This window comes from Salvia splendens, chromosome 11, assembly GCF_004379255.2.
Source record: "Salvia splendens isolate huo1 chromosome 11, SspV2, whole genome shotgun sequence".
NCBI lineage: Eukaryota > Viridiplantae > Streptophyta > Magnoliopsida > Lamiales > Lamiaceae > Salvia > Salvia splendens.
In genome coordinates, this window is record NC_056042.1 from 3501686 (window position 1) to 3562633 (window position 60948).

At 37.5% G+C, this 60948-nt stretch overlaps 5 protein-coding genes, 1 long non-coding RNA gene and 1 pseudogene across 12 annotated transcripts; 5 read left to right on the top strand and 2 right to left on the bottom strand.

The window, feature by feature from the left end:
- Positions 1 to 7075: 7075 nt before the first annotated feature.
- LOC121753880 lies at positions 7076 to 8491 on the bottom strand. 4 transcript variants are annotated; one of them, XR_006040518.1, is made up of 3 exons: positions 8134 to 8483; positions 7583 to 7708; positions 7076 to 7384 (listed from the first exon to the last, which is right to left on the bottom strand). It is a non-coding gene; the product is annotated as an uncharacterized LOC121753880 (long non-coding RNA). The 4 variants fall into 4 exon arrangements; XR_006040519.1 differs by having other exon boundaries at positions 7616 to 7708; positions 8134 to 8482; XR_006040516.1 differs by lacking the exon at positions 7583 to 7708 and having other exon boundaries at positions 8134 to 8491.
- Positions 8492 to 12167: 3676 nt separating this feature from the next.
- On the top strand, positions 12168 to 16649 carry LOC121756102 (annotated as a pseudogene).
- Positions 16650 to 17036: 387 nt separating this feature from the next.
- LOC121754073 (alkane hydroxylase MAH1-like) lies at positions 17037 to 18973 on the bottom strand. The gene is made up of 2 exons (XM_042149410.1): positions 18304 to 18973; positions 17037 to 18152 (listed from the first exon to the last, which is right to left on the bottom strand). Exons 1-2 carry the CDS (start codon positions 18802 to 18804, stop codon positions 17205 to 17207), a joined length of 1449 nt encoding a protein of 482 aa, XP_042005344.1. The 5' UTR covers positions 18805 to 18973; the 3' UTR covers positions 17037 to 17204.
- A 4207-nt stretch (positions 18974 to 23180) lies between these two features.
- Positions 23181 to 25952, top strand: LOC121756460 (peptidyl-prolyl cis-trans isomerase FKBP4-like). Its single transcript, XM_042152011.1, has 3 exons — positions 23181 to 23602; positions 24479 to 24667; positions 25071 to 25952. The coding sequence occupies exons 1-3, from the start codon at positions 23417 to 23419 to the stop codon at positions 25506 to 25508; spliced, it is 813 nt and encodes a 270-aa protein (XP_042007945.1). The 5' UTR covers positions 23181 to 23416; the 3' UTR covers positions 25509 to 25952.
- Positions 25953 to 26310: 358 nt separating this feature from the next.
- LOC121753698 (uncharacterized protein At4g15545-like) lies at positions 26311 to 29362 on the top strand. Its single transcript, XM_042148938.1, has 8 exons — positions 26311 to 26829; positions 26965 to 27033; positions 27908 to 27961; positions 28104 to 28164; positions 28322 to 28393; positions 28480 to 28734; positions 28829 to 28874; positions 28962 to 29362. The coding sequence occupies exons 1-8, from the start codon at positions 26530 to 26532 to the stop codon at positions 29131 to 29133; spliced, it is 1029 nt and encodes a 342-aa protein (XP_042004872.1). The 5' UTR covers positions 26311 to 26529; the 3' UTR covers positions 29134 to 29362.
- A 9166-nt stretch (positions 29363 to 38528) lies between these two features.
- LOC121755051 (putative zinc finger protein CONSTANS-LIKE 11) lies at positions 38529 to 39892 on the top strand. Its single transcript, XM_042150338.1, has 4 exons — positions 38529 to 38866; positions 39040 to 39171; positions 39315 to 39449; positions 39710 to 39892. The coding sequence occupies exons 1-4, from the start codon at positions 38630 to 38632 to the stop codon at positions 39785 to 39787; spliced, it is 582 nt and encodes a 193-aa protein (XP_042006272.1). The 5' UTR covers positions 38529 to 38629; the 3' UTR covers positions 39788 to 39892.
- A 3447-nt stretch (positions 39893 to 43339) lies between these two features.
- LOC121755847 (molybdenum cofactor sulfurase-like) lies at positions 43340 to 50747 on the top strand. 4 transcript variants are annotated; one of them, XM_042151259.1, is made up of 22 exons: positions 43340 to 43554; positions 43863 to 43961; positions 44057 to 44115; positions 44196 to 44356; positions 44521 to 44675; positions 45043 to 45169; positions 45440 to 45542; positions 45613 to 45658; positions 45754 to 45792; positions 45867 to 46023; positions 46244 to 46346; positions 46630 to 46746; positions 47086 to 47163; positions 47244 to 47345; positions 47724 to 47808; positions 47884 to 47985; positions 48218 to 48282; positions 48696 to 48847; positions 49157 to 49392; positions 49491 to 49627; positions 49849 to 49959; positions 50026 to 50747. In XM_042151259.1, the coding sequence occupies exons 1-22, from the start codon at positions 43437 to 43439 to the stop codon at positions 50143 to 50145; spliced, it is 2472 nt and encodes an 823-aa protein (XP_042007193.1). In that variant the 5' UTR covers positions 43340 to 43436; the 3' UTR covers positions 50146 to 50747. The 4 variants fall into 4 exon arrangements, 3 of the variants coding, with proteins under 3 accessions (XP_042007193.1, XP_042007195.1, XP_042007194.1); XM_042151261.1 differs by having other exon boundaries at positions 50047 to 50747; XM_042151260.1 differs by having other exon boundaries at positions 45873 to 46023.
- The last annotated feature ends 10201 nt before the right edge of the window (positions 50748 to 60948 follow it).

Below are 60948 nucleotides of genomic sequence, written 5' to 3' on the forward strand. Positions count from 1 at the left end.
TGGTATTCTATTTATCTTCCTTAATCATACTTAGCATAAAAGCCTCCATTTCTTCTCCGACTCAAAGAGGGAAAATTGTCATTCATATTAATTAGTTGTATTAATTTTATCTAATCTCTGGCCTGATTATAGGTAAAAACATGACATATTCTCTTGCTTTCAATCTTAGCTACCACAATAAATTTTAATTCTCTTTTTATTGACAATAATGTGATTCATAGGTTCAGTGCGGATTTTCTAAGTAACTGCATATATTAATTATTTATATCTCTAGCGCGAGTATTACTTTTCATATTTTTTGTAGGGACAAACAGTCTATAAATTCATGACTTTCAAATTAGTTTGATATTTCTCGTGAATTTTAAATATTGCATGAAAAGTCATGAACTTTACCGAAATGTGTAAATTTTTTATCCGATCTGACTCGTTAGATTTTCGCTACAAACTTATCCTACGTAGCGTGCTGGAGGCATGACTTGACAAAACTCCACCAATTCTAATTGTTTCTCTTCTATCTTCGCAATCTCGGACCCTGAACTTATCACAAATATGTTGGGTTAGGGCTCCCAACTTGTGGAAAAAAGACCCATATATTATTGGTCCATCTATCTACTTAAATAGGTCAATGGAAAACTTATAAATACCTACCAAGAGTGTAGGGAGCCGCCACAATTGAGAGAAGAGAGAGAGAAAAACGTGTAGAAGGGAAAGAAGAGAGAAAAGAGTGTTCTCCAAGTTTTTGCACTGCGCAGTCTCAGATTTTGTCTCGATCGGGGATCCAAACATTGTCCGATCGACTTGAAATTTTAACTGGAGGTAGATGACTCGTGGTTCTTAATTCTGACCGAAGGAATTTGAATTTGAACGCTTAAATCTTTAGTTACAAATTTCTGAAGTTTCTTGAGATGTTTATTTCATCTATTTTGAAGTTGTATTGATTATCTAGTGCCTTCGTTGTGTTGTTAGGGGTTAGATATCATTGTAAACTTCTTGGTTGTATTCTCTCCTTGGTGATAGTGGATTTGGTAGACCGGTGGGTCTCGTCGTGGTTTTTATCTCTTCACATTGAAGAGAGTTTTCCACGTAAAATCTTTGTGTTGATTTTTCATTATCGTTTCTCATTATTATATTATTGATTCGTCCAAATTAGGTGCTATTATATTGAGCTCCATCATATTCTTGCAATTGGGGAGGCTTGTTTATCCGCTGCGCCTCAGAATTAGGTCATTCCTCCCAACAGAGTGGTACCAGAGCCACGGTTATGGTTGTTTGTTTGATTTGCTTGAATTATGGAGACAATTAATACTAGCAAAATGGTTTCCTTGAATGGAATGCATTATCACATTTGGAAGGGCAAGATGAAAGATCTTTTATTTGTGAGAAGTTTGCATCAACTTGTATTCGCCTCTGAGAAGCCGCAGACAAAGAATGATGAAGATTGGGCTTTTGAGCATGAACAAGTGTGTGGTTATATCCGAATATGGGTGGACGACAATGTTCGCAATCTTGTTGAAAATGAAAAAAATGCGAAGACACTCTGGAATACTATTGAGAAGCTGTACGCCTCCATGACAGGTAATGGCAAACTTTATCTGCTGAAATAGTTGACTAATTTGAGATACTCTGAAGGCTCGTCTATATCAAATATGTGAATGAGTTTCAAGGCGTGTTAAATCAGTTGTCGAGTGTCGGTGTTACTTTTGAGGACGAGATACTTGGTTTATGGTTACTCAATACTTTGCCTGACTCTTGGGAGACGTTTCGAGTCTCGCACACTAACTTTGCTCCTGAAGAAAAAATGTCATTTGATTATGCCAAGAATAGAATTCTCAATGAAGAGATTCGAAGGAAGACTCAAGGCACATCGTCGCAGAATGAAGTCTTGTTTAGAGAGCAGATGGGGAGAAATCCAAATAGAGGTCAAGGTAATAGAGGAAAGAGTAGAAGCAAGTCCAAATCGTCCAAATACAAGGATGTTGAGAGTCATTATTGCCACATGCCAGGTCACATCAAGAAAAATTGTTGGTCTTTGAAGAACAAGAAGAATGGAAATAATAAGAATGTAGAGAAGTCTGAAGAACATGGTACTGACCGTGTTGCTGCTGCTACAAGTGATGATCTTGTCATTGTTTCTGATGACCATGATATCAATTTAGTCTCTTCTAATATATGTTGGGTTGGTTACTCCGGTGCCGCAGTCCATGTTACTCCCAGAAGAGAGTTTTTCAGCACTTATACTGTAGGTGATTTTAGTCCTTTGAGGATGGGCAACAATGGTCTTACTAACGTTATTGGCATTGGAAATATTCTTTTGAAAGTAAAGAATGGTTCGACAGTGCTACTTCGAGATGTCAGACATGCTCCAGATGTTCGGCTGAACTTGATTTCCATTGGGAGACTTCATAGTGATGGCTATGGAAATAACTTTGTTGATGGAAAATGGAAGATTAGCAAATGGTCCCTGATATTGGCTAACGGTTCGAAGTTGAAAGAAAATCTGTATATGTTGGAAGCTTCAATTTCAGATGACTCAGTGAATGTTGTTGGTAAACAATGTTCACCAGATTTGTGGCATAAGAGGTTGAGTCATATTAGTGCCAATGGACTTGAAACTTTGGTGAAGAAGAATGTTCTTCCAGGTGCTCAAAGTTCTAGTTTTGAAAAGTGCTCTCAATGCCTTGAAGGGAAGCAGAATCGATTATCTTCCAAAACTAATCCTCCTCACCGGCAACCAAATTTATTGGATTTGGTTCATTCAGATGTTTATGGTCCTTTGAAGGTAAAGACTAATAGTGGTGCATCTTATTTTGTGACATTTATTGATGATCATTCCACGAAGCTATGGGTATATGCCTTGAAGACTAAAGATCAAGTGTTTGGCAAGTTCAAGGAGTTTCGGGCCTTAACAGAAAGTCAGACTGGAAAGAAATTGAAGTGCATCAGGACAGACAATGGTGGTGAGTACCGTGGACCGTTTGAGAAGTATTGTAGGCAACAAGGGATCAGACACCAGAAGACGCCACCAAAGACGCCTCAGTTGAATGGGTTGGTTGAAAGGATGAACAAAACAATGATGGAAAGGGCCAGATACATGCTACTGGATTTGAAACTTCTACAGTCATTTTGGGGAGAAGCTTTATGTGTTGCTTCTTATGTTATTAATCTGACTCCTACGATTGCTTTGCATGGTGATGTTCCAGAAAATGTTTGGACAGGTAAGAACACCTCTTATGATCATTTGAAGGTGTTTGGTTGCAAAGATTATGTTCATGTTCCTAGAGATGAGAGGTCAAAGTTAGATGCTAAAGCGAGGCAGTGCATCTTCATTGGATATGGTCAAGATGAGTTTGGTTACAAATTGTATGATCCTGTTGAGAAAAAGGTAATACGAAGCCGTGATGTAGTGTTTTATGAAGACCGGACCATTGATGACATTGATAAGGCAGAGAGTTCAGAATCTCACTCTCATGATGACCTAGTTGATCTTGATCCAAGTTCTACACCACACTTGCTTACTACAGTTGGTGGTAATGCAGTTGAAGCTGAGATGTAGCTTGATGATTTTGCTGATTACCAACAAGATGAAAATTTGGAAAATCCTTCAGTTATTGATAATGACACAAGATTCGTATATGTAAATTATTTGTATTGAAATAATATTTCATTTTAAATTCATGTATGATTATTTGTTATGCAAAATGTTGTTGTACTAACTGATTATTATGAAATGTAACCATCAATTAGTTGCTAGTTGAGGCGTAGGCCACTTTATTTTTGTTCAATTATTAGTACGATATTAAAAGCATTTACTCCAACTTCCTGGTCCCGCTCATAAATGGATACATTATAAATAAGAAATAATGGTATGAAAATTAAAATTCCTACTTTGACATAATATAATACAACTCATATTTTCAAAAATGATAGTTTTATAAGCATTTTATTTCGATACAATAAATAAGGTTTTCTATAACAGGCAAATACTAATATTTATGAAGGACATCGACTATTTTTAAAATGATATCATATACTTGTAATAAGTTTTCTCCAATCATGGGAAAAAAGTATGAATGAGATCAGATTGATACGAGGGTACTCGTATCGGTTCCGGCAGCGCGAAGTCGCCGGAGAAGGGGCTAGGTTCGTTCGCGGGATCCTCCCGTCGAGCAGCCTAGGGTTCTCGGTCAATTAGGGTTTGACGAGATGAACTTGCGGAAAATAAAGTACAACAAAAGATAAAGTAACGATAAAGGATAAACTGAATTGATATTTCTTGAATGAATAATATGAAGGTCTCCTACACATATTTATAATATATGGGGATACAATAATATCCTACCAAAATCTAGTAAATCAAATATAATAATATCCTAAGCAAAAGATATGGAAAATCAATAACTAACTATGGAAAAGATAAGATAAATCAATGCTAAATGACTAATAAGATATGGAGATAATTTAGGAATATGCTCGTATCAACTCCCCCACGGTTAAAATTCACCTTGTCCTCAAGGTGGAAACCACGACAAAACGAAGAGTGTCGCGACCAGAAGCTTTGGCGAGGTATCTCCTCCCGGATCAAACGCACACCGAACAGTAGAGCATCTCCCTCCATCACCTCCATAAAAAATCATCAAAGGATGACCATTGTGGTTTCCAAAATTCATCGTTAAAATGAGAAGCTTGTCCACGCGTCCCAGAATGCTCAAACACGGCGTGTCCTTGCACGGAGGAATCCACCGTGTATCACCGTCAAGCGATGTTGGTCGATGATTCGTTCTTGCAACATCACCATCAATTGGATTCGCGTCATCATTAAAACCTATATCATCCAAATTGTGAAATGTCTGTGGAACTCTACTCTTGCCGAGAGAACAACTAATGCAGTCGCGTTTCACACCCTTTGAAATCTTCAATTTTATAGAACCGGGGAAAACAAGAAGTACAAAATAAGTGACCGATGTTGGAATAGTATTGGAGTCGCTCGACTGAGAGATCACGGCTAGTGGGAGTGGGTCATCGTCGTCGCCCTCATCTCCATTGATATTGGGGCTGCACGGAGGAGCTAGCGGGGAGTTTTGCATTGGTGGCTGCTGCAGGCTGCCTGCGATGTCGGAGTTGATGTGAGGTTGCACGGTGTAGGGTGCAGCTGAGTAGTGCGACGCTGAACGGAGGGGCTGGTGGACGCTGAACGCTGGGTCTGGTGGAGGACGCATTGCAGCGTGTGAATCGCTCAAACGACGTTTGTTTGCATCCATCCGAGAAACCAATTGCTCGACAGTTGCAGTCAAGTGCTCAAGCTGTGAAACCAAGGCAGCCCACTGTAGGTTCGGTTCCAAATTCGGCTTCACCGGATCACGTGCCACGCCGAGAGGCTCCATATGGCCGACACTGTTGTGAGGCGGTTGGTAGGGAGGCGATGGTGGCTGGAGGGGCTGGTAAGGCGACTGTGCAACGGTGTATAGCAGAGGCCCGTCTGGTGGGTCAGGTTCGGGTCGCGGGTAGGACACCGAAGAGGGCCTTGGCACACTAATGAGAGGCGCTGGAATCGGGCGCGCCGGGTCTGGATAGGAGTATCCAAATTGCACGTTCTGGCTCTGGATGTACCAACACGATGTGGGGCACGGCATGGGCAGTGGCGAGAGGAACGGTCTATTGAACTGGCGATGGACGTAGTCAGTGTAAGTGTATGACATGATGGCGGAAATACGAAGGATGAGATCACAATGAAAGCACCAGATGATACGAGGGTACTCGTATCGGTTCCGGCAGCGCGAAGTCGCCGGAGAAGGGCTAGGTTCGTTCGCGGGATCCTCCATTCGAGCAGCCTAGGGTTCTCGGTCAATTAGGGTTTGACGAGATGAACTTGCGGAAAATAAAGTACAATAAAAGATAAAGTAACGATAAATGATAAACTGAATTGATATTTCTTGAATGAATAATATGAAGGTACATATTTATAATATGTGGGGATACAATAATATCCTACCAAAATCTAGTAAATCAAATATAATAATATCCTAAGCAAAAGATATGGAAAATCAATAACTAACTATGGAAAAGATAAGATAAATCAATGCTAAATGACTAATAAGATATGGAGATAATTTAGGAATATGCTCGTATCAGATATTTTCTGTTTATTTCTTTAATTTTTCCCTTACTTTCACTTTAATATTCAACTGCATTTTTATATTTGCTGAAACTATGAATGATAGAGATTCTGCCAAATTGCAAGTCATTAATTTATCGAAAATATTAAAGGGTGTATTTATCTGAAAATTTTAATATTAACCTTGTCATGAACTTACTTACTATACACCGGCGACTCTGATTTGAACCGTATAGCGTGATATCTTTCACAGTTGGAAGGGATTTTAAACAACAAATTCATAAATTGGTTGTGAATTAAATAGAGATAAAAATAAAAATAAAAATAAAAATAAAAATAATAATAATAATGACAATAATAATAATAATAAAAATAATAAATAAATAATAGTTTAGCTGACTTTGTTTGATTGGATGGTAAAAGCGGTAGCCAGCTTCTATAATTTATAATTTTTAAATCCATTATTTCCCAGTAAAAGCAACGTCGACAACTCCACATTAATAAATCATTTTCACGAATTTCTATAGCACAATTAAGTCGAAACTCAAATTGTTGGCTTAACTTAAAAATAGTTATGATCTAATCTTGGCCAAACAAAGGATCAAATATTTCAGTGAAAGTGTTTTTATTGTGTAAAGATTAAGGTTTTTATGGGCCTGGGTTTTGCTGGATTGGGTTTGAGAAAAAGCCCAAATTGGAGTCTGCTTCAGTTAATGAGCTCAGATGAAGCCCGTTTCATTTTACTAATGAGCTGGGCTCGAGTCGGCATGTATCGGGCCTAGGCCATGCTTGGTTGGATTGGGCCGGTCAAATTAACAACTCTAGCATCCACTCTATCCTCACAAATCCATTATTCTTCAAGCCAAGCATGGATTGAAAATGTGATTATCTAAAAATGATTCATGAATGTGAAAACAATATTGAGAATTTGACAAGAAATTGAAAGAAGATGATAACAAGATGTGGAATCAAAAGGAATTTTATTCACTGGAATCGGGAGTGCAAAATCAAAGAGAAGAAGTTACAAAACTAAACTCAACCAACTAGCTTTTAAACCTAAACTAATTCTAACGGATACATTTCATCCAACGGTCCAGATTAAAAGCCTAAACTCAAATCTCATCCGACGGCTGCTGAAGGCTGATTGAGAGATCAGCTGCATTCAGCTATTTCTTCTTTAATCTTGCAGCTTATCCATCAACTTCTCACAGAATGAATCATACTATCATATATCGCTTGATCTTTATAATTGATACCTAATAGAAGATGACTCTGATTGACATTAAAATCAAGAATTAATAATCACCAAAAACTGCGTGTTGAATTCGATTGAAATTCATAAATTAAAGAGTACATGAATTATTAATTTATTTGAAATTCATCCAACAACGTTATCCCAAATTTTCTGCAGAAATTGTGAGCTAATGCAACAACTGCAGCCTAACTGAAACAGATATCATGAGAATTTACCTAAGTTGCTATAGTTGCTACATTAGGATTTACCAATAGTTGCTGCAACAAAGATCCACATGTATTTTGTATGCTAAGAGGCTTCTCAACTTTTATCGATTCCATTCCACAATGTTCAAAGAAAAGCTGAAAAAAGTGATGGATCTTGAATTTAACATGAGTCTCGGGCTAAAATATGCAAATGGAATCTAACATGAGAATCTAGAAAAGAAATTCATGAATAACCAATATACATCATCTCCTTCCGATTGAATAAGAATAAGGTTAAAAGAACCTAGAAATTTCCAGGAAAGCCACATATCCACCAACGTTTGTCACGATCATAATATTAGTATCATGTTTCTAAGACAATAAACAAATATGACCCACAATCAGTCTAATTCTAAGCCTATATATTCACATCAACTAATATTAATAAGGAAAACTAAAAAGATATAAAGGAACACATAATCAATCTCTAATTAATTGAAGGGATTGCACAGAAACTATCGAAAATTCTTATTTTGTCTCTACAATCAAAACAACAACTTGTGTATGAAGTGAGAACTCACCTTCTCAGGAGTAGTTCCGATTTTTGAAACTCAAGACCAACAGGTTCCGGTGCGGTAGCGACTGAGCTTCTTTACTCCGCCGGTGGTTGAATCTAATTTCCTTGTAACCTTCACAAATTAAACACAATTAAAGAGTTTAAACCTTCAAATAGAAAAATCGAGACAATAGGGAAAAGATCGACCGTGAATACAAGTTTCCGAAGAGAAAAACATTAAGCTTTGTTGCTTGCTGTGTTATTTCTTGGCAGCAGATTGCAGAGTACGTAGAATAGAAGCGGTGGTTTTCTCCGTAGATGGATAAAATTAAGTGCAAAATGAGTGAGAATCTAAAAATTGAAAATTTTGGGGTAAAATTGGGGCGGTGGGGGGAAATAAGAGCAACCACAATGGTCGGGGCTAGCTCGGGGCGGTCCATAGTGGCGGAGGTGTCCGCCCACGGGGCGGACGACGAATTTGGGGCTGTGGGCGGTGGGCGGCGGATAGGCGACGGGGGGCGAGGACGCGACTGCTCTCCTGTGCGACGCGCCTATAGCCGCGCCTCCCATAGCGACCGGCGATCAGCGCGGCTACCATTTTCTCGATATTTTTTTTACCTCTATAAGTACCACTCACCACCCCTTATTTTTTCACAATTTTCACACAATCCATCCATTCACTATCTACACTTTCACTCTCTAAAAATGCACGGTCGAGACGACGAATCGCCCGGCTCACAGGAATCGGGCTATGGAAGCAATCCTTCACAGCCGTCGACAGGCTATCCTTCACAGCCATCGGGATTTAGCGCCTATGCTTCTCAGCCGTCGGGCTTTGGCGAGGCTCCGTCCCAGCCTTGGATTTGGAATCAATCTCCCCCACCGTGGGCATCGAGTCCAAACCTTCCTCCATCTCAGTCGTGGAGGTCTTCTCCAACGCCCCAACCTATACAGCGGAATCTGAGTCGCTCCGCATTTAGAGATTACAGACCCAACCTCGACGCGCTTAACCAGCCGCATCCGGAGTCCCCTTTCCAATCCAGCCAATCTCATTTCACTGACGCAGATCAATACGCACTGGATACTATGATGGGTCTGATCACTTCCGACACACCAGATACGCCGGCAGCACGGGTGGAAATGCCCATTCCGACACGAGGCTCTGGCGGCAGTCGGGGCGCGGGTGGCGGTAGGGGCGGAGGCGACATTCGTGGCGCGGGCAGCGTCGGTGGCGGATCGGGCAGCGGCGTCGGCGGTGGCGGCTCAGGCAGCGGCGGTGGCGGTGGCGGTAGAGAAGACTCTAGCTCCAACCGGGGCAAGCCCTACACCAAACATGAGAGCATTGTCGTGGCGAGGGCGTGGGATGCCATCACATCGGACCCCGTGGTGGGCACCGATCAGCCCGAGGGGAGCTTTTGGAGGCGCGTCATGATGGCATACGAGGAGTTCAAACCCGACGGCGCCGAGAAGCGCGACCCAGAACAGCTCCGAAAAAAATGGGATAGGATTCTGCGGGCTACCAAGCGGTTAGCTTCCCTATACCAGAACAACATTCTCCACACTGAGAGTGGCCGAAGCGAAACAGACGTGAAGGCCCTGTCGATGGGCCAATACAACACGGAGGGTTGGCCGAAGTTCACACTGTGGGAGGAGTATTTGGTCCTCGCGGATTGTCCGAAATTCAAGTCCATCGTGGCGCAAGAGGTCAACACAGGTCCTGGGCAGAAGCGTACAAGGCACAACCTTGCCGGGGACTACAACAGCGGAAGCGGCTCGCACGAGTTCGAGCAGCCCGACGAGCAAGTCGAAGAGCCAACCGCTACTCAAACTAGGCGACGACGGCCCCCGGGACAACATGCCTCTATCCGCAGCGCCAGAGGGGCTAGAAGTGCCTCCCGCTTATCGGCGGCCGCGTCCGGATCTCACATCCCCCCGCATGCCCCAATCCCACAACACATGGTGCAACCCTACGAGGTCTTGAGAGATACCATAGATGTACAGTTGATGCAACAAATGCAAGACGTATGCAGCAAATACGCAGCGGAATCTGACCCATACGTCAGGAACGTCTACAAGAGGCTCATCACTCGGATTGAGAATCGGCTGGGGTCGGTTGATGATGCTCCTGGGGAAACCGCGGCCGGCAGCAGCGAGGGAGGAGGAGGAGGAGGAGGAGGAGGAGGAGGAGGAGAAGAAGAAGAAGAAGAAGAAGAAGAAGAAGAAGAAGAAGAAGAAGAAGAAGAAGAAGAAGAAGAAGAAGAGGAAGCCGACTCCGACACCGAGTAGACGGTGGCGGAGTTTTTAGTTATATTTTATTTTAATTATTCGTTGTATAATTTTACTTGTTTGCAATACAACGAATATTCGGCCTCAATTACCCCGTTTTCTAATTATTTACACTGCGATGATTTTAATTATACCTGATTAAAACTAAAAACATTTTAAAATAAAAATTGATTATAAAATTTTGGGGCTATGGACAAAAAAAACTGGGGCTATGGACAAAAACTGGGGCGGGGCTATTGGAATGTCTGGCTTATTGTGGACTCCCTAATGGTATATTTGGAGCCGATATATTTTTAATTTTGGTGAAATAAATAATCATAAAGCTTCTTAACAGAAGTGTGACTAAATGTTTCGTTTCTTAACAATTATTATGAAATGCTATGCTATTGTTGGAAATAAATGCCATTTAAGATTGATGTATTGATTGACTATGTATACTGGCACTTTTAGAAAAGTGCCACAAGTTTGGTGTAGTATTAGGCTAAATTTCTAGTAGTGAATTACACTAAAATAGGTGGAAACTAGCATTCCATTAATAAAATAGTACTCTACTACAATCTACAAAGATTATAAGAGCCCAAATTGGGTTGACAATAAAACCCATCACCTATACAAAGATATGTGACATGTTCAATGCATTCAAGTTACTTTGTGTCGCAGACGTGTATAGTAAATTTTATTTAATTCATAGATCGATAGATAGTAGTAGTAATTATTTGGGGTGTTGGTTGAGATTTTTATGTTGTTGATCTTGAAACTTGATGTGGTATTCATTTTTGCATCACCACTCAAATTTTTGGGCTATTCGGTGTGGCAGTGTGGCATATAGATAGATATATAGTTCTTGTAGCTCTGACTCTTAGAAATCAACTGTCGCTGCCTTTGCAGGGTATATAATTATCTAGTTATTTCACTTATTTATAAGAATATAATTAATTTTTTCAAGTTAGTTTCCTATTCCTTTTTGTTAAGCAATTTTCACTTTTTACCACTGGGGATTTCAATCGGACAAACTCTCTCGGGTTTGGATCAATCCGCTCGAATTGTTGGACTATTCAGTTATGCGAACTGTGATAGAGCAAATCATATCTCACATCGGAGAATGAACAAGAGTTGCAAGCAGTATACCCCAACTCCATTAGTATGCGGCCTTTTGGGGAGTACCCCAAGAGCAAAACCGTGATGGCTTTTCCCAAAGCGTACAATATCATACTAATGTGGAGTTCGGGTGTGCACCACCGTTCCCCAACACGAACCATTTGAGATATATTTTTTTTATTTAAATTATCAACTATAACTCATAACCTTTGGATTTGGGCTAACCCATTGAGATAATTCAGCTTGAAAAAATATTCAGACATTTAAAACTTTGATGAGAATTAACTCATTTCTGGTCAACTTTATGAGGTTGGGTTAACTTCAAGGCAACCATTTTTATTACTATATAAATCATTTGGATTGTAATCTTTTTCATGCTATCCACAATTTTAGGTTGATTGACATCCCTATTCACGATGGCCCGAGAATGATATAATTTTATAAAAATGTCATGCTATTTACCCTAAAATCATTACTTTCGTTGATGGCACAAAGTCATTGTACCTAAACTCTGCCAATAAGCCCATAACCAATTAATTCTTGTGAAAAACTTTGGCACAAATTAATTCTGCGATCCTCCCTATCTATATTATACGATTACCCCAAAACCAAAATACCATTATATATAGAGGCAAGCTAAAAACCAACATCACAAAAACAACAATCTCTCAAAAAATGTCCATATTCGAATTCCAACACAATTTACTCTTAATGATACCTCCTCTCATTCTTGCATGGTACTTGTCTCACAGAAGAGGCAAGAAACCACCGGAGCCGACGCTGTGGCCGCTCCTAGGCATGCTTCCGGCGATCCTCCTCAACTTCCGCCGCTTACACGTATTGGAAAGATAACTTTGAAGTGTCCCAAGTATGTTGGGAAAAGAATATGTGGAGTCCCAAGTATGTTGGGAAGAGAATAATATTTATAATGTGGAGTTCCAATAAGTATAGTTCCTAAGTATATTAATATGGAGAGTCCTATAAATACCTATGTACTATGTATCAATAACAACAATTCAAATCAATCAAAATGTAGTCTTCAAGAGTTCTTCATTTTTATTTTCCGCATTTTACTTTCAACATGGTATCAGAGCAGGTTCGATCCTTCCATGGATCGATCTGTCTCTAAAAAAAAAAAAAAAAACCTCTCCCAAATATACAGCCGAGAATCTGCCAAGTATACCAAACAACTATGAAAATTTTGGGTTTAGCTCCAGCCGAGAATGATGCAGCAGCCACGAGGAATGGCGCCACCACCTATGGGGAAGGATCAGCAACAGCCCCATCATCAGCAGTGGATGACCATGCCAGAGCAGCCGCCTCACTTCTGGCCTCAGCAGCAGCGAGCAGCGGTGGTAGCCAAGGCGATGACAACGGCCTTGAAACCCCGACAGCGATGATTAGACGTCGGCGACTGTGAGGCTGCTGCTCTTCTAATGACCAACCATGGTGGAGATGGCAGCGGCAAGAAGCAAGCAGTGGTCGCTGTCGTCTCTAGACATCGAAGCAGCACGAAGCCGAAACCGGGAAGTAGGAGGGCTGAGAAAACAGAGGAGGCAGACGAGAGAGGCTGCGAACGTAAGGACTCTAAATCATCCAGGGAAGGGGGAAAGATCAGCCATTGTCGAACGATCATCTGCTATAGGAGTAAAGCCAACCACCAGTTTTGACGCCGCCATTGGAGAGAAGCCACCTGGAAAAAGAGAAGGAAACGGAGCAGTCCTCGGTTTGTCCGGCCGAGGGGGAGAAGAAGTAGCCGACCGAACAATCCCTCCCCAAATGTAGGTTGGCCGAGAAGGCAAAGATGCCCGCTGGTGAGAGGGCGAGAAAGCTACTACAGTGCAAGACAGCCCGGAAAAGAGGCAAAGCAGTAGGAGAATTATCCGCCAGAAGGGAAGAGGAAGTACCCTGTCGGAATATTCATCCTCGATTATATCAGCATTGTGGTTAGTGCAGCGAAGGCCAGTTAACCGGAGGAGAAATCAACCGCGAAGGAGGCTCGGTGCACAATTGTCGATTTAGTTGAGGCGGGGAAATCTGCCGTGATGGCGGCAAGAGGAGAAACCAAAGTGAAAAATGCTGCCCGGAATAGGGAGAATTCCGAAGAGAGGGGGAGCATAATGCCGGAGAAGCACCGGCCGATAAGAGGCAGGTGACCGGAGTTGGAAAGGAAAATGAAATGGACTACCACAGCCGGAGAAACCAGAAGGAGCCGGCTCGGGCTCGTCGAATGGAGGAGAGACGACTGAAGTTGGAAATGATAGAAAAGGAGAGAAACAAAGGGGCGGCGGTTTTGATTGGAGGTAAATCACAATTTGGTCCCTCCACATTTAAAAATTGCAAATTGCTCCCCAGTTATAAAAAATTGCGAAAGAATGTTATGTCTTTTGCGAAATATGAAGAAAAAAACCCAAATCGAAGATGGCTCCTAGATACGAGCAAAAACTATCTAAATGGCTCCTGGATACGAGCTAAAACTATTTAAGATGGCTCCTAGATACGAGCAAAAACTATCTAAGATAGATCCTTGACACGAGTTAAAAATGTCAATCAAAAATTGAAGAGCTCTATGACACGAGTTAAAACTGTCAACAAAAAATTGAAGAAGCTCCTTGAAATGAGTTTAAACTTTCAATGATGAAGAGCTCCTTGATATGAGTATAAACTATCAATGAAGAATTGAAAAAACTCTATGATACGAGTATAAACTGACAATGAAAATTGAAGAACTCCTGAATACGAGTATAAACTATTTATCAAAGTGAAGATCATGCAAGTTAAGTGTCGAAAAAACTCGATACTTAACTTGATGGGGAGTATTGGAAAGATAACTTTGAAGTGTCCCAAGTATGTTGGGAAAAGAATATGTGGAGTCCCAAGTATGTTGGGAAGAGAATAATATTTATAATGTGGAGTTCCAATAAGTATAGTTCCTAGGTATATTAATATGGAGAGTCCTATAAATACCTATGTACTATGTATCAATAACAACAATTCAAATCAATCAAAATGTAGTCTTCAAGAGTTCTTCATTTTTATTTTCCGCATTTTACTTTTCAACAACACGACTATGCCACGGAGGTCCTCGTCGCCTGCGGCGGCACTTACCGAATCATGGGGCCCCGCATCTTCAACATCGACATGCTCTTCACCTCCGACCCCGCCAACATCCACCACGTCCTCAGCCGCAACTTCTCCAACTACCCGAAAGGCCCCGAGTTTCGAAAGATCTTCGACATCATCGGGGATGGAATATTCGCCGCCGACTTCGAGCTCTGGGAGATCCACCGCAAGACCACCATAGCCCAGCTCAAGCGCGCCGATTTCAACGAATCTCTCGAGAGGGCCGTCTGGCAGAAGGTCGAGGACGGGCTATTCCCAGTGCTCGACCATTTCTGCGGGAGAAAAGAGGGTTTGGATTTGCAGGATGTTTTCCAGCGGTTGGCTTTTGATAACATATGCAAGCTCGTGCTCGGCAGCGACCCGTGCTCTTTGCGGGTGGATTTGCCGTTTTTTCAGTGTGAGAAGGCGTTTCATAGGGTGGCGGAGCCGCTGCTGCGGCGGCATCTGTGGCCGGAGTGGGTGTGGAAGGTGCAGAGGTGGTTCAACGTCGGCGACGAGAGGGTCATCGGTGAGGCTGCCGCGGCGTTTGATGACTTCATCTACCCGCGGGTTGTTGGCGGTGGGGAGGATGCGGATGTGTTGAGAGCGTTTTAGAAGATGTATAATGAGAGGAAATCGATTGCGGTTGGTGCTAGTCTTGGAGAGTTTCTCAAGGATTCTTCTCTGAGTTTGATTTTTGCGGGGAGGGACTCGACCAGCGCGTGCCTCACGTGGCTCTTCTGGCTCGTCGCGCAAAGCCCTGCGTCGGAGAGGAAGATTCTAGAAGAACTGGAAGCCGAGCTCGGTCTCAACAAAAAATGGAGGTTTGATATTTTATACATGAACTAAGCTGAGAATTTGGATTCTAGTACTAGTGTTGATAGCATGCGATACAAAATTTAATAAGGTACGAGAAGAGTGGAGGATCATCTTATAATAATAGAATTGCATTAACTTTCAATAATAGAAAATTAATATTACTGGTGGCCGACAGAAGAATTATTGTTTACCCATAATTTTATGTATGATAAGTGATATAAATTTATAGAATTTCATTCTAAAATTATTTGAGGATAGGAGTAATCCATTAGACTAATTTAGTGATTTAAGTTTCCTCTTTATTTTATATGGGATACTATTATTATATTTATTTATGTTTTAATTGCTATACAACAACTATTCCTTGAACTCTTCAAGCCGTTTCCTCCATCGAATTAACCCAAATTTAAATTCTAGATATACCGTTGGATTAGTCATTTTTTCAGTTTCACTCCACATTTATTGTTGGATCTGTTAAATTTGGTTCATGATCAGCCACCCTCTCTAATATCATAATATATGTATAATATGAGGATATAATTCTGAATCTGTAACGTTATATATCAATCTTCTGTAATGTATTCTATATATGGAAGCTAATGTGTTTCATGTACATTGAAAATATGGATATCTATCTAAGATTTTTTCCACCTACTAACATGGGATTATATCTGATCTTATTCTTTCATGCATATTGAGAAAAATATCACTCGTTTCACTTTATGATATTGTTTAGTCTTATATCTATTATGAATTGTACAAAGAGCCTTCACTGCGGAGGAATCGCACAAGCTAGTGTACCTGCACGGGGCTCTATGCGAGACGCTGAGGTTGTACCCGTCGTTGCCGCTGCAGCATAAAGCTCCTGTGCAACCGGATATCCTTCCGAGCGGGCATCGCCTAGCACGCAACGAGAAGCTGATCATGTCATTCTACTCGGTGGGGAGAATGGAGAGCGTGTGGGGGAAAGACTGCCTCCAATTCAAGCCCGAGAGATGGATCTTGCCGGATCGGAAGATCAAACACGAGCCGTCCTACAAGTTTCCAGCGTTCAACGCGGGGCCGAGGACGTGCGTCGGGAAGGACATGGCGTTCATACAGATGAAGATGGTGGCGGCGGCGATACTGTACGGGTACAAGGTGAGATTGGTGGAGGGCCACAAGGTTTCACCTTGTGATTCTATCCTTCTACATGCTAAGGAAGGTTTGAAGGTGTTGTTGTGTAAGAGAATTTGATCGGATGATTGCAATAATCTCTCTTGTATTTGTGCGTGTTTTCTACTATTATACTATACACTACTATCTCACTTGTAAGAGAACTTGATTGAATGATTGTAATGATTTTACCAACATGTATCTCACTTGCCAATAATGAAAATATTATCTATTTAATGAAAATCACTTGTTCGATCATGTCAAACTGCGTTGACCAGTCACGATCCAACAATCCCCACATTATTTTTTTCAATTGAGCTTATCATATTAACTTAATAGTAAAATAAATTATAGTCAAAATTAGTAGTAGAACTTAGAGTACAAATCAATAAATATAAATTAATGTGCGGCCGCACACAATACTTCCTTCAGCGAATACATACTTATTGGTACTCGTTTGCCCACGTGATCAAACAATATCATCCCACAAGCTTGAACCATCAAATAAACATTACACGGTATATCTTAACCAAATCTTCGGTTTGAAACAACGAATTTTAAAACCAGAACATCCTAATCTTCCATTGTTCCATACACATTTTATTAACTAACATATAGGAGTAGTACAATCCAATATCAATTTGCAATCTTGGACAAACTCACCCTCAAACCATTCTTCATTTGAAGTATAATCGAATCACGAGGCAAAACCACATGCCCCTCCACAACCTTAATCCGGTACCGATGCAAGATCGCCGCCGCCACCATCTTCATCTGCACAAACGCCATCTCCTTCCCTAGGCACGTCCTCGGCCCGGCATTAAACGCCGGAAACTTATACGACGCCTCGTGTTTGATCTTCCCGCTCGGAGTGATCCATCTCTCCGGCTTGAATTCGAGGCAGTCTTTCCCCCACACGCTCTCCATTCTCCCCACGGAATAAAAAGATATGACCACTCTCGCGTTCCCCTCGATCCGCTTCCCACACGGGAGATCATCCGTCCGCACTAGAGCCTTGTGCTCCAGCGCGACCGGTGGGTACAGCCTCAGCGTCTCGCACAGAGCTCCGTGGAGGTAAACCAACCTCCGCGACTCTTCAACGCCAAACCTCCTCCTCCATTCCTCGCCGTCGATCTCCCGCCGGATCTTCTCCTCCGACGAGGGATTGCAGGCGATTAGCCAGAAAAGCCAAGTGAGAGTGGCGCCGGTGGTGTCTCTTCCGGCTAGCATCAGATTCAACGCGGTATCCCTCAAGAATTTGTTTGAATCCGTTTGAAACTCCTTTTTAAACGATGCGAGCATGCTCAAACCATTTGATTCATCCTTGGATCTTTCCACGCAAGGGTAGATGAACTCATCGAAGGCTCTAGAAGCTTCCTGAAGCTTCTTCTCTCTACCAACGCCCACCCATCCCTGCAGCCGCCACACCACCTCCGGTAGGAGGTGGCGGTAGAGAAGAGCGTCTATCATGTCGTTAAACGCCTTCTCGCACGGGATGTTCGGCATCTCAACCGATAAACTGCAAGGATCATACTCCAATACGAGCTTGCAAATAGTATCGAAGGACAATCTCTGGAAAATATCCTGTAATCAGGGGCGAATGCACAAATGAACATTAGTACAAGATATTTATTAAAATATTATTAAAAAGTAAAATTTCAGATGATTTAGATTATTAATTAAGGACTTTTGTAAATTAATGCCCCTTGTCTTGTCAATGTAGGTCTGCCCTTGCCTGCAAATCAACATCCATTGAGTGGTCGAGAACAGGCAGAAGCCCGTTCTCGATCTTATCCCACACGACGTTCTCCAGTTTACTAGAGAAGGCCGTGTGGGTGAAGAAGGAGTGAGTGGTGCGGCGGTGGAGCTCCCACACATCAAAATCCGCGTTGAAGATTCCATCGCCGAGGATTTGGAAGATCTTGTTGAACTCTGGGCCTTTTGGGTAGTTGGAGAAGTTGCGGCTGAAGATGTGGTGGATGTTGGCGGGGTCGCTGGTCATGAGCATGTCCATGTTGGAGAAGACGGGGCCTTTCCAGTGGAAGGTGCCGCCGGACTCGGCCGTGAGCTCGGTTATGTATTCTTGGATGCGGTGGCAGTTGGGAAAGAGGCCCGGGAGCATCCCGACCACCGGCCAGTTGGTCGGAAGCGACGTGGATCGGCGGCGATGGGTTGATCGGAGGAAAAGGAGGAGGATTATGGAGAGGGAGAGGAAAGTGATTTCGATGATGGCCATTGGATTGGGGGAGAGAGTTCTGTTTGTGGATTGATTGTTGCGGAGATGATACGGATTGTAATTTCTTTGTATAATAGGAGTACTTCATTAAAGGAAAATTATTTACATTTCGTCACGGAGTTTTAATAAATTCATTGTGTATCAAGTGCAGTAATCTCATTGTATAAGGAGTAATTTTAAATGGACTCATTTGATTGAATTTGTCATTATTGCGATATTGCGATAAGAATACAATGTGAGCGTCACTCTTGTTTAGTAATGAATACAATGATAGACAAAATTCATGCTCAATTTGCTCTTTTACACTACAATTTCAAATAATATAGAGGGCAGTAATTAAATGGATTGACGGATCAAGTTACTGTCACTTAGTAATGAATCTATTAGGAGCACAATTAGAGCATCCGCAATAGCGGACTTTCGCGCGGAATTCCCACGGACGTCTCGGAATTCCGTCGCGGACGTCCGCCATTAGGCGTACTAGGCGCGGATACGGAGTTGGGTTGAGGACGTCGCAGGTCCGCGGAATTCCGTCCCGACGTCCGCCATTGCGTGGACTGTCACGGAATTCCGCACGGACGTCCCGTATTGTGCATTAAATGAAGTATGTTTTTTTTTTAAATAAAGTGGTTGCATTTTCTCCGTATTCGCGTCGAAATTTTAATCCCGTAAATTATTTACTTCCAAAAATTGTTTAATTTGTGAATTTGTGATTTTTTTTAATGTGAGAATTCCGTCGGGAATTCCGTAGGGAAAGTCCGCCACTGTGCAGTGGGAATTCCCTATGACGTGGCAGAGCAGTGGGAAGCCCTTATGAAGTGGCAGAAGGTGTTTTTGAAAGTCCACAGGGAATTCCGCCGGGACATACGCACCACTGCGGATGCCCTTAGCACATTGCACGGATATCTAATAGAGTATTTAAGAAAGTGAATATGGTCAACCAAATACTATAAATTAATGTACTATTTTTAAAAAATAAAAACAAGCTAACTTATGGAGTACGGATATTATTTTTATTTATTCACTGCTCAAATATATAACAACTGCTGCCCCATGTTAGAACCTCGGACTAATCATTCGCAATTGTTAGGAATATGATAGTGACAACTTCAGTTTAACAGGGACATGGCATTGGAAATAATAAATGTTGAGAAGTGGTGGGCACAATTTTGCTTCTTTTCTCTAAGAGCATCTCCAGCGGCGGATGTCCGGCTCGGACGTCGGCGACGGGCGACCGGACATCCGCCATTGTGGAAAATAAGGTCGGATACGCCCATGCAGGTAGGACGTCGCACGTCCTCGGATATCCGCGGGACGTCCGAGTCTACGGGCGCCATTGTGGGGGGAGGGGTCGGACGTCCGGTCGAACGTCCGTTTTTTTTTGAACTCTATATATACGTCTCGTTGAACTTCATTTCATTCGCACCACTTGTGTTAACAAGTTTCTCTCTTCTTTTTACTACAAATTTCATTTCTACTTAATGGATAGCAACATGAACTCCCCCGCCACGAGCGAGTCGCATACTCCGACGTTTCCCGCATATCTGGAGGGAAACGCTAGCGAAAATGCTTTCACGCCAGCAATGTCGGGGATGCAGTCCCAAATGGGTGGGATGGGCGGTATGATGCCCCCGTACTTCAATATGTACAATTGGATGGGTGATATGGGTGGTATGATGCCCAGGGCAGCGGGGATGGGGGGCATGACCCCAAATATGATGGGGATGGAGATGGGGATGGGGGGCATGACCCCAAATATGATGGGGATGGGTGGGATGATGCCGGGGATGATGCCGGGAATGATGCCGGCTCCCGTTGGGGGAGGGAGTGGCCAGGGCCCTGAACCACCTGCGGAGGATGTCTACCGCCCATTTATCAATACGCAGTCTACTGATTCCCCTCCAGTATTGTTCCGGAGACTCAGTTCACCCCCTTGGAAACGTTCTCTTTTGAGGACTTAGGGCCAGGGAGACTCCCGCTGATGTGGTGACAGCAGCAAGGGGCAGGGGCAGGGGCAAGGGTCGTGGCAGGGGCAGGGGCAGGGGCAAGGGGAAAGCCATGGGCTCCTCATCGCGAACGGTGGCAGAAGAGGTGGATGAGGAGGAGACGGGAAAGAGGACTATCTGGAGCGTGTGGGAAAACGTCGCGCTTGCGAAGTCTTGGGTTTCAGTAGTCGAGGATGCCTACGTCGGTGCTAACCAGCATATTGACAGACTATGGCATCGCGTCGCTGAAGCCTACCTCACACACAAACCGGCTGGGGCGAAGCCTCGCACTCCCGAACAATACCGGAAACAGTGGGATCGGTTGAGGCCTAAGCTTAGTCGATTTGCCGGCCTCTACCAAAATAACCTCTGCCAGGCAACCAGCGGTATGTCCGAGGAGGATGTGAAGAAGCGTGCCTTGTCGCAGTACCCCGACCCAACCTTGAAGTTCAAAGATTTCGACCAGTGGGAGGCCTATCTCGTTGTGAGGGAGTCTCCGAAGTTTTGTGCCGGTGTCGACTCGGGCTGGCCCAAGCGGACGAAGATCAACGCTTCCGGTGAATACAGCAGCAGTGCGGGTTCGCACGAGCTCCCAGAAGCCGATGAAGTGTCCCCGCTTCCTCCACGAGACTCCCGCCGTAAACGTCGCCCGATTGGGCAAAAGGCTGCGCAGCGGATGGCTAGGGGAAGCAGCAGCGGTAGCGGGTCGTTCGAGGTCCAATCGGAGGCCCCTGCTCCCCCGGAAGAGTACGACCGTCTCGCCCGCTCGCAGCTAACGAGTACCTTGGTTCGGACCATGCATAGGTGGCATAGCACGACCGATTCGGTGTACAAAAGGATGTTGAAGGAGGTGATCGATGACTGTCGGCGCGATTTGGGGATGCCACCCATTGGGGATGATGGTGCCGAGATTAGCGGCGAGGACAACGGGGGCGGCATAGGCGACGAGGAGGACGAGGAGTGAGCCGAGTAGGTGGGACTATGTATTTTTTCTTTTTTCCCTTTTATTATGTAATTTTTCCGTATGTCCGAGTCGGACATCTATGTATTACATAATTTTCCCGTATTCCGTGTCAAAATTATAATTCCGTTAAATAATTGTGATTTATTTTATTGCGGGATGTCCTAGTGGGAAGAGCGATGGGAAGGGCGGATTATGCAGGGGAAGTCCTAGTGACGTGGCAGTGGGATGTGAAGTCCTAGTGACGTGGCAGGATGTATTTTTGGGAAGTCCTAGTGGATGTCCGAGTGGGACGAGCAACCACTGGAGATGCTCTAACTTTTTGTATAGATTTTCCTAAATTTTCAATGATTAACAATTTCAGAATACACCTTATCCTCAAGACGGAAATAAAATTTATCCATTCATTTCCTACTCGATTAATAGCTTTTGAATACCTAAACAAATATGATAACGAAGAAGACTTTAGAGCTATTGATTTTCATATTTCCTTGGCCCATGGAAGCATAATGTTGATCGTCAGTATATAAGGCTTTAACATTTCATGTTTATTCTAAGTTGAACACTCAAACATGTCTTTTAATATCATACATAAACTGATAAACCCATGAAACCAACATTCCCCATCATCACATTATTATTACACCAAGCTTATTACTTATTAGGATTCAGCTATCCTACAAACTAAGATCTATGAGCACACATTCAAAGTTTGAAAAGAAAGAGGTATAAATCCTCGTTAGAGTCCTAAAAGAACAAGAATGAGAAAAACGTTTAGTTTTATTTCTCAATAATAAAATAAATACACAATTCTAATTATATAGGAACTTTAATCACTGAGAAGATAACTAACAAGGAATGGGAGTACAATGAGAAAATTAAAATTTACTATATTTTAAATATTTCATTTTCTTATATAATTTCACCATTTCTTATTTCTAATATTCGCTACAAAGAATAATACTACTACTAATTAACAATTTGATGAGATCGAGGCTCAATTTATTAGTATTATTTTCTGTTCTATTTATTTGTGGTGAACTCTTCAAATTGTAATTTTGTAATTGAGTTGTTGAAAATCGAAACTGGTGGATGAGATAACCTCATTCAAATCAAGTTTTATCAATTTCAAATTTTCAATTCATAAACAGGAGACACGATTTTATATATCATCCATTATTATATTAATTAATATACTAATACAATCATCTTAAATTAAATCTGTGAATCTGAAATCTGGATCATGTGCAACAAAATTTGAATATTTAAACAAACGAATTCCCAAATCCAATAATTGGACTCGAAGCGGGTCGGGCCCTGAAAATAAACGAGTTCCCAAATCCAATAATTGGGCTGGAAGCGGGTCGGACTCTCAAAATAAACGAGTTCCCAAAGCCAATAATTGGGCTGGTAAGCGGGTCGGGTCCTGAAATGGGAGGGTCATCCCCATTATTAGTTCCATTATTTCTCATCTATTCCTCCGCCTTCCCTCTCTCCCCAATTTCTGCTCAAATTCATTTCATCTTCCTCAAATTCATATCTTTGTCGGTGTTCAATTAGAATTTGATTTCTTCACAAACTGCAGCTGCTGTGTTGTTTCAGATTGAAGATTTTTCCTATTGATTTTTGAATTGAGTGAGCTATTTAGTAGCTGCGGTGGTCGGCGATGGCTTCGGGATCGCCGGCGATTAATAAGATTGAGAGGGCGCACCAGATGTACAGAGAGGGCAAGTATGCCGAAGCACTGGCGTATTACACCGACGCGCTTTCCATGGCCAAGACCACGCCGCAGAAGATTGCGCTTCACAGCAACCGCGCCGCTTGTTATCTCAAGCTCCACGACTTCAACAAGGTATCCGTGTTGCCTACCGATGTTCTATTCTTATGTTAGCTTATCAGCTCAGCCTTGTTAGTTCTGGATTGTTTCTGACGATGTCCGTCAATATCTCCATTGATAATTGACGTTTTCGTTTTTTGAAATTTATTTTCATCCATTGTGAATATCTGGAATTCAATGACTGCTGCAAAGTCAAATTACATAGAGTAAATTTTTTTAAAGTGTTGAGATCAGCTAGTGTTAGGAAATAAGTTCAGTTTTATACCTATTGACCCTTATCTTCTGGATTCCTTAGTTTGACGTGATAAACCAATACAAATAAAGAGTGCATAAGGATTGTTTTTCTGAACTCATAAGTTTTTAAAGCACTCATTTTTCTGCATCACTTACATTTGTCAGAGTAAGCAAGGAAACTAAAGGGGCTAAAGCTCATTTTAGAGAGTTTGTAATATGTTTCAAGAACTTGTACTAGTATGTAATGTTGTAAGAGTTTATAAGTTGTTCAAGTGTTCTGATACTAGAAAGAGAATTGTGAGCTACAGTAAGAAAATCATAGTTAGATAGAAATGGAAGATTGATGAAATTAGTTAGATATAAACCATAGTAGAGCTGTTTTTGTATAAAGATTGTTACTTGTAAGATTATGAAATAAGTTGGGATTGGAGAACTTATTTTTTGGGAGCTTATTTATAAGCTGGTGAAGGTTATTTTACAACTTATAGGTTGTTGATGAGCTTATTTTGTCAAATAATTTTTAAGAGCTTATAACATTTTCATTTCAGGAGGTTATAAGCTTGGCCAAACACGCTTTAAAAGGATTTTTCAAATAACTTGTCAAGTTTTTTCCTTGAACAAATGCTAATCTTAAAGGTGATACACTATATTATTCAGGCTGCAGAAGAATGCACCTCGGTTTTGGAACTTGATTACAATCACACTGGAGCACTGATGTTGCGTTCTCAAACTCTGGTCACCTTAAAGGAGTATCATTCGGCGCTTTTTGATGTCAACCGGCTGATTGAGTTGAATCCATTATCAGAAGTGTACAGAAACCTTCACACCCATTTGAAGACACAACTGGTAGTTACTTTGTTGTGCTTTGGATGATGTTTCTGATATTGATACCCTTTTAGCTTTTTCTGTTCTCTTTCTATTTCATTTTCATGAGAATGTCTTTCTCTGAACATAGTAAAATATCTTTTTATCAATTTGAATTCTTATGGTGCTTTAGCCTGGTGCATTCTTGTTATGTCTATTACGGACATCAGAATTATTCATATCCATCTCTCTTGTATTGTATCAAACGAAAAAGTACATATACCTAGAATATACTACTAGTTATCTTTGTACATCAGCTATGAATTAGTTCTTCTGTGCTCTGTACTGCATTAATATAAATTGATTGTGCATTTTTCATTTTTGAGGAACATTCTGTCTATATTGGTTCTTTGTCAGTAATGATGGTGTCTTTTGTTTAAGGAAGTCACTTGCTCCAATACCTGAAGATGAAGCAGAGTTTGAAGAAGATGATGAATATGTGGATGGGGATAAGCACGAACCTTATGAAGCGGAACTGGACGATGACAAGATTGAAGATCTTGGAAGCAGTGTAAACGACGCGACTCTTGATGCTGCAAAAGAAAGCAACGGAAGTAATTTTGAGGATGTGAGTCTAACAGAAGAAATATTACCCTGTCAGAATATGACCAGACAACCACCATCTGATCAATCCTCCTTGGGTTGGCAGACAATCCCAAAACCAAAAGGACATTCTCAGCTAGACTACTCAAGGTGGGACAGGGTACAAGATGACTCAAGTGAAGAAGATGACGATGATGATGAGGATGACGAAGATGATGATGATTCTCAACCTCAGTATCGATTTCGTGTTAAAACAGTTGGCGTGAAGGCAGTTAAATAGCTCTAAGGTGCATCTACTTGGAGCTCTGGGTTACTCGCTTCTAGATATTGAGTAAGTTTGAATTAGTATGCTCGATAGTGGAACAAAGCACGTGGTTCCTAAGGTCCGAGAGCAGCATTCACCATTCCAAAACATGCTTGTTGTCTGTCAAGAAGAGCCTGTATATTATACAAATACACTTTGATGTAATGATACTCTGGAAAGGGGGCACTTCAAATTTTGGATCCAACGCATCCCTGCTCCTTGTACACATCTTCAGTCGTGAGTTCGCGAGTGCTCCCGTGACTATGCCGGACATATTCAGATGATTTGGGGAGCCTTGTTGTACAAAGTTGATGCTATACTTTTTTCTTTTTATTTATGATGATACATGTGATGAAAGTTGTACTTGTAGCATGATTGATAGTGAAATACTATATGAAAAGGTGGAAATTTGTGGTGATACATGCATTGATTGTGCAGTCACAGATACTCATGTCCTCTGGGGTGATTTATACTCATTTTTATATACTTCCTCCGTTCCGCACTACTCGCACCTTTCCTTTTGGGCACGGAGATTTAGGAATGAGTGATAGATAAAGTCAACAATTACGGTTGTAGGTATAAATTGTTACTAAAAATGGAAAGATTGCAAATAACTTGGGACGCCCAAAAAGGAAATAAGTGCAAGTAGTGCGGGACGGAGGGAGTATATGTTTTGTAGTAATAAATGTTGAAGGACCCATAAAAGACAAAACAAATTTGGGAAAACAATAAATATTTGAATATTTTATACAAAAAGTAGAGGGAAAACCCAAAATTTGAAACACAGACAAACCCACCGCATTCCACGTATTCTCTGACATAATAGCGCATTGCATTAACAACCAATTTTTAAAATTATTAGATCCCAAATTTGGAACATTTCCTATTTTATTTTCCAACTTCGAATTCTCCGACGCCGTCAAACAGCTCCGCCGTCCTTCCCCTTCTGCCCTAATTTTCAAATCGAAATTTGGGGGTTGTTTGGTGGTGGCGGCGCATGGCGAACGGCGGAGAGGACGATGGCGGTGGTAGGGCAGCGGGGCCGGATTTCGATCTTCCCGACGAGATATTATCGGTGATACCCACGGACCCCTACGACCAGCTGGATCTGGCGCGTAAGATCACGTCCTTGGCGATCGCGTCGCGCGTCACCAAGCTCGAGACGGAGGCCGGTAGTCTCCGCCGGAAGCTTCACGAGAAGGACCGCCTAGTTCAGCAGCTGGAGGATAAGGTCGCCCAACTCGACGGCGCCTATCAGGACGCCGAGTTCCGATTGAAAGTTACGCGCGAAGATAATGTATGCTTTTGATTTTGATTCTGCTCCTTTTCCGCATTGTTTCAGAATAAAATAATTGAAAAAGAATTTTTGTTTTTGTTTTCTTTATTTGAATTGGGGATTTAGGGCTTTTCTTACGGTTTGTATGTGTTGCAGATGAAGCTGATGCAGGAAAGAGATTCGTTGGTTATGACAGCAAAGAAGCTCAGTCGTGATGTGGCGAAGGTGATAACATTTCTCTTTTGAAATAGGATAACATAAATTTTGATAATCATTCTCTCTTTTTTAAACTTGTCATTTCTTTGTGTTCATTAGCGTTTGGGTTAGAACACGAGTTGTAGTTATTACTCCACAGTTACTATTCATTTATCCCTGAATGTTAGGGGAAAACTCTTTACCAGCGTGTAAATTAGGTCATTCAGCCTGTAAATTATGCTAGAAGACTAAAATGCCTTTCGTAACTCTTATACGATTCACTGAGTTGATTATCAGGAAGTATTGATTTTCTTTGGCTGGATTTGATGTCTGCATAATGCATATGCTGATCAAAATTGACTCTTTTTGTACATTGATTTTCGCATTATTTTCATGGCCCTGTAATTTGATGTAGAAACAGATTTCCTGATTGTTTACCATTTAATGAGTCGAATAATCGAGGTATAAGGTGATACGTAAGCCGTAATGATTATGACAAAAGTTGATATGTACTTGGTGTTTTCTTTTGAGTTGAGGTGGTTTAGTTTTAAGAGTGCCATCTTAGGGTGTGGGCTTAATTTGCAAATTATTACGTTGTCTTCATTACTCCCATTTTAGTAAAAAAACACATTACGAGTTATGACTAATGCACACTTGGTATTCATTTGAGTTATTGTGTTTAGTGAAATGATAATTGGAGCTTGTGTTGGTGAAAAGATAATTGGAACTATAAATAGTTATTTCTGAAATTGATTATGACACTCGTCCAATTCCAAATTGTTTGATACCTGATGTAAGCTAGGTTACTGGTTCAGTCTTTTTGTGACTTGTGTTAAATCCCGATGATTTTAGTTGCTTGGTTTTCATTTACTCCTTCTGACATAATTTTTTTATCTTTATACAGCTAGAGACATTTAAGAGGCAACTCCTGCAGTCATTGAATGAAGAAAATGCACCAGTATGTTAACTTACATTCTTCTGTGTATCATTATAAAGTTTGATGCTTTCCTACTTAATACTACTATTATCCGATCTCAAATTTAATAGCTAATGTTATTTACACCTATCTAAAGATTAAATTTCTACTTTTCTTACATCAGTCAGAAACTGTTGACATTGGAACTTATGACCAATCAGCGCCCAAGGCTTACATAACAAATGGTAATGTTTATCATTTCTGTGAAATATCTTATAATTCACTAGCCTTGGAATATTCTTCGAATATTGCATTTGTGTTACAGTTAAGAATACACCTATGTTGTTGTTTTTTCGGTTGTGAAGTGCTATTGTTGATTTTGATAACTATTGCTCTATACAGATGATTCAAATGGATATACGAATCATCATTCTTATGGTGGTGCTACCGACAACACAAGCACAAATGATGAAGGTGCTTTGAAGTTGGTTATTGAATTCGGATTGATAATCCATACATATGATTTAAAGTACTGATTTCATGGATTGCTTCCGTTGCAGTTTCTATGCAAGCTGGGCAAAAGTTGTCCGTCGCACCCAATATAACTCCCCGTCTCACTCCTAGTGGAACTCCACACGTGATTTCCACTAGTGTATCCCCGAGAAGGTACTCAGCAGCTACCACTCCTCAGAAAACCTCTGGTGCTACTTCTCCTTCTGCAAACTACAATGGAAGAGGATCCTATTCGTCTTGGTACCCTTCCAGCCAGCAGTCGTCAGCCGCCAACTCTCCTCCTCGAGGACGTCCACTGCCAGGTCTGTAAATGCTTGAAAGATTTTATATCGGATTGAAGTGACTAAATTTCTTCCATCCGGTCCTAAATTCTAAAATTTTGTTTCATTTGAGTAGGCCGTACTCCTCGAATTGATGGTAAAGAGTTCTTCCGTCAAGCAAGGTGAGTTTGAGGTTGCTATTATAATGATGATGTTCAGACTGAAAATCGCTGCATTGTGTCATGGTGGGTTTATATTGCAATATGCAGGAGTCGGTTATCACTTGAGCAATTCAGCGCTTTTCTGGCAAATATAAAGGAATTGAATGCGCAAAGGCAGTCGCGGGAGGAGGCGCTGAGAAAAGCAGAAGAGATATTCGGGACAGACAATAAGGATCTGTATATCTCATTTCAGGGGTTGCTAAACCGCAACCCGCACTAGAAAGGCGCAGTATGCTAGTTGGTTCATGCTCGAATCGTTTTCCATTTCCTCGTGGGGGATGTGTCGTCCGATTTTGACAGGTACCGCTGATCCAGATTAAACAAACCTTGTTTCTTCTATTTTGTGCAATGACACATGGTAGTTGTAAATAATGGCATTTTTGTTGGCTGCTGCTATTTGATGACATTTTTCGTTCCCATGCATAATGCTCCGATTGGAAATTGATTCATATGTGTCTCTATTTGGCTGACTTTTGGGTAATAAGTTGTGGATGTATATCGTAATTAAATCGCATTAGTATACACCAATGTATAGTTTAAGTTCATACACTATATCATATATTTGTTTTATCTAGTGAGATTAAGAAAAATTAATGGCAGGTAATATGTATGTATTGAGATTATTTTGTTTGGAATCTATCTTCAATTCTACCATGAATCTTAATCGTGCACACATAGCATCAAGTTGGTGATTTAAATAGGAAGACTCAATTATTTATGAGCATAAAAGAAGAGACAAGGCAGCAGGTGGCATATCTCCATGTTAGAAAATGCAAGTCTGTACTATAACAACCCCTCACCATTGATTTATCTCCAACATCTTATCATATTTTCATTTTTTCCAATAATAATAATAAAATAATAATAAAGGAAAATGGCTTTCTACTAAAAAGTTAAGATGCCCAAGAAGCTTCAAGTGGGCTGCAAAAACTGCAAAGCTGATTTGATTTCCTTTGTTTATTCTTACACTCGTATCCGCTTCTCTTTTGATTTAATTAAAGTTGTATTCATTTTTTGAACATTTTTTTAGAATATTTTTGTGTGTGCTGCTAAATGATATCTGAAGACAATCTTAACTTCCAAGAACTCGTGACACTCATTCAAAATCGACGACATTATTCCATCAAATTTTTTTTCATAAACCGGCTCACTTAATTATATAATAAAAATCCAGTGACCTTTTAGAGTAAGATTTGTTATTTATTTAGGGGTTAATAGTAATATTTTATGTGTTCGATTTTGAACGTATTGCATGAAATATCACCACCTTTTTTACCATCAAATATTCTCAATTTTAAGCGTTTTTCATAAAATTAGGCGGCGTAAAGTTGATTTATCTTGTAGAGTCGAAAGGTTTAACATTTTCCCACTTCGAAACGACATTGTTTTAGCAAAAAATAAAAATAGTTAACTGAAAACTGTAATTGAGCCGAATCTGGTGAATGTAAATATATATACTAGTAGAAACTATGCATATATAGCGGATTCAAAACATAATTTGGAGTATCTATTGATGAGAAATGATTTGCATCCTAAAGTAAACGAATAGGAGAAATGATTATTTACAAGCGCAAGTTTTTTTAAAAATTTGTTAGGGACTCAATGTCCACATCGGTTGTGAGAACAATTGGTGTGAGATGAGTTCTCCTATTTGGTATGTAACAAAATTTCTCAATACAACTACTTCCTTCGTTCCATAGTAGTGAGTCATTTTTCATTTCGGACGTTCCATAGTAGAGTCATTTCCTTTTTTGGTAAAAATGTAACACATTTTCTCATTCTTACTTGTCCATTTTTGTTACATATTCTCTCTACTTTTTCCTCTCACCTACTTTATTAGTATTTTTTTATTTAGTTCATTACACACATTTTTCTTAATCAAATGTCTCCACTATAATGGAATGAAGGGAATACATTTGAAATCCTCTTCTTCTACTGCGAATCAAGGAAATGACGTTTTCGGCCGACCATATGAGAAAAGAAGGCCCTCTCGGACGATTTGAAGACAAAGGGAAATGTGGCAAGTAGTAACTTTAGACGAAGGGAGTACAATAAGTAAGATAAGTGCACATGTAGTAATGTACACACAAACTTTATAAATTCTAACTAGTCGATTTCAAGTCCTAAACATTTCACGTTCTAAACTTTATGAAGATTCTCATTTGAACTTGTATCTAATCTTAATACTAGTACTACTATTTATTAAGTTAAGATGATGTGCAGGCAACATGCAGGAACATGATCCTGTTCCCTCAGATATATTCAAAGCGAAAGAGAAGTTGCATGGGAACCTTACTTGATTTACTTGCTTTCTTTGCAGATATGGAATCTCGAATCTCTTTCACTCAACTTGATTGCAAGTTTGCGTCACATCCCTCCCTCCCTGCCTCCCTCCCCAACCTCTACTAGGGCCTAATTTTCCCTTAGGGTCGTCCTAAAACGACATGGGTAAATTTTCGAAGAAGGCGCCAAACAATTTCATTTTTTGATTAAAGATCTCTATGTTGTGAAATTACAATTTTACTATGCGAGAGTGAAAAAATTCTCCCTCGTTAATTCACCTGTGACCAATGTTTTAAAAACCGGACCGGACCGGCCGGTTAGACCGCTCGGACCGCGAACCGGTAGGTAGTCCGGTCCGGTTCACCCCTTTAAACCACCACTGCATTGAACCGCCGTGAACCGGTGGAACCGGCCGGTCGGATCGTGAATCGGAAACCGGTTTTCTATTTTTTTTTCAAAATTTTTTAAAATTTGTTGTTGGTAGAGGTTGAACTCATGACCTCTCTTCTAGTTAAGAAGACCTCTACCACTCCACCACATGAGCTCATTAAAAAATTTGAACATTAAATATTTTTATACATTAACCATTAATTTTATCTACAAAAACTAATAATTCATTTTAATTTTATTATTCTTTAATATAATTGTTAATTATAATATATATAATTATCATCCTTTATATTTTAATGATGCTCTACTTACCACCTATATTATTATTAGTATCATATTAAATTTTTTATCTAAACTAACTAATATTAAATATATATATCTGAATATATTTACTAAATTTTAATATTATTTATATTTATACATCACTAATTATCTATAAGGTTTAATGTTTTGTGATATATTATTAATTGTAAATCATTTACTAAATTTAATATATTTTTATATATATTTGCAACAGTAAAACGGTTAGACCGGTGGTTGGACCGGTTGGACCGGTTGAACCGTGAACCAGTAACGTCGTCGGTTCGTTTGCCGGTCCGGTTTTTAAAACATTGCCTATGACTTTAAATTATTTTCATTTATTAATTATGGAGCCTAAAATATCTCCTACCATATTTAGGATTTGTTTTTTCCTTGATGTATATTTCCTTGTGATAGATTTATTCCTTATGGAATATGTTTCCTAGTTTGACTAGAATTAGGGCTCTCTAATTGCTTATAAATAGAGGTGTTCCCTCATTGTCAAATTATCCTGAAATTATATAGTGAAATCACTGGCTTGGCATCATCCCCAGACGTAGATACACATTGTATCGAACTGGGTAAACAATTCGTTGTGTTTATTCTCTTTCATATTCGTGATTGTCTATGTTTATTTCCCAACATCATTCAATCAGTACATCCTAAATTATGTTATGAATCCACCACTGCTTATAGTTAATCGTTCCAATCACTAGGATGTCTCAAACAAATTCGGAGATTAGACATTGAGATATCAACTACTATCCCCGTCCACAAAAAATAGACTAGTTTTACCATTTTGGGTCATCCACCAAAATTAGACTAATTCTAAATTTAAAAAATTTTAAACAATATATAAATATTATTTTGTAATGTGGATCCCACCATCCACTAACACTATTTCCATTAGATTTTCCTCTTCTATATCTTATCAACTATGCATTAAAACATGTGTAATTTACGATTTTGGTCATATTTTTTTTATAGATTTTTTATAGACGGAGGTTGTAATATTCAAACCGACATTCATATATTCATGTGTTCGATATGTATGTAATCATCAAAATCAGAAGAAAACCCATGGAATAGAATCGATGGCATTAGTGCATGGCACATGAATTTGACATAAAAAGGGATAACATTTGTTTGCATATAGAGTTATACACCTTTAATAATCATTAAGATGATGGGGCATTTTAATTCTTTTGACCATATTCTGTTGTGTGTCAGTGTGTGTGTGAGAGAGTTCTGTTACTAAATGTTTGATACGCATGCTTTTCGCGGAAAATTGTCATAAAAAACAATCAATTTAGCCTTGTATTAAGAGGAGACTGTGTATATGATGTAAAATGTATTTATTCCCTGACATGAAATCACAATATTATATTCCTTTATATATTTTTCTATATATCAAATAGAAAATATTATATGTGGGTCGACCAACATCAGATATACACTAAAACGAATCAGCTGCAGACACGAGAATCAGTCCTCTTTTCGTCCTAAATTCTTGCTTTGACCATATTTATTTTATGAAAAAATAACATTTTTTAAATCATATGGAGTACTTCTCTTAGGAAGTAATTAAAGGGATAATAGTCTTCTAAATTTTTAAAGTTGATCAAATTCTAGTTTGTCTCATAAATTTTGAAATTTTAATTTTTTTTCAATTGTCTCGTCCATGTATAAATCCACATCTTTTTGTGATGTTAAAAATGATAATATTTTAATAAAATAAAAAAAAATGAAAATAAAATAATACTAGTATAAAAGAGGAAAAAATACTTTTTTTATTTCAAATACTTATTTTAATAAAAACATGTTGTTTTGAATATTGTAAAAAGAGTACATTTTGTGCATGAATGTGTCAATATTCATGATTTAATATTTTGATTTCAAAATTAATGGAACAGACCAGAATTTGACGAACTTCATGATTCAAATGACTATTAATCCTAAAAAAATCATATACTACTTCTCTTATATCGTTTTTTGTTGAATTCGTCGTCATGTGTTCATATCTTTTTTTTTTGTCATGTGTTCATATCTTATAGATGCATGATTTTATTTTTTTTTGAATTCAATCATTTTTTACATAGGAGAACTCTTCATGCTTAAAGAATTAAATAATAATAGGTCCATTGTTTGTAGTTCTCATAATGGATATGAAAGTAATGCATTCATCCAAATAGATGATACGTTCTCGTTTTAATTAAAATGGATATGAAAACAATTCTCATGTTCTTAAATTCATAACAATTCACAGTTGAACACCTGAAACAATCCTATATTTGTGTGTGTGAAGAAGTTCAAATGAGAACTCTCTTATCATTAGAACTAAGAATCATTTTCGGCCTTTAGATTGTGAATGTCTAATGTGGATGCATCTCTTTCACTTAATGAATATACATACTTGGACTCGATCCTAAATTGAAAAAAAAATATCTCTAGTGTAAGAATTTCCACTATAAATATTGTTACTTTACATGTTAAATGCAAGTGCTTAGGTTATACTTGTGTTGCAACAAATTTGGATCTTATGACTATTCTAAAAGTCAAATATACATGAGGGGTGTGTGCCAGCAAGTTTTCATCTTATGACTATTATTTAAATGGAACCATTTATATTTAAATAGATAGAAAATAAAAAAAAACCCACTGAATATTTGATGGAATTGTATAAAATGATTATGCTAGCTGGCATTGAAAATCAAAGAAAATATATGGTCCGAATCATAGATTCTTAGGCTATGTATATAGGTCAGATCAAAGGGGACAGCTGTAAACAGTAGAAGAATAGTGAGCACATGAAGTGCTCTATTCTGCTGCTCCCTTTTACTTATTTATTTTCTTTCTACTTTATAAATATATAACTTCAGATTTATATGATCATCTTAATTAGACTGAAACAATTCAAAACACTAAACATAATTATAACTAACTAATCAAACTTGGAACAAAAGTTGCAATACTCACAACTCTGCAAACTATAATTGCATAAACTACTAGGTTTTTTTTTCCGAGTTCGAGATACATTGGCAAGCGAACTAGCCTCCCCCAACCCCCTGTGGCCGCACGAACTAGCCTCCCCCAGACGGGTCCAGGCCCGTAAGTTGTCCACCCCCTCAGACGGGTCCAGGCCCGTAAGCTTGCAAAGTCCCAAGGTAACAAGCCTTGTTTAGGCCCACAGGGGAAATTAATCCCAAGTTGCGCCATTCAGGAGTCGAACTCGAGACCTCCAGGATGACGCGATATCCTTGCCACTCTCCTCAACCACTTGAGCTAAGGGGCTTGGATTGCATAAACTACTAGGTTAAGATGTAAATAATTAAGTAAATTAATTAGTACTCCTACTAATTTAATTTAAATTCCAGTTGTGAAGGTCTATCCAAGAGCCAATAACAACCATGAAAAGACAGGAGTGACTGTCAAATCGTGCGGGTTGGGTCGTTATCGTGTCCACCCATTATCGACCCAACCTAATCGTGTCCCAACCCAACCCAACCCGAAATCATCAGGTTCTTATCGTGTCCCAACCAAACGGGTTCGTGTCGGGTTCGTGCGTGTTAGCGTATACCCTGAAAAAGTCAACTCTCTATTAATGATAGTAAGTTAGCTTGACACGACACGATAACGACTAAAACATGATGTTATTATACGATTTAAACATGATATTACACGATAAAATAAAAAATTACCAAATCAAAATAATAAAATTAAAGTATAGTAATATTAAATCTATATAATAAAATTAAAGTATAGTATTTTTTAACTAATTAAAATTAAAGTATAATATTTTTTAATTAATTAAAATTATAATATAATATTTTTAATCAACAAAAATAACTAAAAATTAAAGTTTAATAATTTTTTAATTAATAAAAAATAATTTTTTTTCTTAAACGTATAACCCAAACCCGACCCGACCCAACCCGTTATCTTCGTGTTCTTATTGGGTCGACCCTATAAGGACCCAAATTCTGAACGTGCGTGTTCGTGTCGTGTTAATTTCGTGCCGGTCCGTGTCGTGTTATCGTGTCGTATCAAAAATTGTCAACCCTAGTGGGCATGTATATGTAGAGAATAAAATCGGCTGCAGCCACAATTTTAAACATTTGATTTATTTACCCCACTTATATACTATATGCTCAATATCTTAATTAGATTATGCTCAACAGTAACAGTACTAGTTATTATAGCCTTTTTCAGCTCAGACTTTTACATGATTTCCTCGTTCTAGATGCTGCATAAAGTGTATAATTTCATTAATTTTTTGTATCTATGTAAAAAAAATTGCCCACAGTAATTTTTATGTATTTTTCGCTAAGAATAAAGACCGCATAAATGTATATATGTATAGTAGTAGGAGACCTAGTATTATATTGCTAGAAACATAATTTGAAATTGGACTTCTTGATATATTTATAGGAATTCATGAATTTTACACTTGTACTATAATAGTTGGGTTAAACCTATTAATATATTGTAGCTAGAAACATAGTAGTTTGAAATTGGACTTGATATAGTTATATGAATTCATGAAATTTAGACTTTCACCTATTGAGATACATTTTTGAATTTATCACAACCACGTATTAAACTCGAAAGGCAAAGCAGTAAGCTCACAAAAATGAAGTTTGCTAGTGGATTAACGGCGGAAAAGGCTCGTCGGAAAAAAATGAAGTTATTATCAGATTAGGGGCAACAAATTCCACCGCTAATACCCACAAATATTTTCCTCACTAATTTGGATCACTGAGTCTAGCGTTAGTGGCGGAATATAATCCGCCACTAATTTGCTGCTAATGTTATCTACCCAAATGTGTGTTTCCCTTTAAATCAACAATTAGGCACATGTTATCACATCATCAATAAAGCATCCATTTATATGTATATAATCTATACATATATAAAAGACGAGTTTTGGCCTTCTTTAAAAATATTTATATGTTTTGTCCTCATTCTGAAATACTTATAAGTTATGAACCAATTTGAATATTTTAAGTAACTCTCATGAATATTTATTCTGATATTTTAATGATCATTTGACTAATTCTTAAAGTACTATAATGAGTAACCGACAGTTACAAATATTTAAATAGGATAATGTGCATTTAACAAATTTTGTAACCTCTATTGTCTTGATTTTATAATTTATGATGTTTTAATTCCATGACCTCTCATGTCCTAATTTTATGCCTATAAAAGACATAGAGTTGTGGATGAATTACACACTAACAAAAGCATTCTTCATTCTCTCTCAAGCTCTCAACATTTCATTGCACATTTTTGGAACATTGTTTTGCTAGATTTTTGGAGCCCCATCAAGTTTATAGGTGCCTAGGAGGTTTGAGATGTTATATACGTTAGGAGGAAGTCGTTTCTTGTTTGGGGATAATACGTCAATCTGAGAGCACTAACCATGATGTAATTTGTCTTGCGGAAAGAGGATTTTTCTTGACTAATTTTCATTGTAATTTCCATTTCATTTATTGTTGTTTATTTTTCTTTGATTACAATAGTTAGAGGCGTGTATATGGTTCGAGAATTTTATCCCAATATTTCTTACAGTTCTTAGAGACGGAAGAATTGTAGCATCCTTAACTCAAACATGTACTCCCTCCGTCTCAATAAATATGAAACATTTGGTTTTCGGCACGAGATTTTATGTAGTGGTGTTTTGTGAGTTAATGAAGAGAGAGTAAAGTAAAAGAGAGGGAAAAGTAGAGAGAGTGTTGTTTCCATTTTACAAACGTTTCATTTTTAGTGGGATAACCCAAAAAGGAAAATGTTTCATTTTTAGTGGGACAGAGGGAGTATATATTTATCTTCATCTTGACACAATTTATTATTTTTGTATATTTAGTTGTTCAAATAAAATAAAATAGTCTGCTACTAAATTTTGGTTTGCTAATAATACTATTGTTGAAATTAGGATTTAACACTTAATTGTTATGGGATACAACTGATTTTATATGGAGAATCTAATTATCTTATCTGTAGGTGATCATGCTGAGTAAAATATATACCCCATATTAGTTATATTTTTACAAAAAGAAAATTTGTAAATAGTATAGATGTTTCCTGTTCCAACAAGACACGTTTAAAAGTGCAATAAATAAAGATAAACACTTCAATATTCAAAAGAGCTATCACTATTCATTAATGCAACAATGTTAATTCAACCAATTAATGTAATTTTTTTTGTAGTTTATCATTTGAATTTTTTTATGGTCATAGTTTTGACGTTTTGAATATTATGAGTTATGATTCATTATTTTGTTAAAATGTGATTTACATTATTTTTAGTAGAGAAATATGAAGGATTGTTATAAACATTCCATTTTAAATGTTTAATTTAATGTCTTTAGGTGTAAAAGGAATTGAGGAGTATATGTTTATTAAATTTTTATTATATAGTATATTTTTCTATTTTAAATCTTATATAGTTATATTGTTTCTCATTTTAATTAATTAATTAATAATTTAAAATAGTATGATGTGCATGGCACGTGGGGTTAACGCTAGTATAATGTAAATTAAGACAAACCTCGTACAGAGATGAAGATTCTGGCCATATATAAATATGCATTAAGATGATAATAAGACCTAAATGAAGACTAGACATGAGAGAGACACAGAGTGGAGAAGGGTCCAGTTTTGTCTGATGCTATAAATAGTTCCCTCCACCATCCATCTTCTTCACAACCAACTCTCCATCTTCTCCCTTCTCGTCTCCACTAATGGATCGCTACTGCTTCGATTACCCCTCCGATTTCTGCAACTCCTCAAACATCTTCAACTCCAACAATTCTCCCCTTTCTGTCGCCTCGTTTCCTGACGCCGCCCTTCCTTCCGACTACATGGTCGTTCCGCAGATGGAGGCCGGCTTTCGGGATTTCTCCGCCTGTGATTACAATCAGAGTGATTCCGGTGAAGAGTGCTGGCCGCCTTACAGTCCCATGCTTGCTGAAAACTGGGTTTGTTTTCCAACTTTGTTCATATATATGTTTTCCAACTTTGTTCATCTATATGTTTTCCAACTTTGTTAATATACATATATATATATATGTGTGTGTGTGTGTGTGTGTGTTAAAGTTAAAATTCACTTTGGCATTTCTTCAAATAGGTTAATGAGTGTTTGTGGTTTTAGGGGATACAAGGGAAGGCGGCGGATGAGAGCGATCAGGTGAAGGTGGGGAGATATTCTGCTGAAGAAAGGAAGGATAGAATTCTCAGATATCTGAAGAAGAGAAACCAGAGAAATTTTAATAAGACCATCAAGGTCAGAATATTAACTAAAATGATCTGAAAATGATCTTGTTTTTTGGTTACTCAATTATGCATTTTGATTTACACTAGTTTTTTTTTTTTTTTTGGGGGGGGGGGGTTTGATTTCATATGTGTATTAATTCGGTGGTGGTGCAGTATGCCTGTCGGAAAACCCTAGCAGACAAGCGTGTCCGAGTTCGCGGGAGATTCGCAAAGAACAATGAAGCCTCTCAAGATGAAATGTTGATGGACTCGACCTCTTTTCAACTAAACTATTCATTTCAAGACGAGGTACCTACTTATTAATTTGAACGTTGTGTGTGTTTCGTATAATCAGTGACGGATCCAAAAAAAACAGAACTCGTGAGTCTGACACACTAAAAGACAGTTGTAGGATCGTGGGGTCGTTGGTAACTCCATAGGTCAAATTTCGTGGAGGGAGTGGACCGATGTTGACCCCACGGCCCAATCTGGATCCGTCATTGCATTTAATAATCTTTTACACAAATCTTGGTATTTATTTAATCAATTCTATGTTATATGTTTGGCAGATGGTGAAGTACGATGAGGAGTATTGGATCCAAGTAGCAATGGACAATCTTGGCCACTTTCCTTACTTAGGCAGCTAGAATCGGCGGTCGGAATTATCATATATTTTGATGTTTATTTTATGATATTGAATTGCAATCCTAGACTCTCAATCGACGATGATTAATATATCATGATTTTTCCAATTCTACTTATACCTTGCAATATCAATAATGTGAACTTTGTTAATTAATTATGAGTGATTAAATCTCAAGTCAATTAAATTAGTACCTCTAATTAGTTATAAACCACGAATCCGAAGTTGGAAAAGTCTTGAAATGATGAGCATACCTTTAGTGGTTGTGATCGATTCTTTGATTAGGCTTTTTATTCCATTCAAAATACACCCACATGCATACATCTAAGCTTTGTCAATAGCTTTCTCCCTTCTTTATCTCGGGGTAATGTGGTGTTTTTAATAGGATTAATAATTATTCCTCGTCAATATTCGCTTTATTTATCACACTTTTGGATTTTATATATTAATGGATTCATATGGAATGAAGCACATCATTGATGCATAATTAAGTAAAGGCACAAATGAAATTTATCTCGCAAGGATGTAAACTATAGACAAACAAAACACAACATTTAACAATCCATTTAAAAAGGCAAAAAAACATGGGGTGTGTAAAAATTATGGCGAAGAGAGAATACAAGTACAAAGTCACTTTTTTCATCAAATGTCAAGCTACATTTATAAAAAAGGCTTCACTACTACACTAATAATGCTTTCCTTTTATAAAGTAAAAAACTCCAATGTTGTATTGAAAATTGAAATATAGTTCACTAAAAGAAGATAATTTACAATATAAACGAATATGGATTGCCCCAAGCATGCATTCTTCCAAGCGTAAGAAGCCACTAAACAGAAGTGACTATTAAACATATTTTATGCTAAGTTTCCCATCACACAACATGAACCATATATCCACAAATCACTATTTTGAACAAAATTCCAAAGCTATGTAGTATTACATATCCATCAACTAGCTAGGTCCCTCTTAATTAAATTAAACCAATTAATCAATCTTCCAATCACCATATTAATTACTACAAGAAACCACACAATTAACAACGAACTCGACGACAAAAGATAGTCGAATTGATACCCTTGTAACGGAAAAGGTCACTGGAGTGTTTTACAATGAAATATGAGTGCAATGAAATGAGACTTCTATTGTCGGACAGACTATAATCTCAAATTGAGACTTTTAATGGCGGAGTGGGAGAGTACATTGTTAGAATTTAGGAGGAATAAGTAATGGATGAGTTTTATAGGAGTATATGATTATAAATGAGGACTATAATCGGTGGCCTTATTACTAGAAATAAATGGAGCAAGAGTGAAGTCGTTTTCGAAGGTAACATAATTGATTTTAGAAATCAGAAAGCACAACAAAGACATGAATACCTGTCCCTTGTGGTGTGGGAAGGGTTAGGTCTCAATCTCATATACATACCTACATAACATATACTCTATGTAGAGAGGGAGAGAGAAAGAGACATATATAGTGGGATGAAATAAATTCTCATAATGGTTCCAATCTTTGTGCAACTATTTTGTTGAAAACTACTCCATCCATCCCACAAAACAAAACAGTGCACACTTGTATGCGAAACTCGTCTTAATCATTGCAAAAGGCAAAATTTTGATGCGTATTGAAAGTAATCTCCTTATTTTTTATGGCTTGAAAATGAGGTTTTGTTAATTCATTTCAATCAGACGAGTGGAAAGATGCAGCAGATTCTATATATGGTATGAGCAAATTAAATAATATGGGAGTTGACTATATAGCAAAATAATAGTCCGAGCCATGAAGATGATGGCGACTTGTGTTGTTGATACCACTATATGTTTACTATAGTGTTGATTGGTCCCTCAAATATTACTCCATGCAAATAATTTTATATATTGTCGGAATATTTCTCTCTAAACATATTAGGTGCAAATCATTCCTTCTATAGTATCATAGAGCCATGCACTTGATATATACTCTCTTCGTCCCGCTTTAGCAGTCCCAGTCACTTTTAAGTACTCATTTTGTAAAAATTATAATAAACAGTTAAAGTGGAGAAATGATAAAGTAAGAGAGAGAATAATGTAGAGAAGAGTCTTATCTACGTTATTCTCTCTCGTACTTTACCATTTTTTCACTTTAACTATTTATTATCATTTTTAGAAAACGAGTGCTCAAAAGTGACTGAGACTGCTAAAGCGGGACAGAGGGAGCATACAATAATGTGGAGTATCTTTTGATAACAATAATCCAAATTGAGTTTTACATGATACATATATAGAGAAATGGTCAGTCACTAATTAGACCCAATTACCTATTCTAGTTGATAAAATTGTAAGGATCTACTACTAAACATAGGGCTGACAATTTTCGACACGACACGATAATCTGATACGAATCCGTACGAAATTATTGGGTTGGGGTCAAGTCTTATTGGATCTGTGTCCTTATCGGGTTGACCCATTAAGAACCCGATAATTTCGGGTTGGGTTCGGGTCGGATACGGGTAACCCATTAAGAAATAATATTATTATTTTTATTATTATTTAAAAAAATATATATTACTTTAATTTTTTAATTTCTTATAAATTAGTTTAAATAGTATAAAATGAATTTTAATTGTGTAAATTAGGTTAAAAATTAAGGTTTAATGGTGTAATATTAGGTTTTAATCGTGTAATATCAGGTTCAGGTTGTTATCGTGTCGTGTCAACCCATATTATATCGTGTCGATAACGGGTTCGTGTCGGGTGCGGATCGTGTTCGGATTTGAAGGTAGCAGGTCGGGTTCGTGTTCGGATTTACAGTTTCCTTAACAGGTCGGGTTCAGGTTAGGCCTTATTGGGTTGGGTCATTATCAGGTTGACCCGATAACGACCCAATCCGCACGATTTGTCAGCCCTAACTAAACAGATTATTAATTTGATTCATTACTTTCAATTATTGTAGACTTATTTCAGATTATGCTCATCTTCTCCTTGTATTATTATACTAGTATTACATGGACTGCATAATATTATGAGAATAAAATAGGATTCAAGATAAGTCATTAATTAATTGTGCTGTTACAACCTCTCTACTTTATTAGTGGTTAATAGTTCACATTAAAACTTTAGTGCGATCTGTAAATTTAAAAATTACACGAACTATAATTCATGTATTGTTGCTGCCACAAAACTTAACTAATCAATTAATATCATGAAAATCACCCCACTCTATGAATAAGTCTGGTAATTTTTCTATGTCTTTTTTATCATATTCTTTTTAAGATATTATCACAATCGCTACTACAAGAAGAAATCACAGAACAAAAAGCAACGTGTAGTCGTCTATCATAATAGAAAACAAATTTAATGAAGTTTAATTTTTTTCATGAAATTTATTTATCAGTCATTTTAGCGTAACAAACTTATTTATTTGTTGCAGAATAGTGGAGACATTTAAATGGTGTAAAGTGGGCAAGAAAGCCCATTTTGGGAAACGGCCCAATTTCCCAAGCCCAATAACACCGACTTACAACATTAATATGGAATTCAAGAATCTTCATACCAAAAAATAAAATAAAATAAGAATCTCGTTTTCCTTGTTAACTGGTTGCTTCCTCTGGTTAACTGGTTTTGTTTAGCTCAATTTTCTCTCTGTCTAAACGAATTACTTTTTGAGCTCAAAGATGGATGGCGAATTCGACAAGGAACGGTTCTTGAAGGAGTTCGGTGGAGATTATGGTTATCCAAATGCACCCCACAACATTGATCAAATCAGAGCTAACGATTTTAAGCGATTGAATGGTTTTAGCCTTTTCCCCCTTTTTCTCTTTATTTTATTTAAATTTTCGAGCTGAATTTTATGTAGGGTGTATTGTTCATGCTTGATAAGTGACCATGAAGGAAATGAACACTAGGCATACTTGATTATTCATCAAGAATGAGAATTTTGATATTATTCAGCTGAATACGGTTTGGAGTTAATTTGTTTTCTCTGTTTTGTGATTGTGATGTTGGTGCCATTAAGAAAGTTGGAGTCTTGAAGAAAGAAAAGAATTTTTTTTGGAATTTGTTTTGTGGTTCTTGATTCTGGTGTTGGTTGTGATGTGTAGATGTAGTATACTTGGATCATGCTGGAGCAACTCTATATTCCGAATCGCAAATGCAGGACGTTTTTATGGACTTGAGTTCTACTCTATATGGAAATCCCCGTATCCTTCGCTTCGTTTTAGTGAAGTGTTGATTTGCTTTCTCTTTAGACTTGAATTCTGAATATATGGATGTGATTCTTAAACTAAAACCATAGATAGCCAGAGTAGTTGCAGTGTGACAACCAGCGACATTGTTGGGGAGGTTCGTCAACAGGTGAGGCCTTATCTTGATATCTGTTTTGAGTTCCGGGATTTTTGCATAATATTTGAGGGGTTGTTTGAAAATTGGTGCAGGTCCTTAGTTTCTTTAATGCATCTCCGAAAGAGTACAAATGTATATTCACATCTGGGGCAACATCTTCGTTAAAACTTGTTGGCGAGACATTTCCATGGAGCCGTGAGAGTAATTATATGTACACAATGGAGAATCACAACAGCGTTCTTGGGATCAGAGAGTATCCTTCTTGTTGAATGGTTTAAATAATTTAACGGCCTTTTTTCAAATTTGAACGACCTGAACTGATGAAATTGGTTGGATGCACTGCATTTTTCGTGTTCCAGTTCCATGTTTGATACTACTCGTGTTTTAGATATTTTCTTCCTTAATGTTTTTCATTAGGTATGCCCTTAGACAAGGTGCTGCAGCCATTGCAGTTGACATTGAAGATATTACTGAGTCTGATGCAATGAGTGGTAAGAAATCTGGCATTAAGATTGTACCACACACTGTACAAAGAAGAGGTGAAGCTGACTGCGGGAAAATAGATGAAACCAGTTGAGTTATTCTTGACATACTCACAACAAAATTTGCTAGCTTATCTTGTATTATTTAGTGAAAGTTCCTTCTTTATCCAACTAGATACGGCATCGTACGAAGCAGTGCAGACACCGAGTTTTTAGCTACTTTTTTACCATAGTTTATACTTGAGCTCACATTCACAGACAATCCTCAATGTAAATTGAAGTGAAACCTTTGTCTAAATTTTTTACCAGTTTGTATTATTTACAAGGATGAGATTTTTAGCGGTAACATATAGTAGTTTCTTAGAAGTACCTATCGATATTAGGAACCAGTACTAAAAACTATATATGCTGTTATAATCATCTAACGTTGTTCTGTGCGTGTAAATGCGTTTTACAGGCGAGACATACAATTTATTTGCATTTCCGTCAGAGTGCAACTTCTCGGGTCTTAGATTCAACCTTGATCTGGTTAATTCTATAAAGGAAGGTTCTTGTCAAATACCAGGAACTTTTCCAACTCACAGGTATTTAATCATTTTATGACTAGACATTGATTTTTTTTACCCTTGATTCGATATTTATGAAGCAAAAAAACATGGAGATGGTGTATGCTTTCATTGACTACCAGCTTTACTAAAACTGTTTTGGAAAACCAGCTTTACTAATGTTGGCATCTTTGTGTTTCTGCATCTGCTGAACTTGAGTGAATGAGATCTATGAAACAGATAAACATGTTGTGTTTGGATTATAACAATATTATAGCTGGAGATTCATTGCTTGATATCTGTGAACAGTGGGCACTGGATGGTCCTGATTGATGCTGCAAAAGGAAGTTCAACATGCCCTCCTGATTTGTCAAAATACAAGGCAGATTTTGTAGTCGTCTCATTTTATAAGGTATTTATGCTATATCGTGTATGTTGTCATGAGTTCTGTTGCTTTTCTCATTATTATTTTGTTCCCCCAGCTATTTGGATATCCAACTGGAATTGGAGCTCTTATTGCTCGAAACGGTAGACTTCCTAAGAAGAATGATATAAACTTGAAATTCTTGGAAAGTGCAACAATCTAACAGAAATCCCTCCCCCTCCAAAAAATATTGTTACAGAGTCAGTTAAGTTATTGAAGAAGACCTATTTCAGCGGAGGTACATATTTTTTCATTTTTCTCCAAGTTATTATCAAATCTGGTGGATGCACTCTTAACTTTCCAATTCTTCAGGAACAGTGGCTGCGTCTATTGCAGATATAGACTTCTACCAAAGAAGAGACGGCGTTGAGGAATTCTTTGAGGATGGCACCGTATCTTTTCTCAGCATTGCATCCCTTCATCATGGATTCAAAGTTCTTAACACATTAACCATGCCTGCTATTTCCAGGTGCCACAGAACTTGTCCTTATCACCAACACCAGTGAACACGCATGACTGTCATCTAATTTGATTTGTGACATTCGAGATATTGCTTCTGAGTAACTGAGTTTGAATGTGGCTGTGTTGGATAATATGCGATTTACTCATTCACCTTTAAATTCTTTTTTATTTCATGTTACTTGTATACCTTTCAGATCAATGTACTAATTGGGCTTTCATCTCTTAAGGCACACAAGCTCGCTTTCCTCATACGTTAGGAATGCACTACTGAAGCTGAGGCATGAGAACGGAAATTTTGTTTGCACATTGTATGGCATCAATGATAATGAGGTTAGTCATCATTTTTATATGAAATTAGAATGTAACTCTATACCATAACTCACACCTTGCCTTCTCTTTGACTTGCTCGAAAGTGGTTGAGCATTATGATATTGTCTCTATTACTTTTGCTTACTCTTTTTTTATGGTTAAATGAACATAAATTTAAATGCCGCGCCACGGAGGACTCGAACCCGAGACCTTTGGCCTCGGGCATTATTAACCTCTCTACCGCTTGGCCAACTCACACACACATTACCTTTGCTTACTCTGGTTATATATATTCTTCCTTCAGGCATTGTTCGATTCAATAGGTCCTGTAATTTCGTTCAACCTGAAAAGACCTGACGGATCTTGGTTTGGATATCGAGAGGTGGAAAAGTTGGCATCCTTGTCCAATATCCAGTTGAGGGTAAGACTGTTGAGCTCAACCTCTGTATCAGGATACGCTTAATATTTTTCCCTTGAATTTTGCATTGGTTAAAAGATTGTAGTTTCATTTCATGACATTTAAAGATCCTTATGGTCGTATCAAACAATCAATAATCTTGCATTTTGTGTCTTCAACGGTTATAAAATGTTATGGAATAGTTGAGTTTGTTCCTAATTGTTTCCATTTTAGTGGGTGGTTAAGATCTATACAGGAGATGTGTAATTTTAAAATATAAAGTTTTCCTTAGTTTTTGTTAATGAAAATAGGATACGTTTCTCTGAGTACAAGCATTTTGAAGATATCTGATGTGTTTTTTAGACAGGGTGCTTTTGTAATCCTGGTGCATGTGCAAAACATCTTGGTTTGTCTCATTCGGATCTTGTTTCTAACATTGAGGTATACACTGGTTGCTTCACCATCTATTAACTTGTTATATAAATAAATCTAGTTGGAGACTGTATATTTTTTTAATTCAGGCAGGACATGTTTGCTGGGATGATCATGACATATTGAATGGCAAACCAACTGGAGCAGTTAGGGTGTCATTTGGTTACATGTCAACATTTGAAGATGCCATGGTATACTTTTCTGGATCTCTGGAATTATGTTGTCCATTCGATGCCAAGCTGTAAATTAATTTGTTCTTAGATTTTGCTTCCAACGATGTTTATGTGGTTTGCATTTGGTTTATTTGTTTTAACTTAAGAAACTACAAAATTATGTCACAATTGTTCACTAATAGTTGGCTACAAGTTCACATTGTAGATTTTAAAGTTTTGTGGGCAATGGTAATGCTTCCTGGCTAAATTGATACCATGATCTAATTGTAACATCTTAAAACTGACACTATTTAACACTACTCCTTATTCGATAGTGGTGATAAATTCATATAGATTCGAATTGCGTCTCTTCGTTTTTGTCCCCCATATAACAATACCTCTAATACCATTGTGCAGAAGCTTTTGAAGTTCATCAAGAGTTCATTTGTGCCCCAGATGACACATAATATACCTGGAGACATACCTTATTCTGCAACTGAAGGTGGTTTATAATTTGACTAGCTATAGCCTAACTGCATCGCATCTTCTGTTGACAGACTGCCATGTTGTTATGCAGGGATTGAAAGGACTTCAAGATACTTCCTCAAATCAATCACTGTTTATCCCATCAAATCTTGTGCTGGCTTCAGTGTGGGGAGCTGGCCTTTAAGTAATACTGGTATTATGCCTAAATTGCTTTTAGCTTGAGGCAAGATGTATTCTGGTCTCACTCTTCTATATGTATTTGGTAATAAAGATGAAAATTATTTCTAAGAATGACATTCAGAATGGTTTAATTGGCTTTGAAATTGATTCGGAATGATAATTTTTTACCCTTAGACAGCAAATGTTACATTAATTTTATGTTTTATTGTATGTTTCTGAATTCCGTACGGCCGCAAAAATTTCAGGATTGCTGCATGATAGGGAATGGCTTCTCAAGAGCTTCAGTGGAGAAATTTTGACCCAGAAGAAGGTGAGTTTTAATCTTTTTAGAGCTCTTGCATTTAACGATGGACTTCTTGATCACATCTTTCTCGCTTTTAGCTTCTCAGTAGCATTTGACTTAAGGGAGATGTACGGCCAATTAGCATGTACTATGTATGAACTGATAAGTTCCTAACAATGTTGTAATGCTGTGTGAAATCTATCCATGTTAGTTTTACGTGTTCTCTTCTTTCTCCCGTAGTAATCTGCTCACAACTTGAGTGGTGGCAGTTACTATTTAAATACGATGTGCTCTTTTTTGTTTCGCCTTTCTTGAACGAAACATTATGAACTTAGACCTGTATAACTTTTCTCTTTCTTTTCTCTTTTCGTGGATGGCTTATATTCACTGCTGATTACTGTTACCATTATTAGTTTATGATATTGCTTTTTGGATTTCAGGTTCCTGAAATGGGTTTAATCAGCACGTTGGTCGATCTCAAATTGGGACTGCTAATTGTTGAATCTCCCCGCTGCAAAGAAAAAATGCAGATAGAGCTTGCTTCAGCTCAATGTATAGGTAAAAGAGAAGTGATGGAAATACATTCTCGAAGGTATAAAATTTCTGTTTCAGGTAAAACATTTTGCGTATAATAATCACATTTCATTTCTCCCTACGTGTTTTAAACGGTTACTTGATGGATGCTAGGCACATCATCTAAAGGATGATTTGTCTCGTTAAATGGACGACGTGACTGAGTGTATTGCCCGCACTTATAGTTCACTATTCATGATCTTGACACAAATATCTGTCTTCGACTTTCCATACTAAACTGTACTTCATCATATAAATCATACCTTCATTAGGATGTTAATGTTCTAACTATAAACTTCTCTAAGGATGCAATCAATTTCCTGTCTAGATATGAAGTTGGAGGCTACTGGAACGAAATCGACATTTGGTTTAGCAATGCAGTCGGTCGCCCTTGTACCCTTGTCAGAAGCTATGCTGTCCAAAATCAGACGCGGTCAAACAGGGAGCAGTGTATTGTAGGGATGTGCAGAGATTTTGAGACTAGATTGAATTTTGTCAATGAAGCTCAGTTTTTGCTATTATTGGAAGAAAGTGTATCAGATCTCAACAACAGAATTAGATCAAGTACGTTGCTGCGCTCTTTCCCCATCTTTAATTTTTCTTTTGCATATTTCAAAATCATGGTTTCCGTGGTTACATTGCTTCATTTATTTTGTCAACAGAGTTGCGAAACAGCTCACTTAACCAGCCAGCCGAAGTTAATCCAATGAGGTTCCGTCCAAATATTGTCGTCTCTGGTGGCAAACCCTATGCCGAAGATGGTTGGAAGATTTTGAAGATTGGAGAGAGTAACTTTAAGGTAATTTTTGGTGTACTTTTTATGTTTTTATTGCATAGTCCACTTTTCCTTTAACATCGCAACACCGTTAGCGTCGAATGAATCTTGTTTCTTTGATTATTATTATTATCATAGTACTACTTGTTTAGCAATAGGTTGGTGCATTTCAAAAAAAAATGAGGGTGATTCTGCAATATGGTAAAAATTCTAGTGATCTTATCCGACGATATTGACTTGTGCAGTCTTTGGGTGGTTGCAACCGGTGCCATATGATCAATATGACTTCTACAGCCGGGACAGTGCAGAGGTCCAACGAACCGTTAGCCACTTTAGCATCGTACAGAAGACTAAAGGTCAGCGTGATCAATTCTATATAGCAATATTTATTGTTCTTCGCTAGTATACTGACTACATTATAGATTGCCGTTCCAATGTCACAGGGGAAGATATATTTTGGAATACTGTTAAGATTATGCGATTTTATCGACCAAGATGCGTGGATTTCTGTGGGACAAGAAGTGATTCCAAACACAGATTAAAATTTTGCAAGTTATAAGGATGCACACTTTATCCTCGGCGATATATCTGCAAACAGAGTTCACGAGAGCGTGACTCGATGAACGTTGGTTAGTTCTATTCATTTTAAACATTGTATTATAGTAGTACTATATCTGTATTATCCACAGTCCATCATCAAACATCATGTTGTAGATTATGTCCACCATAATAAATGAGAACATCTCGGAATTAGTCGTTTTAGAGGCTATGTGGTCCAAATACTGTTCTAGTATTCGAAACATGGTCTTCGTAGAGTCTGGATACAATAAGTTATGCTTCTTTTGATTTATGATCGCATACATTAGCTGCTCGTGGAACGGGTATGGAGTCTGGACCCGGTCTTTCTTCACGTAGACCGGACTTGTTATATGTCGATGATGTAGGAGACAGTGTTGATACTAATAAATGTACAAGATATGGGGGAATCTTTTGCAGGCCATGGCAAATTTTAGATTATTCTTTGACTATGGTGTTTGCATAAACTAATTAATTTTTGTTTTGTTTTGTTTTGTTTTTAGAATGACTAGAATTTGTCTGAGTTGCGACAGATGTTTAATTATATTAGTGAATTTGTTTTGTGGAATGTTGGTTGAGTATGATTTGATCTGTTCAACATTCTTGTGTGCATCTATTTTGTTTTGCCGATGTTGAAAATTTGAAATTAGGAAGAGGTCTTGAATCATACAAAAATTCCAATTTGTTGTTGGTAATACTATTATTTTTTATAAGGAGCAAGATTCAGACTAATAAAAGTGCAGTCCTAATGTTACAGTACGATTATTTAAATTTGATTTAATGCAAGTGTTCGTGTAAGTATTGACCCGATGGACTTTTGATCAACAAAATAAATTAGTCTAGCAATTTAAAATTTGAAATTTAGAATATATAGCTCATAGCAAAATATATTTTTGTTCTCATCCTTGAATGGAATTGCATGATTTGAAAAATATTCTATTAAGGGGTTTTCGATTTGCAAAATTGTATCCCAAGATTAATATATAGTGTGTTTTGTTCATGAGATTCAATCTCACAACTCAATCCTAGATGAATAATTAGTCATGGCTAATCTCTTGACTAAAATAATTTCACAACTCAATCCTAGATTATATCTTGGTATTATTTTATCTTGGAAACCGAACACCACCTAAGTATACGATCAAATGCCTTATAGGTTTAGAATAGAGTGAGTTACATTTTCAGTCCATGAACATTGCGCTTCTATTATTTGTGGTCTCTATTATTTAAAAATATCACTAGAGGTCTCTGGAAATTGATGTAATATTATTAGAAGGATTTTTGCACTTTTTAAGAAATTTTTTTAGATCAAATTACTTTTACACTATAATTCGTAAAATAATAAAGAAAAAAGTATTGAAATAAAGTCGATGGAGAAAGAGTTCCCTTCATTAAAGAGAAAAAAAGTTTCCTATAATAGAAAGTTCATAATTTTAAGATATAGACTAAAAAAATAATTTATATTTTTAAAGAACGAATGGAACATTTATTACTATCTTTTTTATGAAATAAAATTGTCAATTCGACTACACTTGGTTCATTCGTTTTTGATGTATTCTCCAAGAGAAATCGTCAAATTATGTGACAAATAATTGCTCGACACAATATATACTTAGAGGAAAATTAATACACCGAAGTGATGGTTTTCTCTCTCATGAAAAAGTTATAGATAACTCTTATAGTCTTGAAGATGTTTTAGGCCGAAAAATGAAAAAAAAATTCCAGCCGTATTATATCAATGTCTAGGGACGTCTAATATTTAAAGAATAAGGACCGTGAATAATACTAATACAATGTTCAAAGACTAGAAATTTAGTCTTCTCTTTTATTTATACTATCAAACAAAAACTAACGTAGAGTATTTCATTACGTGTACAAGTGCGCTGCGTATGATAATTGATTAAGTTTAGTACCTGAAAATAAAATAAAATTGGCACCTTCGACGTTTCCCGAAGAAATGCAGAGATTCAAGAAAATGATTTGTATGCAAAAAATTCCAAACCCATCTCATAATATCACATAGAAATTAATGTAATGTGACATCGATATGTACGTACCCTAGTGCATTGACCCTATAGACTTTGACCTTTTCATTGTCTTTTCATATACTAATTAATATGATGTCTGATTCAATTATATAGACTAATTTAAAGTACATAACTATTCCATATGACATTTTCGACTAGGGAAAAAAAGTCTTGGCACGGGGATCAAGACTGGTTGGTTTAGAAATATTATTATTTGAAAATATTTTTCAGATGATATAAATTGTTCCATTAGTACTAGTATTTAATAGTTCCAAATTTACACTTGATTCAATTATTTGATTTTCATAATCATAAAATAAATTTAATATGTAGGAGTACATCAGTTGTTGTATATTCCACTGAATACTTGCTACGGTAAATACTAGTAGTAGTATATTAGAGTAAGCTTCAAATTTAGTTTCACGAAGATGGAGTCTTGTATATTTTAAGTCATTGGAAATTAAAAAAATATTACTGTTAGGTCTTTGAAATTTTTTTAAAAATAACACCACGCATCTTCTTCTTTTTTCATATTTAGTACTCCTAGTATCTTTTAATTCTCTAATTATTTTAGGTTGGAGATTGTAATAAAATTTCGTTTTCAATTATGAAGAAATAAATTTAGTTTTATTCTATAATAATTATTTACTCCATAATTTTGGAAATTATTTACGTATTATACTTATTTAAAGTTTGAATGGTATTCTTTCAAATTAAATCAGTACTTATTTAGTTATTTTATTTTGGAGCTACTTTTTTAAAACAAATACTAAGTACTATATATAATATGTCTAGGTTTCATTCGATTTGAGATATATACATTTAATACAAAAAATCAAACTATGTTTAATCAATTTGTGATATAAGTTAAAATAATAGTTTTGTTAAATAATGTCTACAACTGTACAATAATTAATTATGGAATAAATTAAATTTATTTCTTCATAATTTAAAAAAAATCTTATTACAGCTTCAATCTAAAATAATTATAGAGTAAAAATATTGAGTTCGGGGTGAAATGTGAGGGGAAAGGGCATGTAACATTTTTCATTTTCAAAGATTTGTAATATTTTTCAAATTTCAGAAACTTACAAGATGCAATCTCCATTTCTCAGTGACTAAAATTGAAGTTTACTTATAAACTAATATTGACATTTTTAGGGAAATAAATCCAAGATCTCTAGTATTAATTTGTGGTAACTTTTCTGAGTTGCAGTTGCAGCAATCTTAGATTAGGTTATTGGCATTAATTAAGTCAGACATATCTGTTGAAAAATAATAAGTACTACACACGACCAGGGAGATTCATTGCATTTCTAACTGCTATGAATTAATTTCATTATTTTACTATAGTTATGATAGATATAGCTAGCGATATTAAATGATATGCTAAGATTTTGTTTCGGATTGATATAAGTACTACTCCCTCCGTCCCCAAATAAGAGTAGCTAATTTCCATTTTGGGTCGTCCCCCATTAAGAGTCACTTTTATTTTTACCATAAATGGTAGTAGGCCACACATTCCACTAACTCACTCCACTCACATTTTATTATAAAATCAATATAAAAATGTGGGTCTCACATTCCATTAACTTTTTCAACCAACTTTTCTCTACATTTCTTAAAACTCATGCCCGGTCAAAGAGCGACTCCTATTAGAGCATCTCCAATGGCGGACGTCCGGTCGGACATCCGCGACGGGCGACCGGGACGTCCGCCATTGTGGCGTGGCAACTCGGATACGGACGTCCCGTAGGACGTCGGATGTCCTCGGACGTGCGGGCGACGGGCGGGCGGACGTCCGCCATTGTGGCGTGGGTCGGACGTCCGGTATTTATTATTTATTGCGGGAAGTCCTAGTGAGAAGGGCGATGGAAAGGGCGGATTGTGCAGGGGAAGTCCTAGTGACGTGGCAGTGGGATGGGAAGTTCTAGTGACGTGGCAGGAGGTGTTTTTGGGAAGTCCGAGTGGGACATCCGTGCATTGGAGATGCTCTTAGAGCATCTCCAATGGCGGACGTCCGGTCGGACGTGCGCGACGGGCGACCGGGACGTCCGCCATTATGGCAGGGGAGGTCGGATACGGACGTCCCGTGAGGACGTCGGCGCGATGGGCGGGTGGACGTCCGCCATTGTGGCGTGGGTCGGACGTCCGATTTTTAAATTTTTTTTAATTTTTTTTAAAATCATGTATGTTTTTTTTAAATGAAGTTGTTAATTTTTCCCGTTCGTATTTGTGTTGAAATTTCATTTCCGTAAACGTAAATTGTTTTATTTGTGAATTTGTGATTTTTTTTATTGCAAGAAGTCCTAGTGGGAAGGGTGGATTGTGAAGGGGATGTCCTAGTGACGTGGCAGTGGGATGGGAAGTCCTAGTGACGTGGCGGAAGGTGTTTTCGGGATGTCCTAGTGGATGTCCGAGTGGGACATCCGCCCACTGGAGATGCTCTTAAGGGACGGAGGGAGTACATAGTAAAAATAATATTATACTTTAGTCTGTTATGGAATCAAGAAATTTTTTTTTCATGCAGTCTTTATTATGAGACCATTATATACCGTTATATATGAATTTGAATTCGAATATTGCCTTCACGCAACTTTTTGGGGTCATTTTTCCGATTATAAATGGTCCACAAAAGGCTAATCCTAGAAATTGAGCCAAATTTTATGCAAATTACTTATCATGTAAAAGCCTCTGCCTTCTAAGAATAATTTTAATTACCTAAAAACGTATTCCATTTGCAATAAAATTTTGTAAACATAATGCAGAGTGAGAAGAAGCTTAAGTTCATAGTTCATATAAATTATAGACTTCTAGTTAAATACATGTACATTTGCATTATATCAATTTATAATACATATATTGTGTCAAACAATTATAGTTGCGTATGCAAACTAAAATCATTATATACGGATAGGAATTTCTATTGTATTGTTGTGTATCTCAGTCACGTAAACACATATCCATCGAATGAAACGACATTGTTAATACATGTCAATAAGATTAGCATACGAGTAAACATCATTAGAGATGTATAGTAGTATGACATTTGGACGAGAGTGCAATTAGTTGTGGAATATACACAAAGTTATTTACTTGTGTAAATCACATTAATTTATAAATTTTGTAGAACCATTCATATATTTCATCAGAAATTATGAATATATATATATATATATATATATATATATATATATATATATATAGGGGTGCATTATTCTCCTTTTCATCCCTAAGATCCTTTCTTCTTCTTAATATGAGTCGTTAGATTATCTTAATAAACGGTCCAGATTGACGCCTCATTTTAATCTCCGCGTTGCATTATAGTGGTTATCTTAATGCATTATGAGGGTATAATGGACAAAGACCAAAAAATGAACCGCAATAATTTTGGTAGTTCCGAAATTTGGGAGATTTGGAGATTTCAAATCAGGAGACGGTTCATTCTCACACATTCAATACTCTGTATTTCCTCTCCACTCGCTACCTTATCGAAACCCTAGTGTAGGCCGCCGTTTTGCTCTCATAGTGAGACCGCGAAAATCTTGACATCAATCGTCCAAGATCCCGTCTCCCACCTCCACCGGTGCTAAAGTCGAAGCCAAACCGCCACGAACTCTCCTTTTGTATCCATCAAATCGCCCAGGTATGTTCAGAAAGGGCTTTTTGGAATTCATATTCAAGATTTTGTAGATACGAAAAGTAAAAATTTGAACTTCCACTATGTCGCGGCTTTTGAAATTCAGAATAATAACTTGAAAAATCCGTGTGTTATCTGTATCCGTAGAGTATTCTGTTTAAAATCGTGGATTCTGCTATCTTATATCTGTTTGTTTTGACAGATTTAAAATGCGTAAACGAGGTCGTTCGCGCTCCCAACCTTCACAAGCTGCAGGTATATTTGTGTCGCTACTTGTGCAATTCAAAATCATATGTGTTGAGTGTGTGGAAGGGTAATTGCATGTCTGTTTAGTGCGCATTAGGCCATATTAACACCGCATTGCAGATGCAATGGGTGCATTATTGGAAAAAAAATTTGATTAATGTACAAGGATTTGTTGTTGTTGTGCGAAAAAGTGGTTCCTGAATGAATTTTATATGCAGTATTTTGATTTGTAAGTGCATTATTTTGTTTATGAAGTGCATTATGAACATGTTTTTTGTCATAATCTGCAGTATATCATGCATTTTAGGGGTATTGTGTGTATTGTTTACGCAACTCAGTCAAGAGTACATGTATATATTATTTGGTTTGAGTAGTGCATTATGTATATATTAAAATTGTCATTATGTCCAGTAAATTATGCAATATGTAGGGTATTGTGTGTTTTAGTGACTAATCACATGAAAGATTATATATGTGCATTACTTAGTTTAGACTGTGCATTATATACAATGATTTATGCATTATGTTGAGTATATTATGCATTAATAAGGGTACTGGCTGTGTTGGTTAAGCAACTCAGTCAAGATTGAATATGTTTATTATTTGGTGTGGGCAGTGCGGTATGGATCTGTAATTATGCATTTGTTGGAGTATATTGTACATTTCGAGTGGTATTCTTTATATGGGTTAATAACCTTTGTATGTAATACATTTGAATTTTTGAGTTTAGACATTGCATTATGTACCATGATATTTACATTAACAAAGTAAATTAAACATTAACAAAGATAATTTGTATCTGTAATTACATTGTGAAGCAGGTAGTGTATGTATCAAATGTGCATTACTTGCCTTGTCGGATGCATTATGAGTCATTTTTAATTCATAATTTCGTATGATTTACGCATTATTTGATATGATATATGCATTAATCCTTAAAAAGCTAATAGCATTATGTATTCTGATTAATTGATAATTTTCTGATGTATTATTTTGTTTGTTCCATATCAGAGAAGCAACTTAGATTATACATAGACGATGCTGTGGACGACGTTATTCCCGTTGCGCTGGCAAAAAAGTTTAGGTATAGGTTGGCAGTGGGAGGCCCTAGTACGTCTGGAGATGATGGTGAGCAGACACAGACTAAAGGACGAAAGGGTGATCGACGGTACTGTCGACGGACCCCGTCGGAGTAGTTTATGGATAGTTTTGGTACTTTTGCACTTCAGAGATTAGCCATGACTTTGCAATATTTATGTTCTGTGATACATTGTTTGTCAAAATTGGATGTAGCTAAGGGATATGGAAATGTGCATTATTTGAATTAAACCTTTCATTATTCTTCGAGAAATTATCATTATTCAGCAATATACATTGTGCATTACGTTTTTTTAGCTCTGCATTATGTGTAATTAAATTGTCATTATTTGCAATATATTATGCATTATAGGAAGTATGGTGTATATGGGTGAATTGGTTTAATATTAATTATCATGCGTGTGTTTTTGTATTGTTTCTTAAGTACTTTTGGTAATTGGGATATTAAAGTAGTTAACTACCATTGTGGGCATCAGTCAAACAAACGTGTACATTATTTATGTTCAGGGTTGCATGGTATATTAAAAGTGGATGTAAATTCATCAGTAGACAGATAAGTGCATTATTTGACTAAAACGTTGCATTATATACCGAAAAATTATCATTATTTAAATTGTTGCTTACACTATACTACACCCTAGCCCCCGGAATTGGGCAACCCTATGGGAATGAATGAACCCTAAACCCCACATTATCAAAAACTGACAATCATGTTTCAATACATTGAAGTTAACATATCATGCATTATATATTCAATAACATGCAGTATCTATTAATAATTGGTGCATTATGTGTATCGGCTTAAACTACTACCATAACCACGCCAAAATCTAAGCCCTTAACGACGGACTAATACGCGCGGTCTTTCGTAGAGTTTGTGTTGCTGATAATAGACTACACCCTAGCCCTGGAATTGGGCAACCCTAGGGGAATGAATGAACCATAAACCTCAAATAATCAAAACCAGACAAAACGACTAAGAAGATCAATACATTGCAGTTAACATATCATGCATTATATATTCAATAACATGCATTATCTAGTAACTGTTGGTGCATTATGTGTATCGGCTAAAACTACTACCCTAGCCACGCCAAAATCTAAACCCTTAAGGACGGACTAATACTCGCGGTCTTTCGTAGAGGTTGTGTTGCTTACACTATACTACACCCTAGCCCCCGGAATTGGGCAACCCTACGGGAATGAATGAACCCTAAACCCCACATTATCAAAAACTGACAATCATGTTTCAATACATTGCAGTTAACATATCATGCATTATATATTCAATAACATGCATTATCTATTCATAATTGGTACATTATGTGTATCGGCTTAAACTACTACCCTAGCTACGCCAAAATCTAAGCCCTTAACGACGGACTAATACGCGCTGTCTTTCGTAGAGGTTGTGTTGCTTACAATATACTACACCCTAGCCCCTGGAATTGGGCAACCCTAGGGAAATGAATGAACCATAAACCTCAAATAATCAAAACCAGACAAAAACGACTAAGAAGATCAATACATTGCAGTTAACATATCATGCATTATATATTCAGTAACATGCATTATACATTAACAGTTGGTGCATTACGTGTATCGGCTAAAACTACTACCCTAGCCACGCCAAAATATAAACCCTTAAGGACGGACTAATACTCGCGGTCTTTCGTAGAGGTTGTGTTGCTTACACTATACTACACCCTAGCCCCCGGAATTGGGCAACCCTAGGGGAATGAATGAACCCTAAACCCCACATTATCAAAAACTGACAATCATGTTTCAATACATTGCAGTTAACATATCATGCATTATATATTCAATAACATGCATTATCTATTAATAATTGGTACATTATGTGTATCGGCTTAAACTACTACCCTAGCCACGCCAAAATCTAAGCCCTTAACGACGGACTAATACGCGCGGTCTTTCGTAGAGGTTGTGTTGCTTACAATATACTACACCATAGACCCTGGAATTGGGCAACCCTAGGGGAATGAATGACCATAAACCTCAAATAATTAAAACCAGACAAAAACGACTAAGAAGATCAATACATTGCAGTTAACATATCATGCATTATATATTCAGTAACATGCATTATATATTAACAGTTGGTGCATTATGTGTATCGGCATGGGGTAATGGGTGATCGAAACAGGGCATAAGTTAAATTAAACGGGTTAAGATAAATGTTCATTACATACCACATATAATGCATTATAGAAACAAAAATAAGCATTATACTATACAATATGTGGATTATGTATATCAGTTAAACAAACTCCAACGAATTAAACTCCAACGCGATTGACGATCTCCACAAACTCGTTCATAATTACTCATCGTCGATTGGCCACTACAATCCGGCGATCACGCCGAATCTGGTGGCAGATTATACGTTGCCCAGGTTGTTTGGAATGCCCGCGGCAGCGAGCGTAGCAGTGGCAGCAGCAGCGCAGCGCGATTGGGCAGCCATGAAAGCCATGGTGATTCCCGCAGTGGCGTATTCGGATCAATTGTGGGAGTGGGGTGCGATATCGGAATCGGAGGCGGGGAAGGAATTGAGCAATCTGTTCAATCTGTGAAAAGCAAATAAATCGCACGATGGAATACTGCAAAAAATTGCGTCTGGAAGGCGTGAAGAAGATGAAAAAAACGGAAGATTTCATGGAACTTTCCATAACCACCAACATCTTGATTCCCTATTAAGCCCTTCGTCTAATTAAATTTGATTAAAAAGTAATATTTAAGTGCAATATTTTCGGCCTTTAGATGATGAAAATAAACGGTTAAGATTAAGAAGGAAAAAGGAGGAAATATGAGAAAAGGAAATGAATACATCCCTATATATATATATATATATATACTGCAGTATTAATTAAGATTATTCTTGAATTATACACGGAACTTATATATCTCGTGGTAACTTTTTAGCTCGACTTAAAAATTATAAATAAGGTATATATGTATTCACATCATTCACTTTATGGCTCGTGTCAAATTTTCCGACCGATTATGGGTAAGAGTTTCTCATAGATTCGATTTAGAAATCGTGAAAATTTGACGAAAAATCTTGTCACAAATTTGTGGGCTATAAAGTGAAAATATAGATAAATTAATCATATTTATATATAATTATAATATATTTGAAATTTAAAATCGCTACTGAGTCAAAATTCAAATTATAATTTAATAATAACATAAAATTAATAAGAATAAATTCAATTTTGATAGAATAGTAGTACTAGGACTCCATCCAACAAGTACAAGAGAGTTGACGCAGTGTCTGTGGCGACGATTTGCTACAACGACGTACATATAATGTCTTTTTCATGCATTTAATTAGTCAGGGTTAATAGATTTTCTAAATTGTAATATAATTAGTTTGAGTAATTTCCAAAAGTATGCATTATAAATTAAGTTTAAAACTAAAAGAACTATAGATTACGAAATAAGGTTAAAGAATATAATATAGTATGAACTTAGTTATTAGTGAGGAAATAGTCAATATTAATAAACAAAATTACTAATTAATTATCAGTTTAATAAACAAGGAAGAAAAATTAAATAAAGTTTGGGTTGGGGTCGATGTTCTAATGACATTCAATAGGAAAAATATTAATAAGTCTAAACCAACGCCTAAGTATACTTAGATAAAAACACATCTTAATTAAGTTCATAAGGTTGTATAAATCGAGCTTGCTTGATTTTGAAATTAGAAGTCTTAGGTTCAAAATGCTCCTCGAAAA

What these genes read in the sequence shown, in the direction of transcription:
- LOC121755051 (XM_042150338.1), top strand. Translation starts at nt 38,630, where the DNA reads ATGGATCGCTACTGCTTCGATTACCCCTCCGATTTCTGCAACTCCTCA. An exon ending in CCATGCTTGCTGAAAACTGG is followed by an intron (nt 38,867 to 39,039) that starts GTTTGTTTTCCA and finishes TTGTGGTTTTAG; the next exon opens with GGGATACAAGGGAAGGCGGC. An exon ending in ATTTTAATAAGACCATCAAG is followed by an intron (nt 39,172 to 39,314) that starts GTCAGAATATTA and finishes GTGGTGGTGCAG; the next exon opens with TATGCCTGTCGGAAAACCCT.
- LOC121753698 (XM_042148938.1), top strand. Translation starts at nt 26,530, where the DNA reads ATGGCGAACGGCGGAGAGGACGATGGCGGTGGTAGGGCAGCGGGGCCG. An exon ending in AAGTTACGCGCGAAGATAAT is followed by an intron (nt 26,830 to 26,964) that starts GTATGCTTTTGA and finishes TATGTGTTGCAG; the next exon opens with ATGAAGCTGATGCAGGAAAG. An exon ending in TCAGTCGTGATGTGGCGAAG is followed by an intron (nt 27,034 to 27,907) that starts GTGATAACATTT and finishes ATCTTTATACAG; the next exon opens with CTAGAGACATTTAAGAGGCA.
- LOC121754073 (XM_042149410.1), bottom strand. Translation starts at nt 18,804, where the DNA reads ATGGCCATCATCGAAATCACTTTCCTCTCCCTCTCCATAATCCTCCTC. An exon ending in CAATGGATGTTGATTTGCAG is followed by an intron (nt 18,153 to 18,303) that starts GCAAGGGCAGAC and finishes CCCTGATTACAG; the next exon opens with GATATTTTCCAGAGATTGTC.
- LOC121756460 (XM_042152011.1), top strand. Translation starts at nt 23,417, where the DNA reads ATGGCTTCGGGATCGCCGGCGATTAATAAGATTGAGAGGGCGCACCAG. An exon ending in AGCTCCACGACTTCAACAAG is followed by an intron (nt 23,603 to 24,478) that starts GTATCCGTGTTG and finishes TATATTATTCAG; the next exon opens with GCTGCAGAAGAATGCACCTC. An exon ending in CCCATTTGAAGACACAACTG is followed by an intron (nt 24,668 to 25,070) that starts GTAGTTACTTTG and finishes TGTTTAAGGAAG; the next exon opens with TCACTTGCTCCAATACCTGA.
- LOC121755847 (XM_042151259.1), top strand. Translation starts at nt 43,437, where the DNA reads ATGGATGGCGAATTCGACAAGGAACGGTTCTTGAAGGAGTTCGGTGGA. An exon ending in CTGGCCTTTAAGTAATACTG is followed by an intron (nt 47,986 to 48,217) that starts GTATTATGCCTA and finishes CAAAAATTTCAG; the next exon opens with GATTGCTGCATGATAGGGAA. An exon ending in TTGGAGAGAGTAACTTTAAG is followed by an intron (nt 49,628 to 49,848) that starts GTAATTTTTGGT and finishes TGACTTGTGCAG; the next exon opens with TCTTTGGGTGGTTGCAACCG.